The following is a 72,089-nucleotide window of genomic DNA, read 5'->3' as shown; positions in this document are numbered from 1 at the left end:
ATGTAAATAAAACCCATTAATCTTCTTTTAAATGCCCCGCTCATTAACACACATAGCCCCGCCCTAGACACGCCTCTAACCACACCCCTTAAACGAAACTGTCCTTATTTGGTCATTTGAATTGTCGTGAAGCCCATGGTTGTGTTCTAAGCATAGACATAGAATCTTAAAGATGTGTTCTTGTAATATTTAGCTTTATGTTTTTTTGTCTTTTTTTGTTAAAAATAATTTATTTGAAGAAATCTGAGATGTTTTGCTCCGATTAACTATGCATTTTTGCAAACTGGGATAAATTTATTTACAAGACTCACAATCTTTTTTTTTTACCCGTATATCGTTGTGTCTGTATTCACTTATATAAAAGTAAGAATATAAATCTGCTTTGTATAATTATACAGAAGGTACAAATCCCCGACACTAATCCCTGCAGAGGAGGATTGGTAATTATGTACGGAGTATTAAGCTTTCGCGTAGTTCCAGGATTTTGGATAATTCAATGAAAAGATTAGGTGAGTTTAGCATCATGCAGGTTCCCGTCATACAAGGAGTTAATATTTCCACCTGAAATCCTAATTTAAAGGTAGACCACCATGACCACCACGGTTAAGGCAGGTGTACCTCCCCACTTACTGCATGCTGGAGACTAAGGACTTGGTTCTGTCTCTCCGTGTGAACTCGGTCACTATGATCGGCTTCTTAAGGGTTAATACATTCTAGAATCAGTAGGCTCAACTTGAGATGATCACTGTCTGTATAGAAGCCCAAGGTGGAACATACATGTAAATTAAGGAAGTTTTACTTCATTGAGAGGGTGGTAGTTAAGTGGAACAGCCTCCCAGCAAAAGCGGTAGAGGTTAATACCCATTAAGCCCATCTAGACGCATCTAGTCTCTCCGTTTCTCCTGCTGTAAAGACTCCAACCTTAATCAGTCGTTGGTGTCGTCTTAGACTGTATTACCCTCTACCACTTCTGCTGGGAGGCTGTTCCACGTATCTACCACCCTCTCAGTAAAGTAAAACTTCCTTCCATTCCATCTCAGTCTCTGATCCTCTAGTATTAGATGATGGCCCCCTATCTCTCTTCTCTCCTCCAACTTCTTACCAGACAAGAGATTGCAGACCAAGCAATATTCAAGCACCGGGCAGCTGGCTGCTCGATTCTGCCCTTGCGGTTTATTACAACAAAGTCCAGCCCTTACAGTAAGGAGTTAATCAGGTCTACAGCGGGGGGGAAATGTACTTTTTAAAACAAGTCCCATTACTCCGTTCAAACACCTGCGTTTCATGTCAAAAGAGAGCCGAAAAGGATCAAAAGCCCCTGCCTACGCTGTACAATTCTGTCTGAAGCCGGAGATTAAACATTCAGAGGCGGGATGGAGCTCTCATCATCATTACTTCTTAAGCCTTTTTACCGTTCGCAGCCTAAAAACGCATCGGATAGCAAACCTCTTCCAATCCAGCAAGAGTAATCCACAGCTGAGCGTTATGGGAGTTGCAGTACATGCAGCGGCTGGATTACGAAACTCAGGTTTGCCCCCTAAATCACAAGGTTTTTACCCCAATCTCAGGGTCTTTGGTAGAAAGGGACCTCCTGGACCAACAGAGAAGAGGGGGTCATGACTGCTGGTCCATGCTCAGAGTCAGTAGTTTGGCTGTCTATCCCTGCTTGAATACAGGTGACTTCATTCAAATATCTTCATTTTCAGACAAACTGTGGTTTTATTAGTAGTTATTATTATAAAAAAAAAACAAAGAAAAACATTTATTTGCTGCCATTGGCTAATAATAACTACAAAATAATCTGGGCTTTTAAAGGGTTAATAATATTTGGAGTATGTCAGCAGCGATAGATTGCCTGTCCTCGGTACGACATGGAGGGTAACCCATTATTCTTTGGGGTAACTTGTGGCTGCCAAGTGGTTAATCCCTTTGTTCTTACCGGCAAAAAAGAACCATGGAGGTCTCCACCGGGAGAAGTATCCTCCGGGACCTCGGAGAACAGATGCTCGATTCTAAAGGTTTCCTGGAATCTGGTTGTTTATGGGTTAATGTTTTATCCAGTGAAACAGAGGCATGTAAATGAAACCGTTACACAGGTGATTAACATACATGTGGATGAGTACTTAGAAATATAAGATCATATATGTATAGAAACTCTTAACCCCCTGTGTGCCACTGTGGAGGGGACCAGAATGCGGAAAAACAGGATTTTTTTTGGTTTGAGTTTTTTTTTTTTTTTGAATGTAAGGAAATTGACTTTTTTTTTATACTTTGAGAAAAAAAATATGTTGGAGAATATACACCTCCTAACAATACCCTCCGGCGGGGTACTTTAATTGGCTGCGTGTGCGAAGAGAGGCTACAGCGTCACGGCAGCTCGCTAACGCGCACGTTGTCAAGATTTACACCAGAACAGATGGCAAATGTCACACGACGAGAGTCACGGGATTCCACGCCGGTGGCCTGACATCATGGCTTCCAGTGACTCGACGGCGCTCATTTGCATACGGTGCCGGGGGATGATGTCATGGTTAGCCTATCGGAACAAGAACACAAATAATAATAATAATAATAATAATAATAATAATGATAATAATAATAATAATGATAATGATAATATTATATTTCCAGATAGATGCTTGTAAAACATTGGTTAAGTGGAAACTCTAATTGCTTCCTTGTGCTCGATTTGCCTAAATCTCTTTACTCCGCCTTCTAAAGCCATGGGAACCAATCAGTTTGGACAAAAGGGGTGGAGCAACTTATCCTATGAATAATGGCTGCCCTCATGGTCGTAGAAAAACATGGCTCCCTAACACGTTTGGCTCGTTTTGTTACATTTGATTTGGAAATCAGGTGCATTCTGGGAAACAATGGTTACAATGTATAGAGAACAATTCTGGGACATTCCATTGGTTTCCACGGCAACCTTTGTTCCAGAACATATCTTTATAAATATGACCCACAGGAGATTCTAGAGACTGGGATTTGAGTCGGTATTCTGAAAGTTTTGTAGACTAAAAGGTACGACCCGCGTCCGTCTTCACGCCGAGTGTTGGATGGAGCGCCGCCAACTTGTTGACGTTTCTCTCGTTTTTTTTATCGAGCCTTCAAAGGTTCATCTCTCGCAGATTCCTCCACGAGCCGGAGATATCTCTCTAGCTCCCGATAAAAAAGGAATCCGGACAATAACACTTGGCGGACTCAATCACAGCTCGGCGGCCCCGCTCAGAGGAGAAGGGGGCACTCAGGGGCCACCGTGAAAGGCCTCTCAACCTCAACCACTTCCTTTTGGGTTTTTTTTTCCTCGTTCCATGCCCATTAAACTCTTGAAGTATTCATGGACCGCGCAGCGTCTCAGAGATAAAAAATGGAAAACGTTTTGGCGATACGGCCGCAGCGGGACTTTGAAAACGGTTTTGTTTGCCTGTCCTTATCAACAACGCAACCGTAACAACGGAAAAAAAAAAGAAAAAATGTCTCCAGGAAGAGAAAACGCGTAGCGACCAAACGTATCCAACGGAGACGGACTCGCTTGTTCCTTACCAGCATTCTAAAATAGAATTTCTTTAAATTAGATGAAATTATTAATTTATCCTCACTGTCTCCAGTGCTTACAATGTTTCCATCCCATTATACTTCCTACGATGCAGCCGCTCTCCACCTTCTGATTGGTTGTTTTATTTTGGACGTGTTTATTTTTAACCCTTGGTGTCTATGATGGAAATCATATTTTATTATTGTTGTTACCATTATGTTAGAAGCTGTAGAACATACAAAAAAACTAAACAGAAAATAATATCTACCATACTTTGTCTTAGATACCAATCTCGCTGTATTAGCCTCTACCACTTCCGATGGGAGCTTGTTCCCCTTATCTACTACCCTTCCTTCCTTCCTTCCTTCCATTCCATCTCAGTCTCTGATCCTCTAGTGTTAGATTCCGGTCTCTTGTTGTAACTTTTCTCCTCCTTGGACATAAATTCCCTCCTGTTAAATCCCTTTATCTATCTCCCCCACCCCCCCTCTCTCTTCTTCCCTCCATCTCTCTCTCCCATCCCCTCTCTCTCTCTTCTCTCCTCCGCCTCTCTCTCCCATCCCCTCTCTCTCTTCTCTCCTCCGCCTCTCTCTCCCATCCCCTCTCTCTCTCTTCTCTCCTCCGCCTCTTTCTCCCATCCCCTCTCTCTCTTCTCTCCTCCATCTCTCTCATCCAACCCTCTCTCTTTTCTCTCCTCCGTCTCTCTTCTCTCTCTCTTCTCTCCCCCAAGCCGGTGATCATTTTTATTCTATAAACCATTCCCCATTTTAGTCGCCCTCCTCTGAACTCTCTCCAGAATATCAATATCCTTCTGGAGATGGGGGTCTCTCGAACTGTCCCCAACACTCTAGAAGAGGTCTCCCCAGATATCTGTAAAGTGGGGGAACCCTCTTCCTTCTCCTAATGCCTCCAGCTAATCACCCAGCTTCATGCCTTCGACTCCTCCGACGTAATAACTCCCAAGCCCCTCTCTTCTAAGGGGCCACTGCGCATGTACACCATTTTACAAAGGTCACCGGGCTGTTGAAAGGACAGAAGCCATCTCCCGGGTATAGTTTGTACGTTCCCGATCCTCATCTAACCGATCCAGCGATTGAAATGGGTCCCCGGACCTGCGCATGCGATGCCTCGGGTTCCGTACTCGCTGGCTCGTTACTAACGCAAATTCATTCGCAAAAGAAAGTATCTCATTATCGCTTTCGCACATTCGGAGAGTCACTCAGTCGCACGAGTTTAAGATTCCGCTTCATTTTGGCACCCGAGCCGAGGATGACGTCTGTTGGTTCGAACGCGAAAAAGAAATCTGGACAAAGAAAAAAAAATAACTTAAATTAATCTTTTTTTCAGTATTAGGTGATTTAAAGGGACAGCTTGTGACCGCACAGGTAAACTTTCTAAAGAACAAATAGTTCGTGGCTTCAGCTGAGCTTTAACACAGATGTCAGGGTTTAAACTTAAAACCCTGTAACACACGTATACCTACGGCATTAGGACTTCAGTGGTCGTCTTTGGGGGCTCTTCGGGGGAGGGGCCCTTGAAAATCGGACCCTCCCATAGGCTACAGACTGGGAGAGAAGGAACGTGGGGAAGATGAGCGGATCCGGTGTCCACTTTGACTCCGTCACCCATCTTCACGCGATGAGCGGAGGCTCCAGATACCCCGGAAAGGTAAATAAATGATAAACGAGAGCTTCTAAAACAGATTTGGGGCCACGACATCAGAAAACGCTTCTGGATATTCTAGAACTTCTCACCAAGACAAAATATTTACATTTTTCTTTCCCAAAGTATCTTATATTACCATAAATTGACCCATTCCTTTAAAGACGATGCTCCCAAACAAGCTTCCTATCGTTATCATGGCTTCATAAGAGTCGATTTCGTGATACATTTAAGATAAGGCCAACAAATCTGACATTTTCCCTGCAGCTATAATGAAACAAAAAAAAAACTCCCCTTCCTTGCTAATCACCGTGAAAGCTTCCGAGTCTACTTTCCCCCGCATTAAGATCGCAATCTTCTGTCCTCATTTCCAAACCACATCCCATGCCGCTGATGTGCGGCGGTTACAGAATGTACCAACTACATATCGGATGTCTTATGTGTGGCGCCGACGAGCGAGATGGAAAAAGAAATAACATTATCATCTCGGATGTTGCGATAGGAGGAAGAAGGGGACTTGTTCTGACTACGGCCGGTTACGATTGTTTCATGTAACAAATAGAATAATGTTCTATCAACATTCTAATTCATTTATTATCCCTGCGAACACTTAAAGGGCAGTAACAGACAGGAATGGGTTAAATATATTTGTGTGATAAAGTTTGCCTCTACATGTACACTTAATTAATGCGCTGAAATTTTAGCTAAAAAGAGCGAAATGGACAGTTTAATGTCACTGGCAGCCTTGTGAGCACTAAAAAAAAAAAAGACCCTAGGTGGAAGCTGCAGCTCCAGAGCTGCTCCACTTCCTTAATGCTCAGCAATGAAGCACCTGAAGCAGCCAATCGGTGTCAGGGAAAATGGAAATCCTCTTGTAATACCCCCTGGAGCTTTGGTAGAGCCAAGGATACCAAGGATACCTTGTGCCAGGGGGGTAAGTCCAACAGAATACCCCCCCCATGCATTTTTAAGGGGGCCGTCGTGTATATTTAAAGTGACCTCTCAGCTGTCAAGCGTCCCTTTATTCATTTAACTCCGCCATGTTGCCTTTATTCAGACTTAAGTTGATTGGGAGAATTTTTTAAGAACTGGAGATAAAAGGTGGCTCCTAGCACCGTTGGGGAGAACCAACGGACCCAAAAGCTGAGTGTCGATCTTCGGGTTAAGGTGGGTGGCGGTACCATTGGTCCTGCCCATTCTGCGTTGGCCTGCCCCTTGCCACACCCACTCACACAAATGGCCCGGTTTGGTCTAAAAACGAACTTTTCTGAATAATACAGGACGCTTGATTGTCGTCCTATAAAAAAAAATCTCAGACAGGCCGATGTTATCTTGTGGGACGTTAAGGAGCTCTTCTCTTCCAGTTCGTTAAATCTGCCCCCCCCGCCGTGGTGTCCACGTTTGACCTGTACTTGGTCGGTTAATATTCGGTTTCGTACTAAAATATAAATAAGGCTGTCGGGTGAAAAATGTATCTGCCAGAAGAATTGGGCATTGTATGTAAAGCGGACATGAAATAATATAGAAGTGTCAGACTACGTTGGCCTCAAAGCTTTTAAGAATATTAACGTTATGTTTTATTTATTTTCTGCGCGGAGCTTTTAGTCGGAGTAAACTGACGCCTCCTTTTAATGAAGAGAAAGTAGAAACTTTAATTTACAGAAATGCAAAATACGGGCGGTCATTTTCTGCCCGGTGAGGAGTAAAGACGTGGCCAGGACTGACCTCTGATGAGCGTGACCTTCAGGACCACACTAAAAGTATACACAGTGTTACCCTTCCCATTCCTCAGACCTTATGGGACACGGAGCTTAGAGGAGAAGTCCCAACGGAAAATATTACAGTAATATAACCCCCAGCGCTGTATACAGTAATATAACCCCCCCCAGCGCTATATACAGTAATATAACCCCCAGCGCTGTATACAGTAATATAACCCCCAGCGCTGTATACAGTAATATAACCCCCCCAGCACTGTATACAGTAATATAACCCCCAGTGCTGTATACAGTAATATAACCCCCCAGCGCTGTATACAGTAATATAACCCTCAGCGCTGTATACAGTAATATAACCCCCCAGCGCTGTATACAGTAATATAACCCCCAGCGCTGTATACAGTAATATAACCCCCCAGCACTGTATACAGTAATATAACCCCCCAGCGCTGTATATAGTAATAACCCCCAGCGCTGTATACAGTAATATAACCCCCCCAGCGCTGTATACAGTAATATAACCCCCCAGCGCTGTATACAGTAATATAACCCCCAGCGCTGTATACAGTAATATAACCCCCAGCGCTGTATACAGTAATATAACCCCCAGCGCTGTATACAGTAATATAACCCCCCAGCACTGTATACAGTAATATAACCCCCAGCACTGTATACAGTAATATAACCCCCAGCACTGTATACAATAATATAACCCCCAGCACTGTATACAGTAATATAACCCCCAGCGCTGTATACAGTAATATAACCCCCCAGCACTGTATACAGTAATATAACCCCCAGCACTGTATACAGTAATATAACCCCCAGCGCTGTATACAGTAATAACCCCCAGCGCTGTATACAGTAATAACCCCCCAGCGCTGTATACAGTAATATAACCCCCAGCGCTGTATACAGTAATATAACCCCCAGCGCTGTATACAGTAATATAACCCCCCAGCGCTGTATACAGTAATATAACCCCCAGCCCTGTCAGTCATGTGATATTTTGGGTGACTTTCCCGGCTCAAACACCACACTGAGCTGATGCTTTATGGCAATGCTAATGAAGTCTATTCCTCCATAGACTTTTATTAGTCACAGTGTCCAGCTGGTGATTAAGACCGAGCCATTCTATTGTTCCCCACAGGCAGTATGATAAGGAGTCGGGGTGTTTAGTAGATCGGGGGTCAGATAACAGAGTAAGAATCATACAAATGGCTGATATGCAGCTGCCTGAAAACATTATATTATGGGGCAAAAACTTCAACTGGGGTAAAAAATATTATGAAAATATATTTTTGAAAATAATATGATACTTGTAGCAAAAAACCCCCCAAAACACATAGTTTTTCTTGGAAAAGGGAATTATAGGAGGCTCCTGGGGTCCGGACATCCATAGATTTCATCTTCCGCCCTGGAGAAGAAGTTCAAATGCGAAGTATCAGAGCCTGAGAGAAAAGATTTTTGGAAGTTTTTTAGGCGAAAGGAAAAGAATTATAACAAAGCCAGCAATCTGGAGAGAGTCCCGCAGCCTACACACGATAACTTGCAATCTGTTCTATATGAGATCCCTCCAGTAAGTAATTGCCCGGAGCTCCGAATTAGCATGAAAGACAACCCTGCATGGATGTGCTCAACAGGTAACAGAATCGGTCGGCGACTGCCAGGAACGGATTCTGTCCCGGCCATCTGGCTTTCGATAGAGAAGACGGCCAGATTTGCCGGAGTTTTGATTATTGGGAAAAAAAAGAACCTGTTTGTTTAGCGGTTGGGAACAAAAGAGAAAGCAAGACGAATAATTACCATAAGATTAATCAGCGTAGGGCCCAACGGGACGGAGCAAATGGATGCATTCTCTGCTTGTTAATCGTTGAATAGACAAAGTGCGTAGCATTACATTTCCCAAGGGCAGCCGCTTCACTCAATGTCTATTGGTTCCGAGTCGCGCGTTCCGACCCGGAGAGAGCTCCTCCGTCTTCAGTTCATGTGGAATCAATGAAGTGAAGCGATGCGCTTTGCAATTAATAGCTGATGTCATTAACTCGCTTGTACCTCGTTCTGTTCGACGTGACCTGATTAGCTTATTTATTAAGGAACAGGTGTTTTGCAGCTTTTGCCACAAAATGCCACCAGAGAGGTAAAATAGCCCTTTTGTATTAAAACAGTCCCCGTTTAAAGCAGATTTCGTTAAATGTATTACACAAAAAAGACACCAAAAACAGGTAGTTGTAAAAAATACAATGTTGGAGGCCATTTTGAAATCAATAGCAGCCAATCATATATACTGAATGTTAACTGAATATGTAATTGGCTGCCGCTACTCCCACTGATTTTAATGGGCGCTCATCTCCTACTGATATGAATTGGGGTGCTACTAAGTAGACATTTGGACACAATAAATTTCAAATTAAAATTTTGAGCATTCTCCTTCATTTTCATTTAGTTCGCTAAGAGTCCCTCCGCGTCTGCTGCTGAGCATACACAGGAAGTGTACTGATGAATGCTTCCTGTTTTGACCAGAGGACCAGGGGAGGAGCTAAATGGCACAGAAGTCTCGTATTCTAACACCAATAGTTAAAGAACGCCGGCACCGATTTGCATGCGGTAAAAGGCATTGTAGTCCGATGCAAATGCACTCCAACACACATTAATTTTTTAAAAAAATACAATTTTGGTGAAAGACCAATAAACCAATAAATTCCAGAGTTATTTAAACAACACTTTGCATTCAAATTGAGTTTCAATTAATCGGGAAAATATTTCAAGGAGACGTCTCGTACCCCATGACATTTAATTAGAATAAATCATAATAATTTGGTTATTTCCACTAAAACTTCCATTTTTTTTCCATGTCGCCTACTTGCAGACTAAAAGAGAAAATTTCGCCCAATCAGATTTTTTTTTTGCAATGTCATAAAACTAAAGTTAAAATAAAATATACATTTTATTTAACGATATTATGAAGATGCGATTCAAGTCAGTTGAAAAGCTTGATATGGCATCCCAGCCCCGGGATTTGATAATTTAATTGCAAAGACAGACAGATTTACTCCACGAGCTTGAAAGAGTGAACATTCTCGCTATTCATAGTTATAATCTGATCATTCTGTACGGGAACTCTGGAGCTAAACATTATGAAGGAAATGTCATTTTAATCTACATAAATTAATATCTGATTTGCATAAAATATGCACAGAATGAAGGTTGCTCTAAGTACCTTTGCTTTTTTTTAGGTAAGAATTAAAAACATCTCTCCATGCTTATTATCGAATTTTCCTTTTATTTATTAGTGAAATAATTGTATTTATTTTTTTAAATTAATTAATTAATTAATTAATTCATTATTATTATTATTTTTTTTTTTTCTGGCACATGGCACATTATTTCCTCCAGGGACAATTAAAATGGCTCTCAAAGCTTCAGTTCCTTCTGCAACGTGACAGATAAAACATATTTATAACTCAATTAAACAGGGGCTCGAGATAGATATAGCCAATAAATAAATAAATAAATAAATAAATAAAATATATATATATATATATATATATATATATATATATAGCACTCCGGACCAAAATTCTCAACATCTTCGTCAAGCTCCTAGGTATGCACGTAATGAAGGTTTAACCTGGCCCTGTATAATGTATACTTCAGTGATGTACTTATGTTTGGCGCTCCTCCTCTGCTGCTGTTGTGTAGCGCCGGGATATGATGCCATATCCTGGCGCTCTGTGGCTTAACATGAGCCTAAATGGACTGGTTGGGGAGATTAATGATGCATCGTACATGTTAAGCTTAGCCATATATATATATATATATATATGTATATATATATATATATATATATGCATGTACAGCACTACGGAATTTGATAGCCCTATATAAAACAATAAATAATAAAAATAATATATATATATATATATAGCGAGAGAGACATTATTTAAAGGTACTTTATAAAGTTTCTGCGTGATTTCTGTGCTGAAAATTAGAAATTTGCACCGTTACTTCTCCCAGCCAAAGAACTCTTCACTTGAACGACTGCTGACTTTTTTAATTTTATTTTTTTTTTGGAAAGCGAATTCCAGCCGTACTGAGTAAAGATCTCCATGATTGCAACTGACAGAAATGGATGCAGATTTTCGGTAATGTAATTTTGATTGACTCCAGCCTATCCACTTGAGCAGAACTTTTATATAATAGCAGCTACCGGTGCTTAAAGATCTAAATTCCGAGTCTGAAAGTTTAAAGAGAAACTATTTAAAGTTAAACTATGAAGACCGAAAGGCCTAATTCGATAAACGTGGGGGGGAAAAAACAGCCGTTTTGGGTAACTGCAATTCCATTTATTGATGTTAGGTAGATGCCCTAGATACAGACCACATACCCCTCAGGACAGGACTGTAAGTTCTTTTGGGGTAATAGGGGCATCTGCCTTCGGCCCTGTCCAGGGATGCCATGTTTTGCCCAGTCATTTACTGGAGACATTCTGAAAATAAAACGAGACAGAGGATAGAAAAGAAAAAATGAGGAAAGGAGAGAAAAAGAGACAAGAAAGAGAAAGGATGAAAGGAGAGAAGAGATAGAAGATAGAAAGGAGAGGAGGAAAAGCATAGAGCAAAAAGTAGGGGAGAGAAGAGAGATGGAAAAAAGAAAGGGGAGATAGGAGGAAAGAGAAAAACAAGAAGGGGAGATAAGAGGAAAACGAGAGAGGAGAGGAAAGGAAGAGGGGATAATGCGAGCGTAATGGCATTTTGGATTCCTCAAGCATCAGTTTCAGGTAAGTCCTCCGTATTCTATCAAAGAACATAGGACTTCACTCGCACCGTCTACGGATTCCAAACCGTACTGGAAATTGTGTGTTACTCTGCGGCGTCCGGCATTTTTCACCCGATGAAATCCATTTCTGACACCACAGGCATTTTATTGTCTGGGCAGAATAATGCCGGACGTCTTAACTAATGTGAGCCGATTACGGGCAATAAATAATAGAGGATCCCTATGCACGGCTCGTGAATTGCACAAACGCGGCCGCTAATGAGCGCTTTTATTGACTTTCATCGCGGTGATGTCATCGGCCGGGTCTATTAGAGAGCAAGATATGGCAAGATTGATCGGAAAAAACACAATCTGGGAGATAAAAGAGCTGCCAATCACTCGGAGCGGTTCGGTTAATTTGCAGGTGAAATCTGAAACATGAAATCAAATTATTCTGGAGCGAGTGAAATCAAGAAGAAGCTTAATGGAGCGCGGCAGGAGCGGAGAGCGGATCATATCTGTAATGGAAGAGTATATATATATATATATATATACATACACATACATATATATACATATACATATAAATACGTGAGATATATATATATATATATATATATATATATATATATATATAGTATTAAAGACAGTTATTTAAATTGTGACTTAGATTTTATTAGTGGGCTTTATAATGAAGGTAAGGAATGTGTTCTTCCGAAGGGTTAATGAGCCTTCCGCATAGGGGCCATTTTTAACATATATATATAATTTATTATTATTATTAATTTTTTTTTTTTTTTTTTTTACTCTGGACGTAGGCAAAGAATGCAAATATGTCGCTTTTTTAGGTTCCAGGAGGGTCGATTTCCGAAACGTGCCAATAATACAATGAAAGGGTTAAGCCCGCAACAGAACGCGATACGATGGATATCGGAAATTTCTTTTTCCGTTTTGAGAATAGCCTGGCGACGTGTTTATCACGCAGGAAACTTTTGACAGCCAGCCATGAAAAGAAAAAGAAAAAAAAAAGGAAAACGAACGCTCAGTTGGACTGCAAAATATAATTAAACGTGTTGCAAATGACAGGTTAAGCAATCAAAGACTTCTCCAGAACGACAAAGCTTTGAAAATAAAAAAGAATTAAAAAAAAATCTACTCAAATAGAGCCTGCGCTCTCATGTTGCTAAGAAGCCAGTGAGTCATAACATAGGAGTTATTAATTATATTCGGAATCGAGGGAACGGGGGGGGGGTGATATTTACAGCCGGTGATACTTTAACCATCGCTGAAGAATGGAAACAAGCGTGGAAACCACGGGGAACGAGGGAGACGGAATTCTTCCCGTTAATTGAATTTTTCCGTTTTTTTTCGGATTTCCCGTAATCCTTCACTAACGAACTGGCGTGACGCTCCGCGTATTCCCACGTTAACTGATCGGGTTACAGGTTATCATGTCATTGGCTCCCGGTTTTCAAATGTATCGCGAGGTCAAGCTAATCTACAAAAACGAGGGAAGTCTTACATTAAGACCAGGTTGGGTTGTGTTGCTCCAGCCAAGACTTACTTGGTGGCAAAAACGATGGCCACTATAATGTGCTAGTGGGCCTCCAATCCCTGTGACCCAAAGCCACTTGATGTCCTCTTTAACGATGACCCGCCATCAAAAAATATCAATGGTGGAACTTTGTAGAAGAAGCTTACGGAATATGCAAGAGAAGTTATATGTAGACAACATTCCATGATGTTCAACCATTGCAAAACCGGAGGCAAAAAGGGCCCAAGTCATGCCTGAATCAGCTGAAATCTGTATGCTATCAAGAACCAAGAAGATGAGCCCACCTTCTTCAGGCTGCTCCAGCTGGAGACCCAAGTGGGGCACTGACATTGATTATGTCATCTGATGACGCAGGACAAGCTTTATAGAATATGGTTCGGTGGTTTCAGTGTCCCTCACTGGCCAGGTGTTGGGTCAAGAATCACAGGGGATCTACAGCAGAAGTGTCAGCTCTTCAAGGTCCACTACAGCGCTTTTTGATGTTAAAGGCGTGATGTCCATTCTGTATGAGATTAGATTCTATATCAATCGTCTATATGTTTTATCAGAGGGAAGACTTCTCACCACTATGGATTTGCAGGGTTGTATCACATCAGGTTATGGATTCAATAGGATGCCCCGTTGTAGAAGGTGTCCCTCAGATGCTACATGTGATCAGAGAAGATCTTCTTTGCTTCTTTTTTTAACAAATATAACTGGATTTTCAAAACATTCATGACCAGGAACCTACTGGATACTCTTTTTTGATAACACCCAGCCTCTGAGGGACCTCAGAACCTTCTACATTGATGTGTCCTACCGAAACCATACCCTGGTGTGATATAGGCCCGGTGATCAAACATATAGAATGGGCCATGCTAATCTCTGACCAAGAACATCTGGTCCGACATCTTTAATTAGGAACATGAATTTTTTTTATGGTAATTGATGAGTTTCTGTTCATGAAGCACAAATTATATTTTAAGCAATGACCTCAACCTCCTCTTACTGGATGAAGTTGCGGCTAATGGTACAAGAACCATTTTTGGAGGCCCACCTTGAGAGGTAGACCAAAAATGAAGACGTTGACTTATTAACATTTCCCTCAGGAAAATGTAATTTAATTTAATGACCCAATCCTGCTCTTATGGAGATCAATGTAACCGCACCTGGTTAATCCGCCATAACGTTTGGAATTATATGGTTTAGTTGGTTCCATAAAACGTTCTAAATAATGTGAGCTTGGAGTCATTACAAACACTGAGAAAATTGGCTAGATTTTCACCCTGTTAAAAAAAACCCCTTAACAGCCTGCAGGTGCAGAAAATGCTTAGATAATCAGGAATTGTATAAAAATGCAAAAGTGGAAAATCTTCATTTTGAGGGATTTGTTCTATAAAATTAAACCTCTGGCTTTGCCTTAATAAAAATCTAGAGAAAAAGCAGGTTGACGCGTTTTATATAAAAAAAAAAAAAGCATGAGGGTCCACGGATGGCGGCTAATTATAAGTTACCAGAGAGTTTAAAGCCAAATGTATGGATACTATGCCCAAAAAGAAATGTAGCCTGTGGGTTTTCTGAAAAGATCAATGACATCTCACTAGGACAATCCAGCCAAAAACCAAGCTGGACGGGACCATAATGGTTTAAAGCCCATTAAGGGAGCATGGAAAGGGCCCAGTCTGGATCGAAATGTTGGGTCTATTGGGTAAGACTCGTCATGTTGGCACCCAAGTTGAATTGTTTAAGTAACTCGATCAAGTTGAGTGTCATTGAGCAACTCATATTCAACGCCAACTCCACCACGTTTCTATCCACCTTGATCCCATTAAGCTTCACTGGCTTAATTAAAGCCAGGATGGACTCATTTTCCGTGAGTCGACGGTCAAGAGGAGAAATGTCTCCACAATGAATTAGTTAAACGATCGTAAAATCAAAGCTGCACTTCCATCTTAACTGGGGAACTTCACAGCGGTTGAGTTCCGACTCAAAAGATCTCAAGAGCTATTGATTACAACGTGAGCCGCCCGTCATATCCAGCCGATAGCTGTGGTTATGTCACTAAGTGGCCGCTGGCCTTAAAGTGCCGGGGCGGCCGTGTTATCTCTAGTGAGTGGCTCCCCGAACATTGTCAGGTCAAATGAGTTCCATCTGTAACTCGTAAACGGAGAGTCCATGGAGGAATCCCTTTGGTAGCAGCATGGCTGCCACTGCATGTAACCCATTAAGTGCCTATAAGTCATCGGCGCCGGTTCTAGAACGTCGGTGGAAACGGTAATTGTATCAATCTGCGATTGAACACGAAGGGGAACGGGGAGACCTAATGTTCCCGCTCTGGTAAGTACGTGACGTCGGATCTTTGGTCCGTCCACGGGTTAAACGGTTCCCAAAATGTCAGCCAAAGCCCACGTTATGAGCGTATTAAATAAACGTTAAAGAGAAGAAACGTTTTTCTAGCGTACGGGGGGGTTTAAATACGGTAAATAGGTCTTAATGTGAGTTATGGATCTGCCTGCTGCATAATCGCGTAAAAAGGTTATCCCGCCTCCCGCTGACCTTTCATTTCTGTGACTCGATATTGGCTTTCCCATTACAATAATAATAATTATTTAAGAATCCCTTTAGCACGGGGAAAAGAAAGTCAGGGACGAGAACAGGCGTCTCGTTTCTCGTACTTTACCTGTAGTTTAACCCCCTGAGTGCCAGGAGATTACTGATCAGATATGAACGTGGATTCTCGATATATTGGCCGGTTACGTCCCACCATTGCCTGGTCTTCGAACATTTTATTCTCTGGTCAAAAGGCTGTGAGTATAAAATTCATGGCAGATAAGAACCAAACTCTCCTAGTTAAAGACCAATGACTTATTACGTTGGTCTCGTCTTAGATTCAGGAGCCGTATGTCTATCCCATGCATGTTTAAATCCCCTCACTGTATTTCCCTCTACCACTTCTGCTGGGAGGCTGTTCCACTTATCTACCACCCCCTCAGTTAAGAAAAACTTCCTTAAATAAAAAAAATATATATTTGCAAAATTGCTCACGTCTTAACAATACCTATTTGAAATAATACGCACGGGACAGAATAGAATAACAGAAAGCGGATTCGTTCGGATAGACCTGCCCCAAGTTTGTATTCCCGAAGCTGTCTTAAAAGTCCCCAAAGTTTCTGTTGTTTTGCAAAACCCATAAAGAGCCTCACATTTTACGCCATTAATTAAAACCGCAAAACAGTAATCCAGACGGCGGGTCTGCGCAGGAAGCATTACGCGCCCCGTGAAAGTGTTTCTCTTATTCCGCCATTATGTTTATTTCCCTCTGTAGCCGTCATTGAAGCGAGTGCCTAATTGCAATCACGAAATGCCTTGAAAAGATAATCATTAATAATTCATTTGTGAAATCACACCGAGCGAGTTCTTCGAACGCGTTCGCTTTGCTGTCAGGAAAGTCTGCGCGAGACGGTACCGGGGACGGGAAAAGTGGCAGCTTTCCGTCATAATAATCAGCGGAGACGCTTCAGACCAAAACACCATTAAGATACAGGAATGAAATCATGTCTACTGTATACAGAGCTAAACCCCAGCGCTGTATACAGTAATATAACCCCCCCAGCGCTGTATACAGTAATATAACCCCCAGCACTGTATACAGTAATATAACCCCCAGCGCTGTATACAGTAATATAACCCCCAGCACTGTATACAGTAATATAACCCCCCCGCGCTGTATACAGTAATACAACCCCCAGCACTGTATACAGTAATATAACCCCCAGTGCTGTATACAGTAATATAACCCCCCAGCACTGTATACAGTAATATAACCCCCAGCACTGTATACAGTAATATAACCCCCAGTGCTGTATACAGTAATATAACCCCCCAGCGCTGTATACAGTAATATAACCCCCAGCGCTGTATACAGTAATATAACCCCCAGCGCTGTATACAGTAATATAACCCCTAGCGCTGTATACAGTAATATAACCCCCAGCGCTGTATACAGTAATATAACCCCCAGCGCTGTATACAGTAATATAACCCCCAGTGCTGTATACAGTAATATGACCCCTAGCGCTGTATACAGTAATATAACCCCCAGCGCTGTATACAGTAATAACTCCCCAGCGCTGTATACAGTAATATAACCCCCAGCGCTGTATACAGTAATAACTCCCCAGCGCTGTATACAGTAATATAACCCCCCAGCGCTGTATACAGTAATATAACCCCCAGTGCTGTATACAGTAATATGACCCCTAGCGCTGTATACAGTAATATGACCCCTAGCGCTGTATACAGTAATATAACCCCCAGCGCTGTATACAGTAATAACTCCCCAGCGCTGTATACAGTAATATAACCCCCAGTGCTGTATACAGTAATATGACCCCTAGCGCTGTATACAGTAATATAACCCCCAGCGCGGTATACAGTAATATAACCCCCCCCAGCACTGTATACAGTAATATAACCCCCAGCGCTGTATACAGTAATATAACCCCCCCCAGCACTGTATACAGTAATATAACCCCCAGCGCTGTATACAGTAATATAACCCCCCCCAGCACTGTATACAGTAATACAACCCCCAGCGCTGTATACAGTAATATAACCCCCCAGCACTGTATACAATAATATAACCCCCAGCGCTGTATACAGTAATATAACCCCCAGCGCTGTATACAGTAATATAACCCCCAGCGCTGTATACAGTAATATAACCCCCCCCAGCACTGTATACAGTAATATAACCCCCAGAAGCCGTGACAAATATGTTGAAGTTCGTTACACAGCTGACTGCTCCGACGTTACTGAAAGCCCAGCATTTTCAGCTAAGCGGATCTCTGCTTTTGACTAATCTTCTGGCTCGGTTGATTTATACACAGTCCAATCTGTACTGAAAAGCATAGAAGAAGAGATTATCCCGTATTGGCAAATGATATAGCAAACCAAGACTTAAAACGCCACGCTTGGGAGGATGGGACATGCAGAGTCATCTGAACAATAAAAAGACAAAATCATCAAAGTGGCATCTTTACAATAAACCCAGACCTTCAACATAATGTCACATCGCCGCCTAGAGGTACGACGGAGGACTGCAGGGATGTGGAATATTCTCTGACTTGGTGGTAACGCTTATTGCTCCCCTGGGTAGATTACAAACTCTGTGGCCCATGTTTTGCACATGCTAGAATATTTGTACAAAATATAGAACTGAGAGGGTAGTAGATAAATGGAACAGCCTCCCAGCAGAAGTGATAGAGGCTTATACAGAAACGGGATTTAAACATGCATGGGATAGGCATATGGCTCCCGGATCTATGATGAAACTAAGGACTGATTAAGGTTTGAGTCTAGACGGGGGCCGAATGGGGTTACACAATTGAGACAGGAATACAGAGTGGGTAGATTCATGTAATATCCTTTATTTACTATACACCGATACAGCCCATGGCTTGCATTCAGGTGTAATCTAAGGAGCTATTGATTGAATGACATTGGTAGGCTTGATAAATCAGCACCATCTAGTGGCCAGAATAGGGTACTGTAAAAAAAAAAGATTCTAGATGCTGTCTAAACGTTAATTCTCAGGCATTGTTTCTTTCAGGGATGTGTATTAAAAGTGTAAAAAGCGCGCTCCCCAATAATGCCCCAGGCAAGAAGCCCCACATGTGTGTGAGTATGCTGTTATCATGTATGCATGTTACTGTATGGTATGAGTGTGTGTATGTTAGTATATGCTGTTAGCGTGTGTGTGTGTGTCACCTTATGGTGTTATTGTGATTGTGTGTCAAGTGTCAGGGGTGAGCCTAGGGTTTGTGGTGCTTGGGAGATGGAGAGAAGGAGCAGGTGAAAGAATGTGTGTGTAAGTTGGTGTTAGAGTGAGTGGGTGCTAGAGCGAGTTGCCCTTGCCCACAACCCACTAGGTGCAGCCCGGCCCATGAGGTACCTGCCAGATTTCTGCACACTGGGGGCAGTTTCTAGTGTAACACTGAGGGCCCCAAGGTCTAGGCTACCTAGGCAGCTGCCTGAGTGACCCTGGGTTGACTTATCATCAAAGGAGCGGTTCTGTTGACTGCACCATTCTATTGGTTGCTAGGGCAATAACACTAGTTTTCTAAATGCACCAGAATCACTTTTTGAATCACATGACATGGAATCATACGCATGTCCCTTTAAAAGACCTGGTTGCCTGGCGTCTGTTTCCATGGTCACCAAGATCAGGTTCCACGCGTTCCTGACGAGCGCTTTCCTTTCGCTTTGCCATTGGCTGCCTGCTGCGCAGCAACCGGTGTCCTGGCAACGAGACGCCAGTTGACATCTGTTGCCTGGGTGACCAGGGCCTTGTCAACTCTATCAGAGCCCAGTGATCCCACGATGTCCGCCGAGGTTCTTGTGTCCCGGCCCCTGGCCCCCCAGAGTGTCCCCCCGGGGAGCCTCCCGACCCAATCCCCGGAGGCTGCCATCAACGCCACGGGCCAGCACTCCTCCTCCGGCCTGGCCACCTCCGGCTTCCGTACAGCGAAGTACCTGCTGGAGGAATGGCAGCAGGGCAACTCCACGACGTACTACCAGGCATTCGCCGACCGGGACAGCTCGGAGAGGACGAGGCAGGAGAGCAAGGTGCTGGCGGCGGAAGCCGAGGCCCGGGCCCAGCGCAGCCAGGCGGAGGCCACCCGGAGGCTGGGGGAGAGGCTGCTGGATATTCACTTCTGGAAGTCGGAGCTGGCCAGGGAGGTCGAGGAGCTGCGAGCCGAGACCCAGCTCCTCCTGCAGGGCAAGAACAGGCTGGAGAGGGCCCTGGACGCCACCGAGATCCCCTTCAGCATCGCCTCGGACAACCTGCAGTGCAGGGAGAGGAGAGTCGGGGCCGAGCTGGTCCGGGACGGCGTGGAGCTGGAGCTGCTGCAGGTAACTGAGGGGCACGGGGTAACCGGGCATACCACACCGGGGGTGCTGCCAACTGCCCCTGCTCCGTGTGACCAGTCCCTCTTAGGTCCCCAGATCTCTGTTTCCTCCCCTGATGCCCCTCTTTTCTAGGAGCTCAAAGAGTTGTCTGGGTATGAGGGGATCACGGGGTTCTACATTCTTCTTCTTCTAAATGCCCCACTTAGTCAATGTGAATAAACATAACCAAGTGAAGAAGAGACCTCTGAGGCCCCCGAAAGCTTATATATCTTTACATCTTCTTCTATGATAATCACATCCAATAAAATATGGACCCTCATTGGCCGTTCCAAATGTTAGAAGATATTGGAGCATGGGCATTGGAGCTAAATGTATAAGCGCCCAGCAGCCGCGGACTACGATTGGATGTTTTTACCACAGCTCCGCCTCCTGCGCATATCCGTACGTGTTTACGGGCCCTCTATGGGGTATCGGACCCCCTTCTGACATTTCTCATTAACATTCTATGTTTAACATTCTAGGTAATTAATAAAAATGTAAATTGAAAAAAAAAAAAACCATTTACTTTTTTTATGCAAATCTCACTGATATTACTGATTTTCTCCAGGAAGTAGAATTGATCAGAAATGTTCAAGAGCTTCTGAAGAGGACCCTGAACCAAACCATTCAACAGATCCGGTAATTAAAAGAACCCTTTCTGGCCGCCGACGGCCGCTCTGTTACCAGCCGCTTACTGCCAACGTCTTATTTACAAACAAACACAGTTATTTTGTTGCTGAGATATAAATATATATACAAATATACATTACATATACCGGTATATCATGCACTACCATTCATAAGTTTGGGGTCACTTAGAAATCCCCTTGGTTTTTGAAAGAAAAGCACGTTTAGTCTATTACAATAACATGAAATGGATCAGAAATCCAGTGCAGACGGGGTTAATGTTGTAAATGACTATTGTAGTTGGAAACGGCTGATTTATACCAGAATATCTTTATAGGTGTACATCACTCTTTATTACTCCCATCACTCCTGTGTTCCAATGGCCCTTTATCACTCCCATCACTCCTGTGTTGCAATGGCCCTTTATCACTCCCATCACTCCTGTGTTCCAATGGCCCTTTATCACTCCCATCACTCCTGTGTTCCAATGGCCCTTTATCACTCCCATCACTCCTGTGCTCCAATGGTCGAACACATCTCCTTGCTTGGGATATACTTACCGCCAATGAGCTCCAGCGTTGGTTTTGGGGTACTGAATAGGGCCAGCTCTGGACTCCGTGGTTTTAATGTCTTACCAAAGCGATTCTTCTCCCGCTAGGATGAATCGCGCGGCCAAGGAAGCTCTGGAGATGGACTGGTCGGATAAGGTCGAAGCCTACGACATCGACGACAAATGCGGAAGATACAATAATCAGAGCACAGAGATCCAGTTCCACCACAATTCCTCCAAATACGAAGACAAGTAAGGAGGACACTGAGGGAAAAATCAGTGCGTGTGCGTGTGCGTGTGCGTGCGTGTGCGTGCGTGCGTGTGTGCATGTGTGTGTGCGTGTGTGGGGGGCATTCTCAATATGTACCTGCCCTCTGCCGTATTTTTAAAGCCAGTCCTGTGTTCTGATGGCCCAGAGTTTGTTTCACTTTCTTAACTAGTGAGATATTTCTGGTGACCCCATTTCTAGAAGGATGTTGGTGTTCTGGAGAGAGTGCAGAGGAGGGCGACAGAAATGGGGAATGGCTCGGAGGATAAAAATGATACGGATAGATTAAGGGATCTCAATATGTCCGGCTTGGGGGAGAGAAGAGAGAGAGATGGAGGAGAGAAGAGAGAGATGGGATGGAAGAGAGACGGGGAGAGAAGAGAGGGGATGAGAGAGAGGTGATGGGAGAGAGACAGAGACGGAGGAGAGAAAAGAGAGAGAGGGGATGAGAGCAAGAGAGAGAGAGACAGAGGAGAGAACGGAGAGAGACGGAGAGAGAGAGAGAGGGGATGGGAGAGAGATGAATGGGAGAGAGAGAGAGAGAGAGAGAGGGGGGGGGATGGGAGAGAGACATTTAAACACATAAAGAAAACGAGAGGCCAGAATCTAAAACCAGAGGCTTTGGTGGAAGGGAAGGAAGTTTTACTTTATTGAGAGAATTTTTTATTTTTTATTGTGAAAAACTTGGCATTTTAAATGCCGATACAGCTGTGGCCCGGCAGCTTTCCCACGGCATCGGAATTCCGGTGGCCAGTGTAGACTCTAATCCTGAAAACTATTAATGTTAGGTTAAGAAAAAGTGCAAATGTAGCCCCCGCCATTCCACGCTACAACCATCATTTGTATGGAAAAATAATATATATATAAATATATTGTTATCCTCTATGTACATCATTAACACTTTATAAGCTGGCGTAAATGCTTTAGTAATGTATCCTTTTCGATTGTTTACCGTGCAAATATGTTACCCATTTTATTTGATCGTTGCCCTTTCTCCCGATGCCCAGTAGGTGGCGGTATATCACCACAGTTCTTTATGTCTAACCCCCCCCGTCTCACATACCTTCAGACGGATAAAGACGGCAATTTACTATCTACGAGTAAAAACAGTAAATTAGATCTGTAGGGACCTTAATTATCATTTAAAAGCCGACATCTAAAAATCTTGTGTAGGGATAAAAAAAAAGTATTTAATTTGTAAGACATTCTAGCATTGCAGAAAATGTCAAATCCAGGGGAAAGTTTTAAAGAGAAAGTCGCATAAATGCGTGATTTTGAACCGTTCCGCTCTGGCCTCGAGAGATTAATGAACTTCCAGCGATTCCCGAAAGCTTCGCGCATGTGGATGCGTTCTGAATCACTCGCGTCTGTTCCCGACTTTTAAATATATGGGTTTTTATAAAGCGCGGCGGCGTCTCTCACCTTCAGGGTAATTCGGAAGTGACCTCTATTAAAAGATAAGGAATATACCAAGACGTGACCGCGTTACAGGAAAGCGCCCCCCCCCGCCACGCTAATGACGTTCCCGTTATGATTATTTTAATTATTTCCAACGCTTTTTACAATAGATTACTACTAACATACCCACCAACTGTCTCTGTTTAGGAGGGACATTCCCTCTTTGACCCTAGATCCCTGTCCCCTCTTTCCTACCCATGTCCCATTTTCCTCCACTGATGCTCCAGCTTCCTTCTCTGTGCCCTTCTCTCCTCCACCGGTACCTCTCTTCCCTTCTGGATGCCCTTCGTTCCTCCCCCGATGCCCCTGTTTCCTCCCTGTGCCCCCCTTTCCTCCCCCGATGCCCCTCTTTCCTCCCTGTGCTCCTCTTTCCTCCCCAATGCCCCTCTTTCCTCCTTGTGCCCCCTTTTCTTCCCTTTGATGCCCCTCTTTCCTCCCTCTGATGCCCCTCTTTTCTAGGAGGTCAGAATGTTTGCTGGGTATGAGGGGATCTGAGGTTTTAGGGTTCTACGGCCCTAAAAGCCCCAATAATGTGTATAGAAACAGCCGGAAACGGCTTTTTTAATTAAATGTGGTATTTATTTGTTTGTTCTTTGCTTAATATTTCCCTTTTTTAAACCATTTCTAGCACTTCCACCCCAGAATCTTGGACGCAGTACAGCCACGATAATATATACAAGGCAGAGCGCGAGAGGATGACTTCGGTGAATCTCCGTTCATTGATTGACAGCATCCTCCAGGACACGGCGGAGGACCTGCGCGCCCAGTGCGCCGCCGTCGACCGGGCTTTGGCCAAGCGCTGCGAGGAAGTGGACGACGCCAAGAGGAAGTTAGAAAACCATTTGCAAAAGGTACGTTTAGGATGAATCCCTAAAGAAGTGGGTCTTGCGGGATTTTGTGAAGGGCCGAAGGCTGGAGGGGGAAAGTCACGTCGCGTATGATAAACCCCATGATGCACGGTTTTATTCACAAAGGTTTCCACCAAGCAAAAAGTGCCGTTACCCACCATTTTTACAACATGGGCTAAAGTTGTTGCCCTCCTATACTGCTGCTTTCCCGGCAACCCATTTACATCACCACTGGGTGGCCTGGTGGACGGTAGCAGCGAGTTATGTGCCCTTATTTCATGTTTCTCACACATCATTCGCTCCTAAGACTGGTATGATGTCATATTATGGCACCTTCAGTCATGTGAGTGTAGAGCCAGACCTCTGCACCACCATGGCTTGTTTCTCCCTGCTTCCTTCCACCAGGACAAATAAACCTGCCTCCTAGGAATGGGTATTGAACCGAGGACATTCAAGACTGGGGTCCTCTCCTTGATCCCAGTACTGTGTATATACCTCTGTATAAAGATAGGTGGCCGTGGTGGGTCTACGAGCCGAGAAGGATCCTAGTCTGGTTGACCCAACTTGCACATGAACTAAGACAGAGTTGGCCACCAATATGTCATGCGTACCTTCCGCATGTTCTGCTGCCATGGGCAGTGTGGACCTTGGCCCACTTGGGAAGACCCCATAGCAGCAGAGTCCTCCATAGCAGCTCCCAAGTGGCCACCTCATGACGCAGTGAAGCTGAGCGCCATGATGGGGCTCGTCGGTTAAGGTCCTGACCTGAACCCCTGAAGTGTTGGGGAGTCGCATACTAATTGCCCTTCCGGACAGGCATGAGGAAGCAAAGATGGAAAAGTTGGAGATGTTTTAGGTTCCTCCGAGGCCCTACTAGGATTTAAACTCCAGCCAGATTCCCTCCATCGCTCTCCAAAAATACAGAAGAATAAAGACACCAAGGAAGGCTGCGGAAGGAAGAACTTCAAACTCTTTCACTTGTACAAATATGTTCCAGAAACAGAGCGAGGAAGAGCAAGGCTGCATTTAAATGTAAATATGTTTTTACAGAATGGTGATAATGTATCCCTTTCAAGAAAAACGACATTATTTCACGCGCTGAAAAACCGCAGATAATCCACGAAGCTCCATTATTTCCAAGGAGACGTTTCTGCTCACAAAGAGACAAATAAACAACACGAACGGGCCCACCGGTTCCTCCGTGTCCACAGAAACAGACGTTAAGTAATTCGAATCGATTGATGAAAGTTAGACAATGTTGCACTTTTTTTAATTATTGGCCCATTAGGCAATTACTTAATTAACAGAAACGAGTCTTCGAGGGCTCGTCGGGCCGCTAAAACTTGGCCCGCCTGAGGGTCAGTGATCTCAGTAGGTCCCGTCCAGCACGTGATGTGTTTGGCAGGCGATACAAACCCCTTCCCCGTCTTGTAGTGGTCACAGAGGTCCAGGGGTTTCTTGGGTTACCCCGAAAAACCTTTGGTCACCCAACTCGGAGAGCCGCAGACTCATGACGGCCAATTAGGGCGCTAACGTTATGAAGGACCTCACGATTGTCTTCCGTCCCATGGCGATGGCCTCTTCTGAGGAGATCTAATCGGATGATATAATGTGACAGCCTCTTCTCGGGTGACATCTGACAGCCACTTAGGAGATAATGTCCTCTTGTAACCACTTCTTGGGCGATGCGCTCTTCCAGCCCATCCTTAGGAGATAATACCCCCTGATAACTGCGCCTTTCCGGATAATACCCTCTTCTCTCTCACTTCATATCGTGGAAAGCTGCTTCTCAAGTGATTGACGCCTCATCTATGAAGTCCTTATAGTCGGCTCTGCGGACCCCGATCAACGACTTCTTGTGATTTTGTTTGAAGGAGACTTCTTATTTCTGCCCCCCCCCACTTGGCCAACGTTCATCTGTTCCCATGTTTTGTTTGGCCCTTTTGCCCCCCTTACAATATTTGCCTTTGGTTTCCATAACAACCTCCCTAGTTAACGGGAAGATCGGTTAAAACAAACACCCGACGTTATTTATTTCGCTTCATTTGTGAACCTCGTAGTCGGCCCCGAAGCGCTTCCCGCGTCAGCGAGACCCCAAATAAACGAGCAAACGCTGCCATAAGTTATATAAACAGATCTGTGTCACTAATGCGTTTTAAGATTTTATCACTATATTCACACATAGAATTTACCGGCAGATCGGCCCCATCCGGCCCCCGTCTAGTCGCCCGTTTCTCCTGCTGTAAAGACTGAAAACGTAATCAGTCGTTGGTCTCGTCTTAGATTCAGGAGCCGTATGTCTATCCCATGCATGTTTAATACCCGCACTGTATTACCCTCTACCGCTTCTGCTGGGAGGCTGTTCCACTTATCTACCACCCTCTCAGTAAAGTAAAACTTCCTTCCGTTCTTTTAGGTTTTGGCTTTTGGGCCCTGTAGGAAGATATGGCAAGATTTGTGCAGTAGAACTTTGTTGTAGTCCATCAAGTCTGTCCTGAGCCGGTTAATACCCCGTTCCCTCGCCTTTCCTACCCCTTCCATAGCACTATTTTGGCCACATGGGGCACCTGTAGACCTGTAATGGTGTTTCAAACTTTCTAGGGATTGTTTTAATCCAAACATTCTTCTAGACACATGAACTGCAGAGACACAAACACGTGACGGTTCGCTGTCATCTTAAAACGTAGTCCTGCTTTAAAGGTGCTGTTCCACCTACTCTGCTGAATTTAACCCTTTTACAACTAAATGCAGCGCAAGGAACTTCATTCACGTCTAAAACCTTCCCAGAGTAGTATTTTAAATGTAAAACCTTAAGCAGCCTGAAGATGATAAGAACAATAATAATAATAATTAAATAATAAATATTATTCAGAATTATTAAATCATAATAATATTTAAATAATAAAATAATAATAAATGATGACGGATCTGCGCGTCCGACACCGTTAGGGACGTTCTAGGTGTGGGAACATGCGCCTGCGAAGGGCCTTGGGGGAACAGAACAACGGAATGGAAGGGAAGAGGCAGCCTTGGATGTCACTCATCTAATAAACAAAGCTTATTACTTAATTAACTAACATTCCCCCGGAGGAAGGAGCCATCGTGAAGAAAACATCGGCCGGCTCGCATCTCTTGGCAGCCGCGGCCGGTTAAAGCGTTTGTCTGCTGCTTGGTTTCTGAAGAATTGGGGCTGATTTAAGGGAAATGTTCCGTCACAAGATGTTCTGAAGCAGCTGTATGATGTACTACGTTAAATGGGGTAGATAAGTGGAACATCTTCCCAGCAGAGGTGGTAGAGAGTAATACAGTGAGGGTATTAAACATGCATGGGATAGACATACAGCTCCTGAATCTAAGACAAGACCAACGACTGATTAAGGTTTGAGTCTTTACAGCAGGAGAAACGGGCGAATAGACGGGGGCCGGATGGGGCCGATCTAATATGTTTCTCACTGGGGATTTTTTGTTGCCAGTATGAAACAATACGTTATTTTTGGGGCAGAAGAAGGCAAAATTAGGGCATAAGTGCCGCTGGCATTAAAAAGCACAGCGGTCGTATTTATAAAGAGCTGTTCTGGTGCAAACCTTTAAAAGTGGTTTTATCACCATAGAAACCAACGGAATGTTCCTGTCCCTTGGTTGCTATGGCAATAAGGGCACATTGAAGACTTTGCACCGGAATAACACAATATCCCAGGGCGTTTGTTGCCCCGCAGACACTGGGGGGCGCAGTTTTTGCCTCTGTTCTTCTTGCAAACCAGTTGCCTGCTGGGATATTTAATAAGCCCCGCAAAATAATAACCATTAAACGTGGCGCTAAGGCTGCTGCTTCCGTTACGGACGGGGTATCCTTACAGCGGGGTAACTGTGACTGCGTCCTGATTGGGCGGCGACACTCGGCGTCCGCGTTTCCAGCCCCGTCCCCGCTGGCGTATAAATAACCTTTAAACGCCTCATCGAACCCCTCTTTCGGCAAAAACTAATATCCTTGCAAATATTTGAGCTCGCGGGGCAAGGTTATTACTTAAATAAAACGCAACGAGCCTGCGCGGACATCGATTAATGTGTCGCTTTGTCGTTTTTTTATCTTGTTGTTTTTCCTCCCCAGACCTTGGCAGAAATCGCCGGCCAGGAGAATAATATCGCGGCTCTCCGGCAAGCTATTAAAGACAAGGAAGGTCCGCTGAAGGTTGCGCAGACGCGGCTGTACGAGAGGTCTCACAGGCCCAACGTGGAGCTCTGCAGAGACCCCGTGCAGTTCAGGTATGTAGAGCGCAGAGACAGCCCCTCTGGGAACAGCAGTCTCTTTCTTGTTTTTTTTTTGATTTTTGATCTTTTAGTAATAAGCAAACAATCTATTGTAAGAAGCCGAAGTCTCAGAAAACTGATGAGGTCATGTCTCGGTCAATTCAAATCTGACATCACTGCGAGAGAAAAAAAACCTTCCAAGGGGCGGTGATCTGAAACGCAGATCTGAAACTGATTATTCTTGGGGGGGTTAATAAGACCTGGAAATACCCCCCCCCTGATTGTTTGCATAGGGGGGCCGCAGAGGTTCAGTGCATTGCAATGCTTTCCTTCACAATGTTTTAACTCCCCGGCTTCTCTATCCATTATGAAAGATCGGCGGGACGGGCTGAGCTGGCCCCGTATAATGTATAACTCAATGTGTGAAATCGCCCCGATTTAACTATACATTATACAGGGCCAGCTAAGTTCTTAATACAGCAGAAGCGCACTGGGGTTGGCCCTTCACAATGTATAGGAGCTGAAACACAACTCTCCTGGCAGCTCGCTGTTTAGTGAATAGACCCCTTTGTGTGAATGGGGGGCCAAGGCTTCGACACCCAAAAAACATTCTCAGGATACATTTCCCCTCCACGACGACTCAGGTGTCTAAATCGGGATGTGGCTAGATGGGGAAGAGATGAGCATGGAGGCAGAAGTGGGTGGATCCCGGGTCCCGCCCACCTTATACAAAGATCCGCCTCCCAGAGCTCAGCTGTAGGGGCGGACAAACTCCTCGACCCGCCACACGAACATTCAGGAACCAGACGCTCGGAGGGAGCGCCGAAGCCACAAAGATTACAATCCGGAGAGATTTCGGACAGAAATAAAATAACAGTGTTTGGGGGTTGACGGCAAACCTCACCTTACGGTCCTTGTAACACATGCACTCTAATTTATTGCTTGCTGGAGTGCAAAGGGTTAATGTCAGAGCGCATGAACAACGCATCAGACCTTTCTCGCTAGTTACAAAGACAACAGAAAGGAGGAAAAAAAAGAGGCTCTAATCTAAAACTAGAGGATCAGAGACTGAGATGGAATGGGAGGAAGTTTTACTTTACTGAGAGGGTGGTAGATAAGGGGAACAGCCTCCCAGCAGAAGTGGTAGAGACTAATACAGCGAGGGAATTTAAACATGCATGGGGTAGGCATTTACAGCAAGACAAACAGGCAGACTAGACGGGGCCGAATGGGGCCGATCTGCCGGCAGGTTCGATGATTCTATGAAAGAATAATGTATCTTCCCTCAGCGTTATAAATCAACGCAACAGCCAACCAATCAGAGACAATCTAGAAAGCGAAGAGACGACCTCAATAATTTTTTTTTTTGATTATTTTTCTGGCGGCCGCTTGTCTTCACTGAACGACAGATATTAGTCTTGGACGAGTCCGCTGGCTCTGCCGCCACCATTGAAATTTACGATTTTGCCATTTTGTTTACAGCTCTGTATAAACATAGAAAGCCCCCCCCCCCTCCTCCCCCCCTTTCCAAAACCGTAAATTCTGAAATGTATTTATGGAGTGGCCCTAACGGGGCGGACCGCGCAGGCATCTGGACACGCAAGGATATTTATATTTACTGATTCCAGAAATAACACTTTAATTTAACCCCATGAGTGCCGGAAAAGAAACCTTTAAACTTTAAACATTTCATTATCAATAATTTTGCCCAAAACTTATATATATATATATATATATATATATATATATACCGTATTGGCTCGGATATAGGCCGCCCCCGTATATAGGCCGCACCCTAAAAGTTTGGTGCTTTTTTAAAGAAAAAGTTTTTTTTCTTTAAAAAAGCACCAAAAAAAACATGTTGCCACTCTGTCCCCCCCCCCGAGATATGCTGCCACTGTCCTCCCTCCCCGAGATATGCTGCCGCTGTCCTCCCTCCCCGAGATACGCTGCCGCTGTCCTCCCTCCCCGCGATACGCTGCCGCTGTCCTCCCTCCCCACGATACGCTGCCGCTGTCCTCCCTCCCCGCGATACGCTGCCGCTGTCCTCCCTCCCCGCGATACGCTGCCGCTGTCCTCCCTCCCCGCGATACGCTGCCGCTGTCCTCCTCTGCCCCCCCCCCCTCGACTTACCGGAGCAGACTCCCGGTGTCTTGCGGGGCCGGCGAGGGACATCTACGCAATACGCGTATGCAACTTCCGGTACCGGAAGTTGCATGCGCGTATTGCGTAAATGTCTCCCGCCGGCCCCGCAAGACACCCGGGAGTCTGCTCCGGTAAGTCGGGGGTGGGCAGAGGTAAAGCGCTTAGATAACCTCCCGTGCCGGCACCCCCCCCCCCCCCCGTGGGAAGTGCTGGCAGGGGAGGCTGTCTGAGCGTATCGGGGAGAAGGATGCAGGTCCCCTGCACCGCTGCGGGGGACCTGTATCTTAACCCCGCTGCATGTCCCGGGCGTCGGGCGCTAGAGCCCGAATATAGGCCGCACCCCCACTTTAAAAACTTAAAGTGGGGGAAAAAAGTGCGGCCTATATTCGAGCCAATACGGTATATAAGTGGACTTTATTCGCCAATTAGACGTGAAGCACATCCAAGAGTTCCAAAAGCCCCCTATATAAGTTCACAGCGTGATTATTCTTCCCCATTATCTCCTCTGTTGTTAAGTTGCTGATTGTTGCTGATTGGTTGAGGCAGCCTTTGTAAGGGTGGGGGGGGAAAGGAGAGGACATCTGCACAGGAAGTTGGCCAGTTTATCCACAATTATCTTAATATTTATAAATTAAAATAATCCCTTTTTTTTAAACCAAATATGTACAAAAACAAAAAATCACAATTTAAGTAGAATTTATAGATTAATTTTTTGCGTCTAACCATTTTTTCCCTAATTGCCCCGTTATCCATCTTCCTCTAGCGTTCGCTTCTCATTCATCTTCAAATATTTTGGCTTTTTTCCCCCATATTTGCGCTCAAATTGAGAATCATCCCCAAACCATCCATTCGTAACGCTTTGTTTGGACAGGTTGATAAGCGAAGTCGGGGAACTCACCGAATCCGTCGACGTTCTAAGACAGAAGCTGGAGGCGGCCGAGCAGGCGCTGAGGAACCTGGAAGACACCAGGATGTCTCTGGAAAAAGACGTAGCCAACAAGGCCAACAGTCTCTTCATCGACAGGGAGAAGTGCATGACCCATCGCACCCGGTACCCCGTCGCCATGAAGCTCACCGGGTACCAGTAGACGCCTTCTATAAAAAAACAGATAGAAACTAAGTGTTTTAATCGCACAAATGCATCGCAATAAACTTTTAAAACAAAAATGGTGGTTTTTGGTATGTCTTTTCACAGCGTGAGCCCTCAATTTAATATTAACATTAATTATTTAAGGGACGCTCTAGAATGAATTAGCAACATAAAAACTTTTTTTTAAAAAATGATTTTTTTTTTAATTAAAAAAATATATATACCCTTTTTCCAAACATATAAAAAAAAAAATCCGTCTTAAAGTGACAGTATATAATAAGTAAGCTCTCCATATCCTAGGAAGTGAAATAAAATATATTATATATATATATTATATATATTTATTATATTATATATATTATATATATATATATATATAATATATAATATATATATAATATATAATATATATATATATATATATATATATATATATTGTATATATATTATATTATATATATATTATATTATATATATTATTTTAAATAAGCTTTACTGGGGGCTAAACTGCCTGTGAGGACCAAAATTGTTAGGATTACCTTTATGTTTACCGCGATCTGCCTGTCTTTAAAGTGACAGTAACTAAACAGCTACATTTAAAGGGGCAGTAAATCTGTCTTAGTTGTTTGGAGCACTGAAGTATCAGCTCCTGAGACAAGCCCGATGATAGAAAGCAGAGTGCTTACTCGTCACAAGGTATTACTATCTCTTTAAACAAATGCTTGATGATTAGTTTACTTTCGTGATCCGTTTAATGATGTGTACGCTACGAAAAAGGTAACAGAAGGTCACCAGAAACTGTAATTAATCATCATTTTCACTGGAGAACTCCAGCACCCCCCTGGAAGGGTATACTGGAGGGGCCGAGAGCCATCATTTTTGGGCTAATGAATATTAATAGACTTTTTTTGACATTATGTCCGGAATTCCTGTATTCCCAGGCTTTTTATTATTCCGTAGCCTTTCGAACATTCAGATCCGATGGAAATCCTCTGTATTTTCTAGACAAATATCAGATTTTCTGTATATATATGAGGCTGAATCTGATAACGGGGGATTTATCCGCTTTGAGGGGATACAAGATATGATTGTCCGACGCGTCTGACTTTTTCCGACGTGGTGAGTTAGTTAGCGAAACATGGAGATGGAAATCTTACAATCCAATCCCATGGGCCTCGTTTATCAAGCAGGGCCATCTCACTAAATCCTGTGTTTTGCTGTTAAAACATCGAGCCTCGACTTTCTTAAGCCAGCTCCTCCACCCTGAGTAATAAGAAGTACGGAGACAGCCCAAGAGAAAGTGGAGTCTTTCCATACATAAGCTTTTAAGAACCTCAGAGGTCTCTTCTTGCGGTGGAATCAATGATTCAGTCATATTTAGATAGTACCTGGCCTGTAGAACCCCACCATTAGAAATCATAGCTGGAGGCACATAGACGTATCGGCTAAATCTCCCCCCCCCCACTACTTGGAACTTGAGGGCTTTTTCCTGGTTATATTGTACAAATGTTTTCAGAATGCAGACGGTCAATGTAACGATTGAGGGCTAGTATCTGATCTGATCATGAGGCGGCCAACAAGCCATTACTTTGCCACCCTTGTCCACCCCTGTTCAATGAGAAGGTGGGAATGGACGTTGGTGGTTGCCACCATAATATTGGGTGCTCGTAGTCGGAGTTATGAGAAGGCACTTGCCCACCCCATGGAAACTCTTTGATAGGATCAACTTATTCTGCCCATACCCAACTTTTGTCCTCCGTCTGGATCTAATTACTAAGGGTGGTGGCCATTGCCACCGAACAAAGATCATCTTCGGGCCACCGGCCCTGGGACTTGGACCCACATTCCTGGGGGCAATAATAGTGCATGTAAAAATAAACACTTTAATGAATGCCCAAAGTCAGTCTACCAATGGGGATGGATAGTGTGGATGATAGTCCTGTTAATTTCCTGTTATGCTTCTTGACCTTTCCAAAAATATAAGCGAGTGATGGCGTGTTTTTGAAAACGAGATGTACGTAGCCGCCGTGACATCAGAGATGATGGCTGGCCTTCCACGGAACCGCAAGCTGAATAGCACCGTTCTTCCAGCCTTCATTACCGAAATGTCACACGTCCAGTAATTAAATACAAACAATGCTCGTGTTAATGATCTCCTCGTGAAAGATGTTGAGTGTTTACTCAGCGTGTTGGGGCAGGAGCCTCTATCCAAATAAAATGACAGCATTTGAGGAGAACAGGGCAGTTTGGATAAACTTTTTCAGCCGTCTTTGAGCCGATTGACTAATGATGTGAATAATGATGCGTTAGCGTTATTAATCGTTGGTTTCCAATCAGTTATATTGTGAAAGAACGCCAACTATTAAATAATGTTACGTTCTGATATTGATACATTCTCTATAGTTCTCTTATTGTTATTTATTAGCGTAACTGAGGGGGGCATTTAGAAGAAGAAAAATTAGTTTTATTTACCTGGTATAATTTATAAAGCCGTTTCCTGCTGTTTTTATACACATTATCGGGGCTTTTAGGGCTGTAGAACCCTGGGATACCCTCATACCCAGCAAACACTCCGAGCTCCTAGAAAAGAGGGGCATCAGGGGAGGAAAGAGTGGTATCAGGGGAGGAAAGAGGGGCATCAGGGGAGGAAAGAGGAGCAACAGGGGAGGAAAGATTTTCACAGGGATTTTGGGCTCACAGAGGGGCTGGTCAAACTAAACAGGGACACTTGGGAGGTATGCTGAAGGGGAGTGTTAAAACACTGTGGAAGGGGTCAGTCTACGGTGTTCCTCTTGTGTTCCTCTGGCGCAGTGACCATCTATACATTCTCTTTGGTCTTCTAGTCTGCAGGAAGAGGCAAGAATTTAAGGCGCAGATCAGTGGCTCCCACCCTTGTCCTTGAAGCCCACTTAAGCTCTATGTTTTTCAAGCCCCTTATTAAATTGGATTAATCCTGAAATGTTACTTCGCCTCAAAGACCGGGTTGGAACCTCTGGTTCATTTCATACGGAGGTGGGGAGGAAGCAGGAGGAAAGAAGTAACTCTGTGTCTCCTTTGCTCTGTTGATAAAAGTACGGCCAATCACAGTTAAGAGGCAGAAGAAATTTGTAGGAAAATGAAGACTTTTTCGGTTGAGCTAAACTATATATATTTAGCTTCCAGAGCCACTTACATGTTAAGTGAACTAAAGCCGATACTTTTCCTTCTACGATATCCTCCCCGTTTGTAAACCAAGTAATCAAACCCCATTCACATTCTAATGAGAAGTCGTTATTATAGTTGTGGATACAACACACAATAGGCACAATCTGTTTAATTATTGATCGATTCAAATGCTAATTGGAGCAATTACCCACGAAAACAGATTTGTGTATCCCTAATGTTATGTAAGTACGGCTAAGAGCCAGCTGAGAGACGGAACGCTCTACTCGATTAACCATTAGAAATCAAATAGTTATTGAAAGAGACATGTCGTGTATACATTGTACAGGGTTTCTATTGCAGATGAAGTAGCTTCCCCCCCCCCAACAATAGAGGCAAAGGCTGATGTTCCAGATGCTAAGAACCACAACTCCCATGATGCTTTGCCACTGAAGTTCTAGACACCTTGTCGGTCATGTCCAAGTCCATAGGTCACTGACACAGTTGAGTTTCTTGCATATAAAGATTCCTGATTGGCACTGATTGGCTGAGTCATGTAGCCAATCAGTGGAGCAAAGCCTAGAACCACAGAGGGGGCAGGGAGCTGCAGCTTCTCCCCAAGGTAAGTATTTTTCTTTTTCTTTTTTTTAGATTAATGAGTTGCTCAGGGGATCTCTTTAAGAAGTCAATCAAGAGAAGATGGTAAAACAAGTCATTAGTCACGTTGGAGCGACTCAGAAAACAATTTTCCCCCTATCCAGACTCCAGCTCACTTCTTTCATGTGTCTGTTCCTTTTACAGCAACTTATTCCATGAAATGGTGATGGGGTGGGTTGGAGGGTTCAACAGGGTATGTTATTTTGTGTATGTGCATGTCTGGGTATGTAAGTGTGTGAGAAAGTGTGTTTGCGTGTCCAAGTAAAAGTGTGTAAGTGCGAGTGTCTGGGTGAATGTGTATATCTGGGTAGGTTAGTGTGAGTGTCTGGTTGCCTTAGTCTGTGCATGTGTGTTAATGTGTGTATCTTCCATAGGTTAGTGTGAGTGTCTGGGTGTGTGTGTAAGCGTGAGCCCCCCTCCCGAGATCGGGCTCTGGATCCACCACTGACCTGGAATGTCTCTGCTCCTTTAAGATCAATCCTCATGCTTGTTCGGTCTGTAAGTTAAATAATTGATTGTTACTGTTAATCAGCTATAAGCAGCATATCAGGGTTAATGAACCCATCTGATTTATTGACTGTCAATGACTTGTATAATAATGTAATTAGTGGAGGGAACACGGACGCAGCAGAAAGGGAGGGAGCTTTACAAAAGATACATTGGAAAATCCATCCGAATAATTAGAAAGTGGAAGAGCGATGGCCTCGGAGCCGGTTGTAGCTTGATATACGACGCCACTGTAAAAGAAGCCATCGTCTGCGTGATGTATTTATATTAAATATGTTAATCTTTTCCTCTTCATTGGCTGTAAATTTCTGCATGTTCCTATTTTCTAAATAAGAAGGTTAATCAACAAACCACAAAATTAGTTTTACCGGAAGGACAATGATTAAGGACCAAGAATAGTGGTCCCGGGAGACGCCGCTTCAGGGATTATGTATTTTCGGCATCTAAGGCAGACTCGGGGTCCAACCCTCGAAAGTTCCTGGGTATCCATATATGGATCTATGACATCATAAGCCCAGAGCTCTGCTGCTCTCTCCATCAGCCATTATAGATGGAACCCACTTCCGATGAGCCTACACAGGTCCTCTGCGAGGAGGCATCAAAAAACATATATTTATACCACGGTGATCCAAGTGGAACCTTGGTGTAAAAGTAACAAAATCTATAGATTGTTGAAAAATTGTGTTCTGAGTTAAGCATAAAATCTGGTTTTATCTCTTATTGAGTTTTATATTCAGATGGAAGTCCCTTAGAGTTCAAACCCCAAAAATCCTTTTTTCTTTTTCCATGACGTTCGTACGCGGTAAGTAAGAGAATAATCTAGCAAGAGAAAAAAAGCCCATGGGAGAGGATGCAAGCCTCTGTCCGAGGCCACGGGGGAAAAAACTGGGATGTATAAAGTCAAAGAGACGGTAATTGGATTGTAAAACAAATCAGCTGCCAGCACTGACTGTGACCATTAGACGACTTCACAAATAATCCCGGGGACGAGCCGCGGATAACCAGATATGACAGTCACGATCTCTGATCATTCGGGGCTGGATAAAAGGTCTCTGCTTGGTTAGTTTTTTCTTTGAAAAGAATATTGCTTATTACTCAAAGGGTCTATTTCTGGAGGACAGCGATGGGTTCCGGTCTAAGTAACAGTAAAAAAAAAATCAAGATGATATGAAGGCATCCTATACACACCTTAGATTAGGATTAAAATTCTCTTAAAGGGACAGTAAGATTTAAAACATATGAAATCCAGGACTATGCATGAAATTTATAATAATAAAATAATAATAATAATAATACAAATATAGATATATATACCATTACATAAGTTATGGTGAGTAAAGGTGATGGAAAACCCTAAAATTAAGGGGGTAGTAGAAGCATTATTATTAAACACTCATCTACAGACACCAGACAACCCAGAAGGCTTGTTGTTCCCTCAGAAATCTCATGGTGCTGCCACAACCACAAGGGATTCTGGGTAGGCAAATGCAAATAAGGTCTCACCAAGAAGGCTCAGGGCCCCAGCTTTCTTTACTATTCATGCAAGTCAGAAAGCCATGTGCAATGGGTCCCTTCAAGCCCTGCCAGCCTTTCATCACCCCAGCCAGGAAAATACAGCCTGGCTGAAGAGTTACTCAGTCTACCTTTACCACAGGTGCCCAACCTGAAGGCATCTGAACACAGCAATCCCTTAGAAGGCCCTGCTGGTAGCAATCAGCTTGTTCTAGGCTCCAGACACAAGAAGCAACCACAAACATATAGCTTGAGTCTTAGGGGTAGCATGAGAAATACCATTACATAAGTTATGGTGGGTAAACGTGACGGAAAATCCTTCCTCTTAATATTAAGGGGGTAGTAGAAGTATTATTAAACACTCAACTACAGACACCAGACAAGCCAGAAGGCTTATTTTTTCCCTCAGAAATCTCATGGTGCTGCCGCAACCACAAGGGATTCTGGATTCAGGCAATTACTTTCAAGGGATCCATGTATAAAGTGGATGTAGAGGCAAAAGGTGATCATTGTTGACCTTATTTGCATGCGCCTACCCAGAATCCCTTGTGGTTGTGGCAGCACCATGAGATTTCTGAGGGAAAAACAAGCCTTCTGCAACGTTCTTCATGGCTTTAAAAAACCATATCCACTCTGCACATGCGCTGACGCTCTTCCACGGCTACATTTCTTTTCATCTGGAAAGTTGCCTTACCCACAGCGAATTTCCTCCCCCGGAGTATATCTGCTAAACAGCATGGTTTTCAGGCATGAGTAAATAGGCATTAGCGTAACCTTATTATACCCCTTCACATATTGGGCAGAGGCTGTCTCGGTGACTCCTCTCTTTTTTCGGAAGTGCGAATTGGAGGAGTGGGCGAAGAAAGAAGACACGGAGAGAAACCCACGACCCTGAACTGGTAACATTTCATCATACCTTGTTTCAATTAAAGCTGCAGTTCCCCAGAACCTGTCGACGAATGGCCATATACATGAGATAGATAGATAGATAGATAGATAGATAGATAGATAGATAATGGATGAGGGAATGGATCATAGACGAATCAGTGCGTATTTATTAAAAGTTCTCCTTAGGAAGTCAAGTCATTGTAAAAGCCGCATTCTGAATGCGGATGAAATGCCACAGGGATTATCACCATCTACACACATTATTACACCGCAGACAATATCTCATCTCCTCATTATATACTTATCGTCGGAGGGTCAGGAGGCTAAACCTCCGCGTACAATCCAGCTGAGGAGATCCAGCGGAGCGGGAGAACGCGTTCCTGGCCGAGGGGAGATTTACTTTTAATACATGCAATAAGCGGCACAAATGCCATCATCAACATTCCACCATCTTTGATGAAAAGAGTTGGTTTGGGCCACGTTGTGAACCTTTGGGTACTTAAAGGAAAGGCGGCTTACGAAGAAGAAGAAAAGATGCTACATTTCTTTAGGACGCACGGAAGGAGAAGCGTTTTTGAGAGAACTCGGATTAGAATGTTGGAAATTTGGATGAATATGAGGAAAATGTATTTTTGAAGCCACCAGGGAAATATAAAAGACACTTAGACCGAGGGACTCTAAACTTTTTGAGTCAGCAAAACAACAGAGGGGGGAAAAAAGAAAAAGAAAAAGAAAAAGAAAAAGAAAAAAAGAAAAAGAAAAAGAAAAAGAAAAAGAAAAAGAAAAAGAAAAAGAAAAAGAAAAAGAAAAAGAAAAAGAAAAATAGGACCATTATGGCCCCAGCCCCAATTCCCCCCACCCAGCCTAAAAGTAGAGGGTGGCAAGTTTATTTCTTTTTTATTTTTTTTATTTGAGCCCGAGGTGCGTGCTCCATAGGTGCTGTTTTGTGCCGTTCGGCATCAGAAGCCCAGAATACGGGTGAGGAATCCAGATATAAAGTTGATAGAGAGGCAAACCTTGTTAACCTTATTTGCATGAACCTACCCAGAATCCCTTGTGGTGGTGGCAGCAGCATGAGGTTTCTGAGGGAAGAAACAACCCATCTGTTGTCTGTGGATGTGGGTGAGGGCGAGCGCCAGGGTTAGGGATCCATGTATAAAGTTGATATAGAGGGAAAACAGTAATCATTGTTAATCTCTTGTGGTTCACCCCAAGTATAAGGGTTAGTCCCGATGTGGAGGTCCTTGGTCGCGTGCGTCTAGGGGGGCACTAGTTGCCCTGTACTGAGAGTGCTTAGGCAGGTGGAAATGTATATTTGGGGTTGCCCTGGATTAGTATGCCAAATATTTTTCAGCTGCCCACAAGTGTTAAACTGCTTTTGTTTGGGTTGTTCTTGTGCTTTTATGTATGTATCATGTATATGTTGTATAGGACTAATGCTACCCTGAAGCCAAACCAAGGATCAAGTAAGGTAGGTACTGCTCCATGTGCCAACAGATGACCCACTCTCATGTCTATCCCACGCATGTTTAACGCTTCTTCCACACTCCTGGACACAGCTCCCACAAACCATGGAGCCATTCCGCTGTGGTGGAGAAATGTCTCTCCCCGCCTTTCTGCCAATATGTTTGCACGCTCTCATCTTTCTGGGCTGAACGTGAATTTCCGTGGCATTTATTTTATTCATTAAGTGAGCTATGGAATAATTAACATGAGTTCTTCCTCGGGGACCTGTCAGGCATCAAGAGGCAAATGACATTTCCTTCGAAAATGTTTAGCGACTTTCATCTACGTCTTCGGAAGATGTTTTACCGATGTTATAAAAGCTCTACTAAGTGGCACCTGCTGCTTTAATACATGCGATCTTTGGGCTGGACAACAATTTTGTTATTTTAAATATTTTTTTTATAGATGATATGGGGATAGAAAGTGGGGCATTAGCCATGGCTGAACAGGCAGTTTCTTACCCTAGGGCTAACTGGGGCAATCATGTGTAACCCCCACAGGGGTGGGCTAATCGGCTGCTAGATGACACAGAAGTCCCCTGCTTAGAGAGTTATCATAGGAAGATTAGCCTACCAGCACAGAAGGTAATTGACCCTTTAATGACACCTCCAAATGTGTCGATTGTACAGACAGACTGACCCGGCAAAGATGGTGGGGTTTTTGAGAGGAGGCTGTAGAAATAGTTAACGAAACAGCGGCACTCAAAATTCTCGAGAATAATTATAGCGTTTGGGGATTACAAAAAAAAATTACTTTCTGGAATGCATTTTGTGTCTTCGCCGAGCGTCCTCTCCCACCGGTAACATCCCTTCTTACTCTGTTTTTTTTTATTATTATTATTTCTCGTCGGAAGTTAATTACGAAGCTGTAATTGGTTTGCCAAAACAATTCAGGACAAGGGACGTTGAGTGACAGATGAGATTTACGAATGCGGCTTTCACGGGGAGAGCGAAGACACGCCGAGGATTTTATCAGCAAACAGCTCCTCGAAAGAGAGGAGAGCGTACCTTTTGTGCTTCGTGCGGCGATACCCGTAGAATAAACATTGCGTTAAATAGTACGATTTCTTAGAATGCTCGTAATTCATCACGGGAATCAAAGTTTACAGGCAACCCTTATTCCTCATAGAAACCGGATTTACCGGCAGTCAGCAGATAAAGCCCATCCGGCCCCCGCCTAGTCGCCCGTTTCTCCTGCTGTAAAAAATCAAACCTTAATCAGTCGTTGGTCTCGTCTTAGATTCAGGAGCCGTATGTCTATCCCATGCGTGTTTAATATCCTCACTGTATTACCCTCTACCACTTCTGCTGGGAGGCTGTTCTACTTATCTACTATCTTCTTAGTAACATTATACGGTTCTAGGTGTTCCATCTGAACCCTTTTCCATGATACATCAGAAACCTCAACCTAAATCAGAGATTCAGGTTGACCATAAGTTATTGACTCTCTAGACCCAAATGAGCAGGTCTGGACTCATCTTTGCACTTGGGGTGATCCCTGAAAGGGGGGGAGATTCCATACAAGGATTACAGAGTTTTTTCCTCCATAAGTGAAGCGCTAAAAGTTGAGATGCTCCTCGGTGGAGATGCACCATAGGGCAGGCCATTGAGGTTGGATGTCTGTTCTTGGTCGAGCTGTTTTGGATGAAATTTCTTCTGTCGAGGATCTCTCCAACTGTAAAGATGGGAACAGATCTGGACCTAATTATTCATTTCCGGCCATAGTGGTTGGTGACTAGAACCCACTGGTGAAGCTTTCCTGAAGGGTGAAACATGCTGCCGTGATCATTGGTCCTCTTGTGCAGATGAGATTTGTCTGAGGTTTTAGTTTGGGGACAGAATCAAGCTGATGTGTTGATGGAGGTTTTTCTTCATAAGTGAACTAAAACACGAGGCTCTTCCGAGACAAATGCCCAATGGGCCGCTAGCTCATCAGTGCCCTGTCCTCACCTATCCTGCTGTACTGTGTGGCCACCGGTGGTATATGCGCAGCAGAACGTTACATCAGTATAAAAAGAAGGTAGGCTGCTGCGCATATTCAGCAGTCGGTTGCATGATGTCATCAGTCAGCTGCCGGCCTTAATGTGCTCAGCGCCTCCTCGAGATCGCCAGCCCGGCAATGCTTCTGAGTAGGAAAACACTGTAATGGTTAGTAAGCAGAAGTCCGTTCTCAGTCGAGTTGATCTCAAGCTTTTTTGTAGTTGACCATGCCGCACTCCACTATTGGACTGAAACATGCGTTTTTTTTTATTGAAGCCCGATGTGGCTCCTGAATCTAAGACGAGACCAACGACTACTGATTACGGTTTGAGTCTTTCCAGCAGGAGAAACGGGATGAGCGGGTTGGATTATGTTTCTATGATAAAAAAAAGATTCATGCTTGGCTATTCATCTCTTTGACCGAGTCAATAAGAGGAGGCTGGCTGTTTATACAAGCGCTGATGCTTCAGGCTTTTGTTGAGAGATTCCATTTGGTATTAAGCATTCAGGGCTCCTCCAACACCAGACAATAGCTTTTAGAGAAGCAGAGAAATGGTCTTTAATTACTAGCTATTAAAGTGAAATGCAATTTCTATCCAGCTGTCATTAAGTTACTATTCTGCGGCAGCACAATGAATGTTTGATGTATTGAGAATTTTGGGGAACGCCCTTCTCTGCTCTAAATGTATTTGGTCTTTGGTTTTATGAGTTTTTTGTGCCTCTTAACGTCATGCATTTAGAGAGACGTGAGAGTTTCATAAAAACATGCCACATTTTCCTGTTAGAAATGCTCGTTTTCGCACTTGGGTAAAGATGGGGCTGGATCCTGACCAAAGGGCAATACCAGGTGCAGAATGCCCTGTTGGGGTGATCGGGCTCCCTGGTGAGCTGCTAATCCATAGGCAAGTTGGGAAGATCATATATTTATCTTGCAGCCAAGTCCGGGGTGGCCATCTGGCCAACATCTCATTGGACTAGCGGCCAATAGCACCAGATACTTGTCCTTACAGATCACGTCCAGCGTTGTTCGGTCGCAGGCTGGCCATGCAGAGTATAAAAACGTAACGAGGATGTATGACTTGAGATACTTGGACCTTGGATGCTGCCCTGGGCTCCCGAGGTCCTTCTCTTTTAATATGCCACTGGGTGAGGGGATCCAGTTAAGAAGTAGACTTGGGTGCCATCGAAATCTTCCTGCTCATCTTCATTAAAAAAAACCTACAAAGTTTGAGACAACCGCTCTGAGCAATTGGAATGGTAATTTTAGTCCCCCTGGCAAAGGGGAGGACAAGGTCCACCTTGAAGCAACTTGGCCTGGGGAGACCAATGGCTTTGGCGCCAGAATTTTAAAGGTCCGTAGGAGCGACTCTATTGGTCGCCGCAGGGGGCTCGTCTGGCATCAACCAATGAAGAGCATTGGTTGATACCAGACGATCCCCTGCTGCCAACCAAGAGAGTCGCTCTAACGGACCTTTAATTCTTGGCACGCTCCTATATCTGAGCAGAGCAGCTTTAAGAGGTTCCTTTAAAATTCAACATTATGAGAATTCATGATTTTTCCCAACCTGTCCGGAGATAGACCACCCTTTATTTCAATGGGGGTCTTAAGCAGTCTCTTAATCTAATTACATAATAGCACTGACTATGTATCTCCATAGGCATCCTGGGCATGCATACGGAAAATCATTCATCTGATTGCCGTGCTAAAGTGCACCTATTTCCTCGAATCATCTTCATTCTCATCAAACTGGCAGCCTGCTTGTTATTCTAACAACAGAGACGAGGTCAGACCTTCAGGTATAATCAGCGGCATTATTTTAACAGCCTGGATTTGGAAATAATACTAAAGATACGAGACCTCTTCAGATGTACCACCACGGCGAGACAGCTCTGGAGCGCGGGGAGATCAGGAACCCTGCAAGAGGTCAACTTCACTGAATGCTACTAATTATGGAAAATAACGTTAATAATGATCCGGGCCTGAGAAGAAGCGATATTTTTTCTGAAAAGCCAAACACTTCAAAATTTAAAACACCTTCCGACGGCCAAACCGGAAAATATTCATTATTTATCGTGGGCGATGTTTCATGGTTCTAAATAATTATTTTGTCCCCCGTGGGTGGATGGTGTCAATCAAAAGGTTTGAGATGGAAATCTATTGAAGCTGAATAATATTATGTATGAAATCTGACTTCACCCAATGGCTCTGTGTTACGGTAAAATATATTCCTGCCATTTCCCTGTTTTGGGAAGTTTTCCCTGGTGGAGAAGATGGCCCATTTTAGAAGGGATGGTCCAAGGTGAACACCAGAGGGTTTTCTTTTTGAGTGTTTTTGTCGATGGGTAATTTGCCCTTCCATATTCTTACATGTCTTCTGGAAGACCAGGCGGTGGCATTGCTTGGCTTAGCCCATGTCCACGTTGGATCTTGCTTTTGTGGATAAAGGTGAAGCAATTGTACCAGGAGATGTCTCGGAGGTAAATCCAGACTTGGACACACAGAGGACCAAGATATGACCTGCATACATGGACCTTCAACTGCATTGAACGGTCTTGGAGGGTGTCTACCAACTGTAGTCCCTACACGTTTTGGAGAAGAGCATCTTGGACACACTTCAGCTTTGTCACTAAAAACCTTAGGATTACCCCTGCTTCTACCCCTATCTCACAAGACATGGAGAGAGAAGCCATCATAATGCTATCGAAGTACAGCAGCCAATAGCAAGATCTCTTAAGGAGATGGAGGCCCTAGATGGTCAAAATGGCCGACTTCTAGCAGACTTGTAAGTATGATTTGAAGGAGATGATCTGAAGGAGATATGAGGGAAGCTGTTAATTATCTGATCTTCAAACTCTTCAAATAGTCAATTTTATACAGAAAAGTAATCTATTTTTGTCAAAATAAATAAATAAATAAAAATCACGCAGTGCTTTTATTTTTCTTTTTTGTCCCCAAGACTTTGGAGGTCAATGAATGAAGATAACACCACATTTCTTGATGACTTAATAAAAAAAAAAAAAAAAAAGGGATCTTTCTAATGATGGTTAGCGTGACTCGGTGTGCTATTTATTAGAAGAAGAAACCCCACGGAGAAACGCTGTCAGGCATTCCGAAAAGGGAATCCCTAATGTTTCAGACTAATGAACCGGGACGCGAGCAGCAGCCGCCATTACAAGAAAAAAAAAAAGATTAACTCCTTCCGAGTTATGATTTCTGCAATAGGTCGCCCCTGATAAATCCATAAAGAAAGCAGCATTTCATTAATTACCAGGAACGCTTAATTGTCATGTGATGCAAACGCAAGCTCTGATAGGTGGTTGCTTCATAAACTTTTCTGTCAAAAATTTTTTTTGTCTGTTATTTGACTTTTTAGGGAAATAATAAAATGGCAGATAGTCTAAGGTGTAGTTACTTAACATCCTACAGAGTGCAACTAATGTGTTGTCTCAGTGGGACAGCACCTTGAACAGTTGAAGAAGTCTAGAAAAGAGACCGATGTGCATCTTCATACTGGGAAAACATTTGAAGTATATTCGTGCAAGTTATAGAAAGTTTTTTTTCCCCACCGAACAGCAAAGTTTGTTTTTCGAGGCAGATCATTTGGATTTATCAGGCTGTGTATTTAGCGATGTGTTTTTCACGCCACATGTAACAGTAATGAAGTGTCGAGAGACAGAAAGCAATCTCCGCCGGACTGTTCCTCGTAAATCATTAGCATGTCGTGCTGCATCTCGCTGCCGAAAACGCGTAATGGGTTTTTAATGGGATTGTATCACGCGCGCGGTAATGGGTTCTAATTCCACGATGGGGCTTAAAACTCAGCTGTTCGCTCTTCTAAAATCAAACACTTTTTCCGGAACACATTCCGATATGTCTGCTAGGTCATGAGCAAGAACATCTGACGTTTCCTTACACAGCAATGTGCGCTAATATTCCCCCCGTTAATGAAAGGGTTAAGTCATTTTGTGATTTCAGGGTCACAGCGGATGGCCTCTTTTCTTTTGAGAGGATCCCCCAATCGGGTCATTCTACCCACTGCTTCAGAAAGGCAGATAGTGGGGCAGCTACCCGGGGCAAGTGGTCCGCCGTCCCCACTGCGGGGGGGCTCCCGGGGCTCTGTGACCCAAAGGCACTCATCGGCGCCGGCTCAGAACAGTATCCGTAGTGTAAACGAGATGATCGGGGGGCGGCAGAGTATTACCCAAGAGGTCCTGCCACCCCCTGCTGGACTGGCCACCCAAGTCCTAGAATACGTCAATGAGCACAGTGCCTGATATTCAGGATTGGCCCTCGAAAACCAGGACTGTTGGGCGGTATGCACACATTTCCCCCGTATAGCGCCTGCGTTGGGAACATCGTTACTTACGCAGGGTCACCTCCACCAGCATGCTGGTACAATCTGGCCCGGCGTTGTTTGAAGAATATAAACAATCGCCCTCCTGCCCCCTGGGTTAGCCCACCCCCCGCTGAGCCGACATATTACAGTTTACTTTGTTTTTTATTGCATGTTCCGGGGCTCTAATGTATGCCGATCAATACCTAGGTCCTAACCCACAGGGCCTTTTCCCCTTTTTACGCCGGTCTCGATCACACTGTGCTTTATAGTTTGGTTCATACATTTAATAGTTTGCTTCCGGCTTCACCACACCATGCTCTATAGATCTATCTATTTCCTAATATATTTCTCATATCTCATGCGCCTCTAGGATGCTTCTGGCTGTTATTTTGATGAAATTTGTTCAAGGCTGCACACTATACCTGTCTTTTTTGGCACCCTAGCTATACATTACCGGCCTATGATTAAAACATCTCATTCATTCGCTCAGAATTATTCTTTCTCTGCTCCGACATTTGTCACCTTAACTTTATTGTTTAAGCAACATTGTGTATCTGTAACAAAATGTTCTATCACTCAGTTAACATCAACCTTTGTAATGCAGAATAAAATGAGCTGTCAAAGTGTTAGGATGGTTACAATGTCTCCAGCCAAGAACAATGGACAATCTGGAGTCACGTCTGGTTTTATGTGCACCAAATAACATTGTAAACGTTTCCCGATGTGGTTCTTATCTTGGTCTGTATTTGAGGAAATTTAGTCTTCATTTTCAACAAAGCCGATAGAACTCAAAATATTAAAATTGTCGAACTCAGCAAATCAAGGAGGAAAACTTGGCGTCTCAAAAAAAGGGGAATCGTGAAGAACTTTGGGGTCTTCTGCTTCTGTTCTTATACCGTTTAAGGTACTCTTTTATATAGAAAAGATTTGGGGGGAAACGTTAGGGGGTCAAGCTTTTTCTTATTGGTCTACTGGTGCTAAAGGGTGAAGATCCTACAAAACAGAACAAAAAGAGGAAGAATTGGTCTTGGTGAGGGTGGGGAGGTAGAAGAAGAAAGTTGGAAGCAGCAGAACAATGTAGAGGCCTTCTATTAGTCAAATGATAGCAAGGGATAGTTTCTGTGCTTGGATCGGAATCACATGGCCTATGTAGTTCTAGAACTTTAGCGGTCTTATGGAAAGCCAATGACCCAAACATTATACTAATGTGAAATTACAATAAACCCAAGTTTCTACATCATCTGATGGCACCCCATTGACGAGTGGGAGTCCTAATCCACTGCTGAAGGGTAATTTTAGGGTAGCGCTACCTCTAGGGGGGGTATAAATAAGAACGTTCTCATACAGCAGCAGTCCATGCATGTTATTATCAATACTAAATATCATAAATATGATTCCCCCCCAACTGGCCTTGGCTGTTGCCTACCAGGGAGCCCAACAGGATAGTTGGCATCATGGGACATGGGCTAGCGCTCTCTCTCTCTCTCTGGACCTGCCACCTTGGTTCTAGGAGGTGCTGCTGAATAATATCATTGAACGTTCCAAAGAAAAAAATGTTAAAAATGTACAAAACCAATTTGTGAATCTTACACTTTCTACACTCTACCCCTAACCAGGTTCCCGGCAACGTCTTTAGGAAGTGCCAGCCGTGCCGACTTAATCACATTAGATTATACTCAACAGGAACTCCATAATGTATTACAATCAATATCAGAAACCATTCACAATTTCAATTTAAAACCTTACAATGTGTGATGGCGTCCCATTTCGTATAGATTTTTACAGTGGAAAAAGCAAGAAAATCGATTTTGTCATTTACATTTTTTTTTTAAATCAGACATTTTTTCTTTTAAAAAAAAAAGTCAGATCTCCAACGTTCAGAAGTTGCTCTTGGCATCAGGGCTCCATCCCCTACAGAGATAAATAGTATTCCACCTTTCATAAAGCTGTAATAATGTAGATTTATTTCCTAAATAACTTTGTAAATGTATATCTTTTATTTTACTCTGTACGCCCATATAAGGGCATTTGCATGAGTCTGATCAGTTTGCATCAACTCTAATTTTTTTTTGGAACATTTCTAAAAATTCACAAATAACTTATTTTGGCTTTTGCTTTTGTTTTCTCAACGTTTTTGTGTCATTTTGCATAGTAGGTAAATAATAACAATAAAAAAATAAACACGAATAACAATATGGATTTTATCAGATGGAAAAATGAAAAACAAAAGTAAATTAATTACAAAAATAGAGAATATATGTAAGATACAAAAAAAAAACAACAAAAATGTCAAAAATACAGAAAAAACATGTAGTATGTTGGTTGTATATTTTTTGTATTCATTGCAATTTAATAAAAAAAAATATATATATGTATTTTAAATATACGGAAAATTATGGCAATATTTTATTTTAATAAAATCGACGTGGAGTCTATATGCCTAGAAAGTGTTTTTTTTTTTTTTTTTTTTTTGCCGAGTAGCTTTTTCCATGTTATTAGAATCATAGAAAGAAAAACCTAATACATATCATACAAAAGAAGGCAACTTTGATACAATTGCCGGCGATTTCCTTCGCAACAATAGGCATGAAAATAAGGAAAGCGAAAAATTCTTAGAAAATATGTTTTAAAATACCTGAAATAACAGGTTGGAAATTGCGAAAATCTTGTAAGAAGAGAATACGTATTATCATACTTCGTGTTTCTAGCGATAAGATGAAATTGTGATAAAGACGTCGAAATAAGTGCAAAACGCTCTCCTTAGGTAATGTTCTCTGATACCAAGCTGATGAATGAAAATTGACAGCCGTGTTTCGCGGGGAGTTCTAGGCCAGTCAATGGAGTGATGGAGTCAGCAAATGCATATAATATCATTATTCGCGTGTAAATAGCGGAATCTGGTGGTTAGGGACAACAGGTTAAATTTGCAACATCTTTAGGAACAATTTGCAAAAATGTCTTCAATGTTTATGAGACTGTTCATGCGTACAAACTCCTTGGCATTGGCGGAACTAGTGAGGGAAGGACCCTGGTGCAAGATAGCTTGTGTGGCACCCCCCCAATTTTTCACTATTGTTATTATTATTTCAAATAAACACAAAGACACACACGTATACATACTCACACCAATACGGAGACTTTATGTCTCCTCGTTTTGAAATACCAGCTGGAGAACCCCACCATGGAACCATACTTAAATTTCACAGGGTGTGTGAAGTCCTCATCATTCAGACATGACCCAAAAATTAGAATGAAGCCTCTGGTACAAGGGTGGACCTCATATTTGCTTCTAGAGACAAAGTCTTCATCGCTCTTCATTTTAAACTTTTTCCTACTGAGAACAATAGAACTGGTCAGCCCAAAAACAATTGCAAGCCTTCTAGAGCAGACCTGAGAAATTAAGATAAGGACTGTGGTTTAATTTTGTAGACTGGCAATTAGCATCCAAACTTATTTATCTCTTCTAAAGACAATAGGCATTATGCCGTCAGCAATTGTTGCGTGTGTTCCTTTCTCTTCTGTGGATACATTTTCCTCTCATCAGGGCACATTCCTCAACTTGATTTTGGCTTCAACCTTGAAGTTCCGTCTATGGTTGTCACATACCTGGCCAGCGCCTACCACTCAGAGGATATCTTTCTCGGTATCCAGTCTGAGCACCTCATGTTCAACCAAAAGCTTCCTTGTTTGGCAGTGAGCACTATTTCACTTTTTCTGTGACATGGGCACGCCCTGTGTGTCCGGTCCATGCGACTAATTGGGTGTCCTCCACCGGCACTGCTCACCTGGCTCAGGTAGAAGACCTCTCACAGTGACCACCATAGGTGTCATGTTTGTTACTGATTGCCACCTGTTCCTGTTCCACTTGACTTTGGCTTCCTCACTCGGATTCTAGACTCGCTTCCCAGTTCCCCTTGGTGCTTTAAGACTTTTAGAAACTTTTTTTTCTGCTTTTGGATCCTGTATCAGTGGAATCCAATGGATCTCCTTTGTCCGCATATGAATTCACTCCTGTGGTCCTCTTTAAGACATGTAACTTCAGGTTCCTTCTCCAACTCAATGGCCAGAGTTCCACCAATAATGGAACGCGGACAATAGTTTATTCATGTCATGGGCACTTAGTTATTATAGTTACTGATTAACAGAGTTATTTTATCATATTTATTTTTATTATATTTTATTATATTTATTTTATTACAATAGAATAGTCTTCTAAAAGAAAGTCCCTCGGATGGTCTCCATTATGCCTTTTAGACGTTATCTACATATAAACGAAGGTTAAGATAGGTATAAAAGAGAAATACACAATTTATTTATTTGCAAGGACAAGAATCCTCGGAATAAAATATAATGATTAAAACTTTCACATCCACAATTTCTACAAACAGCTTTTCGGAACCTGACAGCTTTCTTAAAAGTACATGGAATGGCGGCAATCTCGAGGGACAAATAAATAAGAAAGAAATTGTTCCAAGAATGAAGGGACTTATAAAAACAGGCTCTTTTCTAACCTGAAAGCTTTAAAAATGTTCATGATTTACTAGAATAATTTAAAGAGACAGCTGCCACTAAAAAAGCTTTTTACTGTTAGTCAAAGAAAAATGTCTTAAAGGGAAAATATGTGCTTATATCCAAATATAAAAGGTTTCAAGGATGGAACTAGATAGAGAAGATTATCATATTAATATTTAATCCATAAAAGAAACTGCAAAAATCTATAGGAGGTAGGAAGCCAGGGGTCTCACAATCAGGTGCGGGACTGTTGGGAGGTATGCGTCTAGGTAAGTCTAAGTTATGTTACAAGAATTAGAGAGATAGAGAGAGGGGTCAGGAGAGGAATAGGAGGTTATGTATAAAGAGCACTTGGCGGTGGGAAGTGGTGAAGCAGGTGCAATCGCCATACTGGGAACTCGCCACATTTGACCCAGTAGATACGGAAATCAGAGCTGATTATTGGGCCTCTGGGTTTAAACCCCACCCACTCCCACCCAGATGCCACCCACTTCCACCCAGATGCCACCCACTTCCTGTCTTTTTCAAGTATCTTGCGGCTCATCCTCTCCGTTTGCATGGCTAGCCCCGCCTTCTTAATGCAGACACACCCCCTTTCTGTCTCCTATAAGGAGAGCTCCAGAACATTAGATGAAGGTTCCTCTTGTGGCACCATAGCAACCGCCTGCGCTAGAATCCCTCTGTTTTCATAACCGTCATTAGTGTTTCCCCCCCGTTAGATTTCAGAATGTCACGTACACTCTGGCATAGCGGTCAGGCCCGTATGGGACACATGTCATTAATACTCCCATATTCTAATAGCACCTCCAGTGCATGCACCATTGCAGGCCCGGACTGGCCATTTGGCAAATGCCCGTTGGGCCGCAGGCTGACATCATCAGGCGGGCAAAGCCTTAAAGTGCCAGGGCCACCTCATCATCCTCAGCCTGGCCCTGATCCGTCGTGAAAGGTGTACACGCTGTGCTTGGTCTGTGTCGAGCTGGGTGCACTGTGGTTGCTATGGTTACAACATCGGCGCGTCCGTGTGATTCTATTCAGCTATGTTGTGGGTTTTGTCGGCTTCCAGCCAGTAATTAGGATATAAATAGTATTTTGACCCAGTTAAGGACATTTGCACACACACATACACACACATACACACCCTTTCCCCCAGCCATATCTACAAAAAGGGGCAACATTAACAAAACAAGGGAGGGTGGAGGGCCTGGAGAGTCCATTGCCCACCGACATCAGCGGTGGAGAAAAAGATATGCCTTAAAATCTCTCTCTTTATATATATTTATTTTTTTAATATATTTTTTTATTATTATTTTTTTTTTGCTGGAATCTGTCGGTTTAAGCCAACGGAAATAATAGAATCCGTATTTTTTTTTATTTATTCCCGGAGCGCAGGTCCGGTTCTAGGTTATAAATGAAACAATTAGAAGCCGCCACGGTTCATATGAAAATTGAAAGGCATTGGATTTCAAAAGTAAAAGAGGTTCTTGCATTTAGCGCAAGTTTACTCTGGGGGCAGCGTGTGGATTTTTCCATATAATAATCAAATCTAAATATTTTTCTTATGATTATATTTTATTTTTTTTTCCTCCCGATATTCATTATTCAGATAAAATTGAAATGTAAAATAATCCTGCTGCTTTATGCCTTAGAGCGGCCAAATTTAATAGTGAATACACAGTACTGAAGACAGCGGTAGCGGCGCATGATATGAATACGTGGCGGGGGGTTAGAAACTTAAAGTCAAAATCACAAATATGAAAAAAAAGCAATTTTCAAGGCTATATTCCAGAAAGGAAAAAAAAAACCCTGTAACCAACAAAATTACTGATATATTACTCGCCGAAATGGCAATGCTGGATTTATCTCTCACCTTCCCCCCCGGGTTCGAGATGTTCCTGTCATTCTTAATGCACCCGCCAAGCAAATAGCTACGGTGGTCTTGGGGAAAAAAAAAAAAAAAGCATCAAGGTTTGAGATTTCCAGACTTAATTGACGTGGGTGTATGCAAATTTTTGAGAAAGTGAGAAAAAGACAGAAATTCAAATTTAAAGGTTCTGTTCCATTTCGACATGAAATTGTGTTCAGCAAGTAGACCTTAAAGGGTCTGTCACCCTATTCTTTCCTTCTTTTGAGGATTTAATTGTGCGGAAACAGTGCTGGATACAGTAATATAACCCCCCAGCGCTGTATACAGTAATATAACCCCCCAACACTGTATACAGTAATATAACCCCCAGCGCTGTATACAGTAATATAACCCCCAGCGCTGTATACAGTAATATAACCCCCAGCGCTGTATACAGTAATATAACCCCCAGCACTGTATACAGTAATATAACCCCCCAGCGCTGTATACAGTAATATAACCCCCCAACACTGTATACAGTAATATAACCCCCAGCGCTGTATACAGTAATATAACCCCCCAGCGCTGTATACAGTAATAACCCCCAGCGCTGTATACAGTAATATAACCCCCAGTGCTGTATACAGTAATATAACCCCCCAGCACTGTATACAGTAATATAACCCCCAGCGCTGTATACAGTAATATAACCCCCAGCGCTGTATACAGTAATATAACCCCCCAGCGCTGTATACAGTAATATAAACCCCAGCGCTGTATACAGTAATATAACCCCCAGCGCTGTATACAGTAATATAACCCCCAGCGCTGTATACAGTAATATAACCCCCAGCGCTGTATACAGTAATAACCCCAGTGCTAGACACGTGCAAATTATTTGGGTAAGAAAATTGCCCCGGGCAATAGTTTGGAAAACTTTTTAACGCGATACTAGTAAGAATGAAAAGTGGTGGGAATCCCATTTTACCTCATGGCTGCAACGTGACCATGGCAGACCAAATATATGTATATTTTCCTGGAGCTCCTTTTATTATAATCATTCCCTGCTAATATATAGCTTTGGGGGAACTTACGTACGTGAAATCTACACATCTCACATCATTCCTTACAGACATCGTATAGATTTATATTTATTCATTTATTTAGCCTTAGCGGACCTTTCTGAGGACTGAAGTCTAATTATTATGAATGTGGCGAGGGGGCCAGGCACTTATTCAGCGGCTTTGTAATGCACGGCGTGAGCTTTGAACCATAGCATTATGGCAAGTAGCTCTGATTAGTAATAATTGGACGCGTTCCTCGTCTTCAGTCGTTGTTCTGGATTTTCTCTAACAACACAAATACGTATCTGGTTGATTAATTTATTTGTGTTGGTCGGTACGTTATGATCCATGAGAATAACGTTACATTTGGTTGAGCTCCATCCTTTGAGTAGGTCTTTTGGTGTACAAACCAGCCATGGACCAGCCTACATCCAATGGCCGGCTCGTATTAGTAGAATTAAACGGGGGATGGGCAATGGTTGGGTTTTATTTACCCCGTTTAATTTATAAAGCCGCTTCCTGCTGTTTCTATACACATTATCGGGGTTTTTAGGGCCGTAGAACCCTGCCATACCCTCATACCCAGCAAACATTCTGACCTCCTAGAAAAGAGGGGCATCAGGGGAGGAAAGAGGGGCATCAGGGGAGGAAACAAGGTTCTGGGTTCTAATGGCAGACATAGGTACCCATTATTTCCTCTCCACAAAGAGTGTCTATTATACTGTTATAACAAAACCTAAACATCCATCTCTTGTTGCCTTCACATAAAAGCCATTATCCTTATCTCAAGATGGATTACTCCAGACTCAACGTCCTCGATCAGATGTCCAACCAAGTTTTAAACATTTTACCAGCTCTTAAATGTAATTTTTTTTTTTGCTCTCATCAAACATGGAATTTTTGCTATGATTGGAACATTTGTAGCAGTTTGTAAAAAAAAAAAAAGAAATATATAAAAATAAGAATAACATAAAGAATGAGAAACAATCAGAGGGTAATGCTGGAGCTCTCCAGTGCCTGCGTGCGGGCGATTCCGGGGAGCTGTATAGAACGTTTTTGGTTTTTAAATTTCTCATCTTGCATAGTTCACCGTTTCTGGCGCGATTCACGCTGTCTCGTAATGGCGTGCACAATAAATGAACTTTTTACAAGGAAATATCATTTTGATTCCTGCGGAGTCTTAGAGATTACCGGCGAGAAGCGGAGAGGGGGCTACAAGGAGTGTTCAATTCGCGGCCAAATGGAAAACCAGCTTCGAACCACCCCCTGCTGGGAATGGAAGCGATCGAGATACCTCTGTGATTGGAAGTAGTTCCGTCTCTTCATCTATACCCCACCGGGAAAGGTGACCTCCAGATAGCTCACCTTTGTAACATCTCTCAAAAAAAAAAGGTCAATTCAGAAGATTTAACCCCTTAAGGACAATGGGAGGTCCCTAAACCCATTGAAAACAATGCATTTTGAGCATTTGTCATTAAGGGGTTAAGGTGGAACACGACTGCTCAGATCTAGCTATTCAGGGGCTTTAATAAAACAAATTCAACGGCCAAGGGCATTAAACGCTCAGACCAAATGTTTGATGGTCTGCGCTACACAATTTATAATGAAGTGGCACCGTTACAGAAAGATATATTATTATTATTATTGATTTTACGATTTTTAAATTGAAATATTCCATTAACATTGGGTTTTCTGTAAGCCACCCAACTCTCGTTAATATTTTTTGTGCTTGGGTTGCTTTTTGACGCTTTAAAATTAACACATTTTGCACTTTTTTCTGAAACAGGTAAAATAGAACGTATTTATAGATATGCGTGTCATTGCAGTTTCAGCCAATTAGCTGAAGGTGTTTGTAACATAGTATCAAGTCCTATCACACGCTAAGGTCATGGAGAAGACTCTGTTTCTTAGGCTTCCGCCGCGTAGTAATTGTACCGGGAAAATTAGTAGTCTTCTGAAACAAGTACTATCATTACACCGACGCTTGCTGTGCCAAAAATTATTATCTAAAATTCAGCTGTTGCGATGTCTTTAGTTTGTAGATCGTGTTATGGTCACCAAGGCCGATGAGTTCCATGAGTGGAAGACAATGTCTTCTACAGTGAGGGAGTTTCACCATACATGGGATAGGCATACGGCTCCTGAATCTAAGACGAGACCGACGACTGATTAAGGTTTGAGTCTTTACAGCAGGAGAAACGGGGGCCGGTTGGGGCCGATCTGCCGGCAGGTTCTATAGTATGGAGGGATATTCCATACCAACTGAACAGTACAAGAGCGGCCAGGATGCCAAGATCAGTGATGGTCTCAAAGGTTTGACCTCATGTCGACAACCTGGTTGTTTTTTTAGAGACAATGTTTCTATTAAAGAACATCATTGTCTTTTCGTGCGTCCAACCTCACCTTGCATGGAATACCAGTGATTGCCGGGAAACATTGATAAGAATTCCCACTGGTCTGACCCAAAAAAAACACCCTGGCTCCCTAGCGTCCCGTTTAAGAGGCCAATTTACCCGTGAACCCATTTGAGATGTAAGGCAACACTGTTCGAGGTTCTTTGTTTGCCAGACAATTGAACCAGGTCACAGGACTTTTTAATGGTGGTTGTGGTTGTGAATAACCTTCGATCTGTATTGTCCCATCCAGACACCGGCCTCCGTGACACCTTCTTGATGGAGAAATCCCTGCCCTATAATAAATGGAAGCCACCTTACAAAATGCTTTGCCATTTCTGCGTCTTTAAATGGATGATAGCTATATTCAGTCCCGCTATAATAAATATAAGTGGAGGTTTTATTCTTATTCCACGTGTTATTGATCCAAAAGCCCCCCGTGCGGCGAATCATTATATCTCTCTAAAAGCCATCTTTTCTTTGGTCACACATGCTGTTTTATGATGTTCCTGGTTCATTTTAGCGCGTGGTCATTTTATAGATCGATGGAACAATGTGCGCTAAAGCTATTGTGTTGGGTTAGTTGGTAGGATTTCTGTTCTGTCACAAGTCAGGGTACTTAACCTTCTTTGTGATTGCTCTTCCGTCATGGACTGTGGCTTGAAGTCAACTGGCTGGGTTCCACATAGGGGACCCCAACAATTAAAACGAGGTTCCCTCTGTATTTTGCCAAATCCTGCATTATAGAGTTAGGGCTCCTAACGATGCTTAATATGGCAGCCTGTTTAGGAACCAATGGTTATTCATCTGTCTATGAGGGCTAGACTTCAAAAGAAAGACCACCATGACCTATGACAGCCAGTACCTGGACCTGCCTACAACATGTGGCTTCATCCATCACAGGCTGGAGGTCCATTATGGCCTAACTTGGCTTCTCTAAAGGAGTACTTTGGGTTTGGATTTACCACCAGTCATGAGTTGGGCCTTGGAACCAAAATTGAATTAGTAGGGTTGATGTTCTTGATGTTCTTGATGTTGGCCATTGGTGTAGATGATCGTTATTGTTACTTTTTTACGATATCGAGAAAAGGCCATTTAGTCCCCTGGCCCGTTCCAGTTGGGGGAAGAACTGTTGAAGAACAAAATAAACTTTCAATCCCCTCTGTTGACCCAGTGGAGGACCAGGTTGTCCACGTGAAGTGAAATCAAAAGCCGGAGCGCGTCGTGAACTGCGAAACGCGGAGGAACAGGTGGTAAACAGCAAATCTACTTTCTTTTTGTACCAAACTTCATTTCTAGTATATTGTGGGAAGGGAAAAAAAAAGAAAGTGCCGTCGAGTAAAGGTGTTTATGAAACGAGGTGCTAATGCATTTGCCGTTTCCATGACAACAGTAAACAACTCGCTAATGGGTTTTGAGATTTCCTAACAAGTTCAGATGTACAACAATTAACATTCTGAGAGTCAAGAATAACGTAACAAACAAACAACTTCTCTTTATGATTTGCGTTCGGTCTCTGTGAACTTGCCTGATAGTTGACATTGGTCACCACTCTTCAAAGAAAACTTAATGGCTGTTATTGGAATTACTTTATGTTTTTTTTTTTTTGTTTAGTTTTTTGCTTTTTTTTCACGTGTTTCCTGGAATTGGGTGAAATCATGAATTGTAGAAAATTAGGCATTCTAGGGTACATAACGTAATTTTATTTATCACTTGTGTCAGATTAAAAGTACATTTTCAAAATTTTGCACTGTTTTCTTTTTTGTAGTTTTTGCCCCATAATATAAATGTTTTCAGGCAGCTGCATATTAACCATTTGTATGATTCTCGCTCTGTTATCTGATCCCCGATCTACTACCCCCCCCCCCGACTCCTTATCATACTGCCTGTGGGGAGCAATAGAATGGCTCGGTCTAAATCATTCAACACGGCTCTCGGACTAATGAAAGTCTATGGAGGATCGGACATCAGCTTCATCAGCATCGCCATAAAGCATCAGCTCAGTGCGGTGTTTGAGCCGGGAAAGTCTCCCAAAATATCACATGACTGACAGCAACGGCGGGTCCTGGTCTGTAGATTAATACATACAGAGCCATATGTCTACCCCTCACTGTATTAGCCTCTACCACTTCTGCTGGGAGGGTGTTACACTTATCTACCACCTTCCCAGTAAAGCAAAAACACGGACCACTATCTTCTCAATTATTTAAAAAAAGGTTTTTTGCCCATCAGAATGCAGCTGCCGGCTCTGTAACGGATGAAGAGACGCTGTATGGAAACCTACAGGGAATTATAACAAAACTCTGCATAAGAGGAAAAAAATTATAATAAAAAAACATTCTGAAAAAAGCATTACTAGGATATATTCTGCGCTTAGTCGCCGGAAAATATATCTGAAGTCGTCCAACTTTTGAAATGACTCATCGGCCGGCGCTGGGTGTACCCTTCTTTAACTCCGCAGGAAAAAGAACATAAAATTCTGACAATATTGGTTGCAGGACAGAGCTGGCTGGTATGAAGCACGGGATTGTGGGGTTTTTTTGTATGTTTCGAGATAAAGTACAGGAGGAGAAACATTAGAACAAGAGACCGGAATCTAACACTAGAGGGGCAGAGGCTGAGATGGAATGGCAGGAAGTTTTACTTTACTGAGAGGGTGGTAGATACGTGGAACAGCCTCCCAGCAGAAGTGGCAGAGGCTAATAGAGCGATAGGCGTGTGGCTCCTGCCGTCGCGTGTTTGTGCCAGACAGAAGCGTGTGTTGGTGTGTTTGTCCCGAGGATCCCCGCTGACGGTATGTTCAGGAACATCTGAAGTCACGACCTGCAGCCAAATGTAACACCACACGCTTAAACTTTTCAGGAAGACTGTCGCAATGTCTCTCTCAGAACCCGTGGCGGCCAAGTCCTGATCTGACGAGCGGCAGCTGAGAGGCCCATAAAAAACCGAGGACAGGGGAGGCTTTCCAAACAGAGAGAAGACCCTCTGCACGGAAGTCCTAGAGGTATGTAGCGGGGTAACGAGGCGGGTGAAGCTTCTGGGGTAACGGCTGGGAGAGAGGAATGAAACATTGTGGCAGACAGGCGGAGAAACGCGTTGCGGGATTTAAAAGAGGATTTTAAAGATATACACGGCCCGGTACGGCGGGTGGGGGTTGGGGGTTGAACATGGATTACTTTGCCTTTAAAGGGCCAGTTATGGATTTTCTGGAGATTCTGGGTTTCGGAACCTCATTTGACCTCGCCATTGGCCATGCTGCACGCATAGTGTCTTTTTGTAATGTAAGGAAGTTTTACTGGTAGAGAAGTAGAACGGCCTCCCAGCAGAAGTGGTAGAGGCTAATACAGTGAGGGTATTAAACATGCATACATACGGGTACATACGGCTCCTGAATCTAAGACGAGACCAACGACTGATTAAGGTTCGAGTCTTTACAGCAGGAGAAACGGGCAGACTAGACGGGGGCCGAATGGGGCCGATCTGCCGGCAAATTCTATGTTTAAGGGATAAAAGTATCCAGATGCTCATCTCTGTTTGCCTAAGGCCATTTTCCATTCCGTGGAATATATCTCTGGATTGAAGACCCCCGTCTTTCATCCCCTATAAGTTTTTTTCACCGTGAGCATAAACGCCCCCTCAAGTCGTTGCCGTGGCCCCCAGCAGTAGCCACGGGTGCCGCGAAATAAATTCCCCTATAGTTTCCTAACATGTCACTTTAATGTAACAATAAATTCTATAAAAAAAAAAGATGATAATGGCCCTCGAATGCCTTTCTTCTCCGGGAGGCCGCCGGGTCCTCAGAAACATTGTATTATTTTCCTGAGAATACCTTTCTGCGGCAGATAATAATAATAATAATTCACGGGCCGGACGCGCTCGCTATTCACAGACAGTTAGCTATATCCTAGTAGCTGGGATAAGATCTCGGAGCCGAAAGTAATTCACACTTCAGCTTCTATTATAACCGGTGAGTCACTGGCCGGATTGACCCCTTCCTGGCTGGAAACGCAGCCCGACATTGCCGTCCGGATGAAGCCCATCTCCCTGTGTGATGTCATTCAAGAATTTTGGCCAGTATAGAGCATTATATGTCATGTTTTATATTTATAGAATAATAATAATAACAATTATTGAACATGTAAATCAACTGTAAGCTCTTAAGCACTTGTTAAAAGTAGGTAGATAGGGTTGGTGTTGATGTTTCGTAGGGTTGATGTTTGGGGGGGTAAAAGGCTCCCTGCACCCCAAACAAAAAGAGTCTCTGGGTTTTTGCACCAATCTCAAGATAAAGGTTGCAGATTCTCCGGGTCACACAGCCTAGAACCGACTCCATCCTATTCTCCCCTGCTGTGTCTATAAGGAACTTGCGTTCCTGGTGGGTTCCAGTTGGCCATCATGTCAGAACCCACCAGGTTTATGCGCTTCTCATTAACCCTACGGTGCTTCAATAACAACCCTATCCACCAACTTTCCAAGGAAGGTCAACAGAACCGTACTCTATAACATAGAACGGACCCTCTTTTTTCTTTGTTTGAAGAAGTCCATGCCCAACTCATCAATGAAAGGGATTGTCCCAAGAACGGGAAGAAAGAGAGTTCCGATACGGAACCCTGAGATCCCCCAGAACCTTCTGTGATATGAAGTCCCTTTAGTTCCATAAGAGATTCGTGCCGTGGGCTGAATCCCCGTAAAATGTCGTCCTTCTGCTCTTCCTTCAGTAATGGTAGCCAAAAGCCGGGGGCGGGGGGGGGGGATTAAAAGTGACTGCTAGTTACTAATAAATTGTATAAAAATTTAAAAAAGTGTGCCAAATTATATATATATATATATTTTTGAATACATTTGTTAATAATACAGGCATAGCATAATACTATAAAAAATAAATACAAAATTAAATAAAATTAATAAAAAAATTAATATAAGGCATAGCATAATACTATAAAAATAAATAAAAAATTAAATAAAATTAATAAAAAAATTAATATAAGGCATAGCATAATACTATAAAAAATAAATACAAAATTAAATACAATTAATAAAAAAATTAATATAAGGCATAGCATAATACTATAAAAATAAATAAAAAATTAAATAAAATTAATGAAAAAATAAATATAAAGGAATTACACTTTTTTTAAACATATAATTGAAATTGTATTAGTTAGCGATAGTAACATATTGTTAATAAATTGAAAGCGCAGATGCTACCCAGAGCCTAAAATGAAGAAAGAAAAGGGAAACAAATTTATATGATTATATAAAATTGTTCAATTAAAAATGGTTAAAGAGAAGCGGAAGGCGATATGAGAAGACGGTATATGACATGAATGACAATAGGGGCTGACAGTTATTTCATAATTAATTTCATGAGATTTCCATAGCTGTGTAATAGATAAATCCGCCGTCTATTCAGCTGAATCCCCGACGGTCGTATTCTTCTTATCTGCACAAGAAAAGGATAAAATTCCCTGAGACCCCGAGATAAACCAAGAAACGCTAATGAAGGGAGCCGAGCTCTTAGGAGCACGAGTTTGTTATGAAAAAAATGTAGCAGGAAAGTGAAAGGAGAGGAAAATAAATAGTAGCATTTCTCAAGGAACAAAAATAGATTGTAAGCTCCTTTGAGCAGGGCCCTCCTTATCTTTTGTTTCTGTAAATCCATACGCTGCTAGTGTCTTATATATTCCTGACGCTGCATTAAAGCGGAATTCTCACCATTTTCTGATATCAGATTAGAAATATATTTTCAAAAATATTCTGCTGTTTTCTTTTTACCCCAGTTGTAGTTTTTGCCCCATAATATAAAGTTTTCAGGCAGCTGCATATCAGCCGTTTGTATGATTCTCGCTCTGTTATCTGATCCCCGATCTACTAAACACCCCGACTCCTTATCATACTGCCTGTGGGGAACAATAGAATGGCTCAGATTTAATTGCCCAGCTGGACTCTTTTAAGTGTATTCACTAACAAGTCGAGTGGTCAGTTGCGTTAAGGGCTATGTTGGCTGACCAGACATGGCTGCAGTAGCCAGTAGTCTGCACATGACAACGCTTAAAAAACAACTCGTAGAGTCACTAATCTGAGCATGTTTGGGACGACCACTTTTACAGATGAGGATGAATTCAATGCGAGTCTGCATGTCCTCTCCTGTAACTTGCAAACTCCCCCCCCCCGCTACATTACAATAAAAATACTAAATAAAATAAACTTTGAAATGAAAACCATTTAAAAAAAAACCCAAAACGTATACTGTGCTGGGGGTTATATTACTGTATACAGTGCTGGGGGGTTTTATTACTGTATACAGCACTGGGGGGTTATTATTACTGTATACAGCGCTGGGGGTTATATTACTGTATACAGCGCTGGGGGGTTATATTACTGTATACAGCGCTGGGGGGTTATTATTACTGTATACAGCGCTGGGGGGTTATTATTACTGTATACAGCGCTGGGGGGTTATATTACTGTATACAGCGCTGGGGGTTATATTACTGTATACAGCGCTGGGGGTTATATTACTGTATACAGCGCTGGGGGGTTATTACTGTATGCAGCGCTGGGGGTTATATTACTGTATACAGCCCTGGGGGTTTTATTACTGTATACAGTGCTGGGGGTTATATTACTGTATACAGTGCTGGGGGGGTTATATTACTGTATACAGCGCTGGGGGTTATTACTGTATACAGCGCTGGGGGGTTATATTACTGTATACAGTGCTGGGGGGTTATATTACTGTATACAGCGCTGGGGGTTATATTACTGTATACAGCGCTGGGGGTTATATTACTGTATACAGCGCTGGGGGTATATTACTGTATACAGTGCTGGGGGTTATATTACTGTATACAGCGCTGGGGGTTATATTACTGTATACAGCGCTGGGGGGTTATATTACTGTATACAGCGCTGGGGGTTATATTACTGTATACAGCGCTGGGGGGATTATTACTGTATACAGCGCTGGGGGTTATATTACTGTATACAGTGCTGGGGGTTATATTACTGTATACAGCGCTGGGGGGTTATATTACTGTATATAGCGCTGGGGGTTATATTACTGTATACAGCGCTGGGGGTTATATTACTGTATACAGTGCTGGGGGTTATATTACTGTATACAGCGCTGGGGGTTATATTACTGTATACAGCGCTGGGGGTTATATTACTGTATACAGCGCTGGGGGTTATATTACTGTATACAGTGCTGGGGGTTATATTACTGTATACAGCGCTGGGGGTTATATTACTGTATACAGAGCTGGGGGTTATATTACTGTATACAGGGCTGGGGGGGTTATTACTGTATACAGTGCTGGGGGGGTTATTACTGTATACAGCGCTGGGGGGGTTATTACTGTATACAGCACACGTTCCATTTTTCTTTGATGTCCTGCAAATCTTACTCTGAACGCCCTTGGGGTCTGACCCACATATAGTTTAACACGGGGGGCGCTTTGAAATATACATGAAGTGACCGGGTCACCGGTAAATGCCGGCTGCTTATAAAATATGCATAAAGGTAGCGGCGCGGTGCGCGGAATTCATTTTTCATAAGGTATGAAAGTAAATCTATTGAAACGAGGAGTCTGCCGTTTAAATATTTGTTGGCGCTAATAATATTGTTTGAGTAAGCAGAGCGTTTTCATGTAGCGGGGAGTCAACAGATATTTAACCCCTCGCCATTCAAATTCTGCTGCAGTGACAGCTAATGGTGGCTTTCAAATGGTTCTACTAATAGTCCTTATGAGAACCACGACTTATCAGGAGAGAAAGATATTGTGAATGAAATCACCTGTGTTCAAGCAGGTATTTCAGCTGTGATATAGCAGTGAGAAAAGCACCAATCAGGATGCTCAGACATAATATATATTATATTTAGAATAAAAATTAGAGTAGAACATGAATGAGAATTAGTAGCAGAGATCTAGAACTCCGGTCCTAGAACATAAATCAAGATAATGTTATCCATGTACTGAGTCATAGAAACATTGTTTCGAAAATGTATATAAATATTCAGGCGTCTCAAGAGTTCCTTTCATCTTTTCATCTTTCATTGTTGGCTTTTTTTATATTTCATTTAAAATGCATTCTTTGCCCCCCCCAAAATTGAAGGCAGCTACAAGGTAGAACTCCGGGAAGATCTTTGAAAACATCAGAGAATCTTCTCTCTCATCTTAAGTTTATTTAGAACGCCAGTGCATTATGGGTAAAACTCTTCTATACACGAAGAAGAAAAGAAAAGAAATACGAAAGAGGAAAAAAAATAAAAATAAAAAAAAAACAGAAACAGAGGAACCAAATATAAAGTATAAGGGTTTAAAAAAAAAATAATAAAAAGATCAGCTTCCCTTTTTATTAATTCGAAAAAAAGAAAATTAAAAAAAAATTCAATATTTGGAGGTGTTTTTCCGCTGATTTTGCTGAATTTTAATGCTTTTCTATATAAAAAAAATGCAGAATGAAAACATAATTTCTAGTACTGCTGAGCACTCAATGCATTCTTTAAAATAAATATTTAGTTATGCAGAAGTTACATTTTGTTTAGGGAACCCTTAATTGTCATGTGACACAAAAGCAGGCACTGATAGGCTATTGCTGTAGCAGCAATGTAGGAGTCACAGGCGTGTCGGGCGCTAAGGACTCTTCGACTCCAGGCAACTGAGGCTCTTCAAAAGTTAACCCTTTAATAGCCCATCAGTCTATTCTATCCTAGTGACCCCTTAATGATGAAAACAAAACGGTTCTACTAATGGTTCTTATGAGGACGATGAGATGTCAAGAGGTAACAATATTCTGAATGAAGTCACCTGTATTCAAGGATCCCAGCTGGGAAAAGCACCAATCAGGATGCTCAGATATCATTAAAGGTATCTTTAAAGTAGGAAATTAACTAGTAATGTGTGACCCAGAGAATCTGCCCATTCACCCCAAGACCATGAGACTGGGGTAAAAACTACCCCTGATAATCTGCCCGTTCATCAGAGACCCTAAGACTGGGTAAAAACCCAGGGAATCTGCCCATTCACCCCAAAACTGGGGTAAAAACCCTGAGGATCTGCCTATATTAACCCTGAGGCCTTGAGACCGGGGTAAAAATGCTAAGACTTGGGCCAAGTCCTGTTTATACTCCATGTTTGAGGTGGCAGCAGAGCAATTTGTTGGAACTAATTCGGAACTTTTTTTTACCCCCGAGATAAGAATTCTTTACCTTAATGTTGCAAAATACAAAAGAAAGCAACATTTTATCCAAGCTACCAACCGTGGCTTATGTTTTGGAAGGCGAAGACACCCGTACGGCGAGCTATTGTTACCCGGCAACCACACGGCGGAACCCAACAGCCGTGAAGAAGCACAACACGCTTATCGTGGCTCATCTCCAGACTAATGCCTCGCAGCGTAACATAGACCGGAGAGCCGGGCCGGGCGCCTGCGCTGCCGAGGTCTTCAAAGCCGCGGAATAACAGAGAAGATCAGAAACGACCTTTTCCTTGGCAGAGGAGCTAAAGATGTCGCCGTGTTATATGTCCTCATTAGCGGGAACGGGCTTTATTCTCACAGATTAAACTCTTTCTGCTGTCAATGGGGCCGAGTATTTCTGAAGCTACGGAAGGCAGCGCCTATAGATCCAAAAGGCCCGGGAAGCCGTTGTGCCGGCAACAGAACATCAAAACTGTCTAGAAGTTACATCCATGTTCCTTTTAATGGTGCAGAAGTCCTTTTAAGATCCTCCGGAGTTGCTTTGGGAACTTCTGTGGGATGAAGTATGAAAGTAGGTGAAATTGGCAGATAAGGCCCACATCTATGACAACTGTCTTGGATTTCGGGCACTGTCCCAGGTAGCCAGGTGGCCACGCATCCAGTCCTGTCCACTTCTGGTTCCTGCCCATTTTGGGCCCCAAACCTGCCCCTGCTACCCCCCCCGTCAGTCACAGGTGCTGCGATTTGGAAATTCCATGGGGCAAAAATGTCGGTTTTTTTTAGATATGGATGAAAGTTTTTTCCCAGTTGTAAATATAATAACATAATGACGCTACAGTTTTTTTGTCTCGTGTGCTTGGAACACGATGGCCCGGGCTTTAACTAGATTTTACCCCAAGAGCTAACATTACATCTGCTGAGGGGAAGGAGGTGCCGGGACATTAGACCGTCACCCACCTTGCAGTGCCTGGGGCAGTTGCTCTTCTTGCCCCATGGAATTTACGGCCTGTGATGGCCGACAGCTTAGTTTTTTTTTTACCAGTTTCTCCTCGTATTTTTTCTCCACTTAGAGGAATCATTAACTGGAATCTCCAGTGTATTATAAACAAATGAACCGTAGCAGATCCATCACCATCATCATCATCACCATCATCATCATCACATTGTCTCCTCTGAATTTAGTTATAGAAGTGTTAAATCCCGCAGTGTAAATGGGACAGCACCTTTAATAGACCCGAAGCGTACGGTTTGCCCGGAGACACAGAAATGAGAAACACTCAGCGGCTGTATGGAGATATACATCAAATAATCCTATTTACATATCTGGTTGAATAGCCTCTTATGCCTGGCTCTGGGTACGATGGCCCCTAGAGGGGCACTAAAGGGGCAGATATAATTACCGCGGTGTAACGGGCGATGTTGACGTAGTGACATGTTCTACCTCTATGAACACAAGCGTTCCTTACTCAGATGTCCCCTCTTAATAGTTGGAGCATAACTCCGAAGGGCCCCTCTTTCCTCCCCTGATGCCCCTCTTTCCTCCCCTGATGCCCCTCTTTTCTAGGAGCTCGGAATGTTTGCTGGAAAAACAATGAAAACTGAGACGGATCGAAGCTGAAAAACATTGTAAGTGGAGCAGCCTCCCAGCAGAAGTGGTAGAGGGTAATACAGTGAGGGTATTAAACATGCATTGGATAGACATACGGCTCCTGAATCTAAGACGAGACCAACCGTGACATAAATGTTACTTTGTGAATTATATTATTTTAAAAACACCAAAAAAGTATCCATTTCTGCAGCAAATGGACAAAAATGTCACCCCCCAAAATCCATCCATTATTAGTTTATCCACCAATTAATTTCTATAAATTCTGACACCATTTCCATGTTTCTTAGCCCAGCGATGGATTTCCCCGCGCTCATCCTGTTCGCCTCCGTCGTGTCGGTTAACGCCGTAGCGCGCCGGACCTTGGTGTGGCAGGAGGTGGGAAGCTCGTCTTGCGTCCGATGTTGCGAAAGCTCGGAGAAACCCGGCTACCCCCCGAACAGCAAAGTGAAGGAATTCATATCGTACGCCGCGCCGCGGGTCCAGGCCCGCATAGATATGACTATTCTGAAAGGTGAGTCGGTGCCGGCGACATAGATGTAGTTATATGACATCATAAAGTAGTACAATAGGCGCAGACATATAATAGGCACAGGGGTCTACAGACATTATGAATGGAGGGCAATAGGTAAGAATATATTAAGAACGGAGGTTCTATTTTACTGAGAGGTGGTAGATAAGTGGAGAAGTCTCCCAGCAGAGGCTAATACAGTGAAGGAACTTAAACACGCATGGGATTGGCATAAAGCTATGAGACCAGACCACTGACCGACATAAAAATAACCAATGCAATAAATATTCCCCAAGGTTCCAAAGGCGAGAGAGGTGGAGGGGGAGATCCAGGTTTGGCCGGAGAACCAGGAGACAAAGGACCTCAAGGACCTCCAGGAACGAAAGGTCAGAAGGGCCAAGCAGGAGTCCCCGGAAATTCATGCAAGCATCAGTACTCCGCATTCTCGGTGGCCCGTCGTAAATCAATGCACAGCGCCGAGTACTTCCAGCCTGTCACCTTCGACACGGAATTTGTTAACCTGTACCAGCACTTCAACATGTTCTCGGGGACGTTCGTGTGCTACGTCGCCGGGGTCTACTTCTTCAACCTGAACGTTCACACTTGGAACTTGAAGGAGACCTATCTGCACATGATGAGGAACGACGAGGAGATAGCCATCCTGTACGCTCAGCCCAGCGACAGGAGCATAATGCAGAGCCAGAGCCTGATGCTCGACCTGCAGGAGAAGGACGAGGTGTGGGTGAGGATGTTCAAACGAGAACGAGAGAACGCCATCTACAACGACGACTTTGACGTCTACATCATCTTCAACGGTTACCTGTTAAGACCAGCCATAGAATAATGATTGTTCGAGGGTCCGAAAGCTCGTTGCTACCAGTGGTACTCGTTTTTTAGCCTCCAGAAAAGTAGCTTGGGTAATAATGTTTTGGAGTAGAACAATATAACCATTCCATACATTTTTTGTTTGTTTGCATAAAGAATTATAACGTTATTTTCTACTTATACCGAGAACATAAAATATATGATATGAAAGAATCTCTTGGATTGTACGAGTTCATTGTATCAAGTCTAACGGTCGTCTGATTGAGATCTAGAACCACGGTGTTCATTTCTGCCATTAGAGGGGGGTAATCGTTTTTTTAGGGGCAATCATCAGATTTCTTGATTGTTCGCACTTACTTCCGTTAAATGTGATCGCGAACGTGGAATCCCAAAGGACACAGGACACATTAAGTATTGATTGCTTTATCTAATGATGTCACCATTTTTATTGCCCCAGATATAGAGCTTGGCTTCCGAGTCACTTCGAAGGACAGGCAATAGTTAGCGTCCGCGCTCTCCCTTCGCTTTGATGACAGCCATTATTTTTCTGGAAACGTAACAACTTATTAGAAACCATATGACACAAAGTTAAGTACTAAGCCATCGGTGCTAATTCCTTCCATTCCCAGAGAAATCGTTATTTCCATCAGTATAGTTTTCAGGCGAAACGCGTGCAGTATATAGCGGGTGATGGAGATCAAGGAGCAGATGTTTCTTCAAAGAGGTCCTTTGTGTATTTCTGTTCCATTCGACCCAACCTCTCATATCTCTTCCAATAACGAGTACGTCTACTGCATCTACTGACCTTTATCAATTCTTGGTTTCAGAAGCCATAGACCCAATTGGGACCCAATTTGGGGGGGGAAAACCCACCGTGACATCATCAAGAAGCATCAAATGTATCTTTTATTGATGACAACATGGATTGGGTTCTGAGAGATCCGAATGAGTTTGACCAAAGGGATATTAATGAATAGCTGTGACTAATCCTATCACACGTCCCCTCGTCTGTCTAACGCTCTCTTCAGTTCTCTGCCATAGTCTCTCTAGCGTTCTTCCCCCCCCCGCTACGTCTACATCCATTATATCAGTTTAATAACACAAGATGTCGCGCAGAAAACAAAATCCCTCGGCCCTTTCCGCATCTGTTCCAATGTTTAAACATTTCATCAATTATTTCTGTTTTGTTTTTAGTCACGACGCCGAACCACAAAAAGCGCCTGGGGTTCATTAATAATTAAAGAAAGTAGAAGAAAAGGATTGGAGACTTAACGTGGGGAATTGAGGGTTCGATCGAGGAGCAGGCAGCCGAAACATCCAAGTTTCCATGAAGTTTGAGGGTTGGGTATCCCGTTCCACCAGACAATATTTGATGCCACGGTCAAAAGGGTCCCTCTGTTACAAATGTCCAACACACTCCATGGCGGGGGGGAATCAAAAGTTTGGGGTCGTCATAGAAATATAGAATTTGCCGGCAGATCAGACCCATCTAGTCTGCACGTTTTTTTTGCCATGAAGGAGTTAAACCTTAATCAGTCTTTGGTTATTATTACAAAATCAACTTGATGAAGAAAGAAAAGATTAATGAGTTCCAGTCCCGGACTGGGGACATCGAGGCGGCCCTGGTGGCCCCCGATGACGTAAGTGCTGCCGACGGGTGGATACGAGGGGCCACTTTCTATGTTAAATCATGCGCAGCAGGTGACCTGTCATATACAGCTGGTGGTCGCACACTGCCCGGGGGCCGACTACTTTTGGGGTGATCATTTGCCATTGAAATGATATGGAAGCGCGAAGGGGGAATCCTTATCTCTTCCTTATTTACCCCAAAAATGGTTAGTATACATTATGAAGCGCCTGGTTTTGGATGAAAGCCGAAATCATGGACGCCACCGTATTACGTCCACCAAACACTTCACCGGGTTACGGATGAGAAACATTCTCGGTCCTGCCAGCTCCTGCCGCGGTTTACAAACAGCCTCATTGTGTTTGCATTTCATTTGGCCGCTTCATTCCGTATTTGTTTAGCTACCAAAACAAATGAAGGCTTTCAGTGACCCTGAGGGTCGATCCGGCGCTCGTTTGACAATCACGAGCTTCCCGCTGAAGCCCACACTTCCTTCCCCGACTAGCATGTAAACATATAATTTGCACGTTAATGAGACCGCACGATCCGCTGTTTGAAATCACCCTTGTTAAGCGCTGACCTGAACCGAACGCATCGCTAATAGAAGCCGCCCGTTCCCAAAGAAAACCCAATAACACGGCAATAGATATTTTTGAAAGCAGCAAGGACAGCGCTCTTTATTAAAGCTCGGAGTCTAGGCTACAATGTATCGTCACGGTTGTCTCGATTTGTCGTGTATGTACACAGAACCCTTATAACTTCTACAAGTCCTTGCCTCTGTTGATGTCAAAAGATCGTTATTACAGCGTGAAAACAGATCAGCTTTGTTTATGACTGTATGTTTGATACAGAACGCTCAGGACGTAAACTGTGATACTGAGCACAGCAAAAGCAAGTTCTAAACCAGCTTCCTAATTCTTTTGCCTGTTGGCAGCTGATTGAAACATGGGTGCTGCTGCTTATATACTCTATTGCACTATCGGCCCCTAGTGGTTGGAGGATGCATTGCACCCTCCATTGCCTTGAATGGATGTAATAGACAAGGACCTTCTATGACATTTCATTTCAACTTGCGTTTGCAAATCATAAGGTTGTCCTGTGTTACTTTTTTCAACTCACAGCAACTGGACGGGACTGGTGTAACGGAGACCCCTTCAGCCCCGGATTGCAGGGCCCCCAATGCTAGCTCAGCTCCTCCAAACCTCTTCTCAACCTGCTCCATGCGTAATTCTAGGCTGGAGAGCTGCACTTGCTAAGTCCGCACAGGTTGAGTCTGAGTGCCATGATACGATGTCATATTTTTTGAGTGCCTCGAAATATGATGTCATTTCGAGGCACTCAGACGTTGGCAGGGTGTGAGAATTGCAAAGGAGTAGTAGCGCTCTCACCAGCTGATGGACAACAAAAATAGGAAGATGTTACCACCAACTCAGTACAATATAGTAGATAAGTAGAACAGCCTCCCAGCAGAAGTGGTAGAGGCTAATACAGCGAGGCGATTTACACATACAAGGGACAGGCATACGGCTCCTGAATCTAAGACGAGACCAACGACTGATTAAGGTTTGAGTCCTCACAGCAGGAAAAAAACAGGCAGACTAGACGGGGGGCCGAATGGGGGCCGGTCTGGTTACCTACCTCTTTGTACTCTTGCTGCACACAGTGCAGAACCCTGTTGTTCTTCGGAGATGCGTATTGATATAAACGCGAATTATGTGAAACACACGATTTCCACTGAGCGTTACCGGCATAGAAAGGCAGCTCTGTAGCTGTTCGGCTTCTTGATATAATGGAATTCATTAAGGTGATTCATTTTATAGAACACAATTTATTTCTCCATGGCAACCGGAAGGATTAATCGCTCTTAACAACAGAGTTAAGCTTTCTAAAAAAAAAAAAGGGACAAGATGAGACTATAGTAGCGGATAAGGATTCTATGGTTTGGATTATCTAGTGCTTGGCAGAGCTGGCCATGTCCTTAAGGGCCACATGACACATAGACTACATTATAACCAATAATATCTCGTAAACAATAAACTAGAGGGCAAGTGAGTGGAGTTAATGGCCTCATGACCACCAATTCGTTATTCTAGGTCTGACTATGGCACTCAAAACAATTCGGTTCTCATAAACATCGACATAGACTATCTTTAGGTTGAGTAAGACGCAACCACTGACATGCACAAGGTTTGCCTGCCTAGCTTTGACGCCTCTAGAATGTGGGTGTAGTGAGCAGATGTTAGGGTTAACAAAGGCCCTATAGTCAATATTTATTACATTTGACTCAATTTACTAAGAAGTGGTTAACTTGACTGACCATGCGCATGCTAACACTTGCAAAAAAATCTTAACGTTTCGGATGAGGGAACAGGAATGGCAGTGCCTGTGACTTTAAATGTTACAGGCGAGGGCATGCAAGTTCAACTTGCATTTCCTCACCTATAACTTGCATAATTCACCCCGCCACCATCACAAAATAAAATTAAATAAAAATAAATACATTTAAAAAACAACAACAAATTGAGGGAACTGGGGGGGTACAATGAACCCCATTGTAACAATTTGGTGTTAGAAACATA

General features: G+C 43.1%; 2 protein-coding genes across 2 annotated transcripts; both read left to right on the top strand.

The window, feature by feature from the left end:
* Nucleotides 1-19,526: 19,526 nt before the first annotated feature.
* On the top strand, nt 19,527-31,472 carry TEKT4 (tektin 4). The gene is made up of 6 exons (XM_053471723.1): nt 19,527-20,125; nt 20,730-20,800; nt 21,447-21,590; nt 23,693-23,915; nt 28,021-28,175; nt 31,177-31,472. Exons 1-6 carry the CDS (start codon nt 19,592-19,594, stop codon nt 31,391-31,393), a joined length of 1,344 nt encoding a protein of 447 aa, XP_053327698.1. The 5' UTR covers nt 19,527-19,591; the 3' UTR covers nt 31,394-31,472.
* A 27,249-nt stretch (nt 31,473-58,721) lies between these two features.
* Nucleotides 58,722-68,074, top strand: C1QTNF8 (C1q and TNF related 8). The gene is made up of 3 exons (XM_053471728.1): nt 58,722-58,741; nt 66,838-67,061; nt 67,355-68,074. The coding sequence occupies exons 2-3, from the start codon at nt 66,845-66,847 to the stop codon at nt 67,900-67,902; spliced, it is 765 nt and encodes a 254-aa protein (XP_053327703.1). The 5' UTR covers nt 58,722-58,741; nt 66,838-66,844; the 3' UTR covers nt 67,903-68,074.
* The last annotated feature ends 4,015 nt before the right edge of the window (nt 68,075-72,089 follow it).

This window comes from Spea bombifrons, chromosome 7, assembly GCF_027358695.1.
Source record: "Spea bombifrons isolate aSpeBom1 chromosome 7, aSpeBom1.2.pri, whole genome shotgun sequence".
Taxonomy (NCBI): Eukaryota; Metazoa; Chordata; class Amphibia; order Anura; family Pelobatidae; genus Spea; species Spea bombifrons.
This window is presented reverse-complemented; position numbering and strand designations above follow the sequence as displayed.

Coding starts and splice junctions, on each gene's coding strand:
- TEKT4 (XM_053471723.1), top strand. CDS start 19,592: ATGTCCGCCGAGGTTCTTGTGTCCCGGCCCCTGGCCCCCCAGAGTGTC. Junction 20,126..20,729: donor TGGAGCTGGAGCTGCTGCAG/GTAACTGAGGGG, acceptor GATTTTCTCCAG/GAAGTAGAATTGATCAGAAA. Junction 21,591..23,692: donor TCCTCCAAATACGAAGACAA/GTAAGGAGGACA, acceptor AACCATTTCTAG/CACTTCCACCCCAGAATCTT.
- C1QTNF8 (XM_053471728.1), top strand. CDS start 66,845: ATGGATTTCCCCGCGCTCATCCTGTTCGCCTCCGTCGTGTCGGTTAAC. Junction 67,062..67,354: donor AGATATGACTATTCTGAAAG/GTGAGTCGGTGC, acceptor ATATTCCCCAAG/GTTCCAAAGGCGAGAGAGGT.